The sequence below is a fragment of the Scatophagus argus genome, chromosome 9 (genome assembly GCF_020382885.2).
Source record: "Scatophagus argus isolate fScaArg1 chromosome 9, fScaArg1.pri, whole genome shotgun sequence".
Classification (NCBI taxonomy): Eukaryota; Metazoa; Chordata; class Actinopteri; family Scatophagidae; genus Scatophagus; species Scatophagus argus.
Window position 1 is genome coordinate 359,530 of NC_058501.1, and position 68,661 is coordinate 428,190.

General features: G+C 40.3%; 3 protein-coding genes across 4 annotated transcripts; all 3 read left to right on the forward strand.

The window, feature by feature from the left end:
* Positions 1 to 90: 90 nt before the first annotated feature.
* Positions 91 to 6,770, forward strand: LOC124065203. The gene is made up of 2 exons (XM_046400381.1): positions 91 to 6,590; positions 6,701 to 6,770. Exon 1 carries the CDS (start codon positions 156 to 158, stop codon positions 6,135 to 6,137), a length of 5,982 nt encoding a protein of 1,993 aa, XP_046256337.1. The 5' UTR covers positions 91 to 155; the 3' UTR covers positions 6,138 to 6,590; positions 6,701 to 6,770.
* A 3,257-nt stretch (positions 6,771 to 10,027) lies between these two features.
* Positions 10,028 to 16,892, forward strand: rwdd1 (RWD domain containing 1). Its single transcript, XM_046400393.1, has 8 exons — positions 10,028 to 10,153; positions 10,375 to 10,468; positions 11,118 to 11,183; positions 11,427 to 11,557; positions 12,796 to 12,939; positions 13,281 to 13,413; positions 15,555 to 15,617; positions 15,766 to 16,892. Exons 2-8 carry the CDS (start codon positions 10,396 to 10,398, stop codon positions 15,876 to 15,878), a joined length of 723 nt encoding a protein of 240 aa, XP_046256349.1. The 5' UTR covers positions 10,028 to 10,153; positions 10,375 to 10,395; the 3' UTR covers positions 15,879 to 16,892.
* A 3,890-nt stretch (positions 16,893 to 20,782) lies between these two features.
* kpna5 (karyopherin alpha 5 (importin alpha 6)) lies at positions 20,783 to 60,516 on the forward strand. 2 transcript variants are annotated; one of them, XM_046400387.1, is made up of 14 exons: positions 20,783 to 20,937; positions 22,472 to 22,605; positions 24,266 to 24,367; positions 24,560 to 24,659; positions 25,527 to 25,621; positions 33,194 to 33,325; positions 39,940 to 40,028; positions 40,112 to 40,211; positions 42,478 to 42,641; positions 52,671 to 52,749; positions 52,844 to 52,969; positions 53,057 to 53,184; positions 54,911 to 55,089; positions 58,681 to 60,516. In XM_046400387.1, exons 2-14 carry the CDS (start codon positions 22,477 to 22,479, stop codon positions 58,866 to 58,868), a joined length of 1,611 nt encoding a protein of 536 aa, XP_046256343.1. In that variant the 5' UTR covers positions 20,783 to 20,937; positions 22,472 to 22,476; the 3' UTR covers positions 58,869 to 60,516. The 2 variants fall into 2 exon arrangements, with proteins under 2 accessions (XP_046256343.1, XP_046256342.1); XM_046400386.1 differs by having other exon boundaries at positions 20,799 to 20,961.
* The last annotated feature ends 8,145 nt before the right edge of the window (positions 60,517 to 68,661 follow it).

The following is a 68,661-nucleotide window of genomic DNA, read 5'->3' on the forward strand; positions in this document are numbered from 1 at the left end:
GTGGCCTTTTTCAAGAACGAGTGTAGCTACAGTGAAAACGTAACGCTAACACGGCCAAGAGACATAGAGACGAGAGCTGCAAATGTTTCTGTTTAATATTATATGAATGTTCTGTGTATTTTGACTTAAGAGTTCAACATTTCTGTTTCATCGCTATGTCAGTCCACAGCGAAAATTCACAATGTGGGGGTCTTAGTGAACATGTTGAGTCCCTTGAAGCAGAGTTAGCTAGATTAAATGAACGGTTAAAATCTCAGATTGATGAGGCTGAAATAGAGAGACTAAAGACACTTATTGATGATATCAATGCTAAAATACAAATTCAAAGGGTATCAGTAACAGAGCCAACCTCCAATGTTGAACCCCGTAAATCCTCGCGAGAGAGAAAGTTAACTCCCAAAATGCTGGAGCTAAAACAACAAGAGATCTCTCAAAAGGAGAATAAGTTTGTTATTTTATATGACAAATGGAAGGAGCAAATCAGAGCTGCACGCTCCTCACTCAAAAATGAGTGCTCTGACAAGGATTTGTGTTGTATGATGGATGATGTAGAAGGGCTAGAGGCTCTAGTGAAGGATGCATACGAGAATGTCCGAGCACAGTCTCTACCTTCCACTGATATCAGACGTAAAATGGATTCATGCACAGCAGTAACTGCAGATGTGATGGTGCTACTGAAAGTGCGGATGAGTGAAGTGGGGCAAGATGACTTTGACGCTAAGGCAGAAAATGCAAGATTGCACACGACGCTCGACAGAGAGTACGCACAGTCGATATTTAGTGCCTCAGTCCTCGAAGCTTCCATTTGTAGTCGCCAGTCGAGATGCTCATCAGAACAGCAAAGTATCACAGTAAAAAGAGCGGACTGTGCCGCACAACTTGCAGCCAAAAAGGCAGAGATTGAAATGGATGAGGCAATTGCTGCACAAAGGCAAGAACTGAAAAGACTGGAAGATCAGCGAGACCTTCAAGTAATAGCTGCTAAAATGAAAGCTTACTCTGAAGCAGGCTCGGATGAGGTCCCTGGAGTGGGTGTGAGTCACTGTCCTCCTGTGTCTAACAAAATTGAAAGGATAAAAGAGGAACCATTGCATCAAAACAATGAACAATCTAACAACGTAAGCAAAAACATTTCTTTAGCTCAAGCAATACATGACGCAATGGCACTCACCAGACTTCCAGCACCCGAGCCCTCGGTCTTCTCAGGAGACCCACTCAAGTTCATAGAGTGGAGCACCAGTTTCAAAGCACTCATAGAAAGTAGATGCACAAATCCAGCTGACAGATTGTTCTACCTTCAGAAATACATCAGCGGCGAAGCACGGTCAGTGCTGGAAGGAAGCTTCTACAGGAAGGATGAAGAAGCTTACAACCAAGCATGGGAGGCATTGAATGCTCGCTATGGCCATCCCTTTGTAATCCAGTGTGCATATAGAGAAAAACTGAATAACTGGCCAAAGATAAGTTCGAGAGACTCTGTTAAACTCAGACAGTACAGTGACTTCCTGACTGCTTGCAGCAATGCCATGCCACACATTAAAGGTCTTCAGGTATTGAATGATTGTGAAGAAAATCAGAGGATGCTACAAAAACTCCCCGATTGGGTGACATCACGCTGGAATCGACATGTAACAAAACAGCTGCAAGAAACACATGAATATCCCAGTTTCGAAGAGTTTGCCAAGTTTTTGGCTCATGAGGCAGATGTGGCATGTAACCCTGTAACATCCCTGTATGCCTTGAAATCATCTGAAGAAAGGCCTTCCAGAGACATGAAGCGGCCAAAGGCCAATGTATTCATTACAAATACAAAGGAATCAGAAAAATCCAACACAGTGATGAAAACACAAGGCTCTGTGGAGAACAGCACAAGAGAGACAAATGACTCAAAGAGGTTAAACATGCCATTCAGTTCTCCCAGTCCAGTTAAATGCATGTACTGTAAGGAAAGTCACTCCATTCACAAATGCCAGGCACTCACCAATAAGTCACCAGAAGAAAAGAAAAGATTCATACTGGACAGAAATCTGTGTTTTGGTTGTCTTAAGAAAGGACACAATTCAAGGGACTGCAGAAACAAGGCAACCTGTGGCATATGCAAAAAACAGCATCCAACACCGTTGCATGAGCACCGCAGCACTTCTTCAGACGCGTCTCCCCATGCTGTTGTGCAAGCAGAAGAGTCATCTTCACTCTCTTGCTCCATAGACAAAGGTGATGGTGGGAGCACATCCATGATAGTGCCTGTGTGGCTCTCATCAGTCACAACTCCTGAAACAGAGACATTGGTGTATGCTTTGTTAGATACGCAGAGTAGCACTACCTTTGTAGACAAAGAGGTGTGTGAGAAGATGGGGACAGGGTTAGAGCCGGTCAAGCTAAAACTTACCACTATGATGGGAAAAGATTCCATTGTTCAGAGTGACAGGGTTAGTGGTCTTAGAGTCAGAGGGTTTGCTTTAAATAGCTTTGTTAACTTGCCACCTGCATACACCAGAGACTTCATCCCACTTGAACGCACACACATTCCTACACCTGCAACAGCAAAAGGGTGGAAGCACCTGAGTGCTATAGCACACGAAATACCAGAGTTGTTAGACTGTGAAGTTGGACTCTTAATAGGCTATGACTGTTGTAGGGCACTAGCACCACGACATGTTATTACAGGTGGTGATGAAGAGCCATATGCCATTAGGACTGACTTGGGATGGAGTATTGTTGGTAGTTCACCAAAGACTGCTAAGTCCACAGAGGTAACAGGTCTTTGCCATCGTGTGTCCGTCAAAGAGCTTCCATCATTAACACCAGCTGCTGTTCTCAGAGTCCTTGAATCTGATTTCAGAGACACAAATTATGGAGAGAAGACCATATCACAAGATGATATTCAGTTCATGCAGATCATGAACCAGACAATACAGCAGAACTCAGATGGCCACCTGGAAATGCCTCTTCCTTTCAAAACACGTCCACACCTACCAGAAAACAAGCACCTGGCTCTGGTGAGACTGAAGCACCTGAAAGTGAAACTTGAGAGGAATCCCAAATTCAAGGAGGATTATATTAGATTCATGGCAGGTGTCATCGAAGGTGGAGAAGCAGAGAAGGCGGAAGGCTCACCCCCGGACGGAAATGTGTGGTATATACCACATCATGGTGTCTATCACCCAAGAAAACCTGAGAAGATTAGAGTTGTATTTGATTGTTCTGCTAAATATGAGGGTACAGCTCTAAATGATCACTTACTGACAGGACCTGATCTCACAAATGGTTTGTCAGGGGTTCTCTGTAGATTCCGCAAACATCCAGTTGCTATCATTTGTGATGTAGAGAAAATGTTTCATAGATTTCATGTAAGAAGAGAAGACAGAAATTACTTGCGGTTTCTTTGGTGGGAACAGGGGGATACCAACTCAGAGCCAAAAGAATATCGCATGAAGGTTCACCTCTTTGGAGCAGCGTCCTCCCCTGGCTGCGCCAATTATGGGATGAAGTTCCTAGCAAATGAAAATGAAAGGGAGTATCCATCTGCGGCCAACTTCATAAAGAAAAATTTTTATGTTGATGATGGCCTCATCAGTGTGGAGACGGCAGGGAAAGCCCTCCAACTAGTGAAAGAGACACAGGCTGTGTGTGCAAAGGGGAAACTGCATCTCCACAAGTTCGTCTCCAACGACAGAGAAGTCTTGGAGTCAATTCCGGACTGTGAACGAGCCAGTGGAGTTCATGATGTGAATCTCAGCCATGGAGACTTTCCTGTCCAGACTGTGTTGGGAGTGAAATGGAATGTGGACAGTGACACTTTCTCTTTCAGTGTATCCCTAGAGAAAAAACCAGCAACGCGGAGAGGAATTCTTTCAACTGTAGCCTCTGTGTTCGACCCCCTTGGCTTCCTTGCTCCTTTTCTCCTATTGGGAAAGAAAGTGCTACAAGAAATGTGTAAAAAGGGCATAGCATGGGATGAACCACTGCCCAAAGACTTAGAGCCACAGTGGAAAAATTGGCTGAATGATCTGGAGAACCTGCAAAAGCTTCACATCCCAAGATGCTTTGCTCCTGAATCCTTGGGAAAGGTTCAGAGAGTCGAGTTGCATCACTTTTCAGATGCAAGTAGCCATGGATATGGTCAATGTTCATACATCCGAGTGGTGAGTGAGGACAAAGTTCATTGTTCTTTGATCATAGGCAAGGCCAGAGTCGCTCCCACAAAGGTTGTAACCATACCAAGACTTGAGTTAACAGCTGCTGTGGTCTCAGCAGCAGTCAGTAGCATGTTAAAAGAGGAGCTGGAACTCAAAATTGATCAGGAATACTTTTGGACTGACTCCAAGATAGTTCTAGGCTACATTGCTAATGAAGCCCGTAGGTTTCACGTTTTTGTCGCAAACAGAGTACAGAGAATCAGAGACTCAACAGATCCAGCCCAGTGGTACTATATTGATACTGACCAAAATCCGGCTGATCATGCCTCCAGAGGCCTCAAAGTGGCAGACTTGATCAACTCCAATTGGTTTACTGGGCCAAAATTCCTCTGGGAGAGAGAAATTGCCACACCAAAAACAAATCCGGAGCTTATGGTAGGAGATCCTGAGATAAAAACGACACAAGCACTGCAAATCAGTGCTGTCAAGGAAGAGAACTTCCTAGACAGATTCAAAAGATTCTCTAAGTGGCATACTGCATTGAATGTTGTAGCTCGAATCCTACGGCTAGCACAAAAGGACAAATTACCAGAGCTCATAACAGTTGAAGAAAGGAGAAAGGCTAGTTTAGTGCTTGTGAGATTAGCACAGAGAGATGCCTTCAAAGAGGAGATACAGAAGCTTAAGCAGGGAAAATTGTCACATAATAATCAGTTGTTTCAGCTTGATCCAGTGCTGCAGGAGGGTGTCCTCAGGGTGGGAGGGAGATTAAAGGCAGCTTCCTTACCTCTTCATCAGAAACACCCAGCCATCTTGCCAAAAGATGGTGTCATCACACGTATGATCCTGGACTACTGTCATGAAAAAACTCAGCATCAAGGCAGAGGTCAAACCCTCAATGAACTGAGAGCAAATGGCTACTGGATTCATGGTGGCAGTAAAGTTGTGGCAAATCAAATCAAACAGTGTGTCTCATGCAGAAGAGCTCGCAGGCCTACAGAAACACAAAAAATGGCTGACCTACCTGTGAACCGTATTGACCCCTCACCACCGTTCTCATTCTGTGGGATGGACTGCTTTGGACCCTTTCCAACTAAGCAGGGTCGGAAGGAAAGTAAGAGATACGGTCTGATATTCACTTGTTTATCATCAAGAGCCGTTCACATTGAAATGCTTGAGGATCTAACAATGGATGCATTCATAAATGCTTTGCGATGTTTTATAGCTATCCGAGGACCTGTAAGAGAGATCAGATCAGATCAGGGAACAAATTTTGCAGGGGCTAGAAATGAACTCTCAAAAACTCTAAAAGAAATGGACAAAGATAGAGTGGCTGCTTACTTAGCAGAGAAACAGTGTGACCTTGTCATGAATGTACCTGATGCTAGTCACATGGGAGGTGTATGGGAACGACAGATTAGGACAGTGAGAAGTGTCATGACATGGGCCCTCTCAAAGAGTGTTGGGAGGTTGGATGATGCATCCTTGAGAACATTTTTCTATGAAGCCATGTCAATAATAAACAGTCGCCCACTCACTAATGACAGCATCAGTGATCCCAAAGGTGAAGAACCACTTACACCGAACCACTTGCTCACTATGAAGACCTCTGTCCCTCTGCCGCCTCCAGGAAAATTTGAGGCAGAAGATCTGTACGCTAAGAAAAGGTGGCGCAGAGTGCAATATTTGTCTGAACAATTCTGGTGTAGGTGGAAGAAAGAATATTTAGCAAACATCACTCTAAGGCAAAAGTGGCATTCTCCACGACGCAATGTTAAGATTGGAGATGTTGTCATTCTCAGAGAAGAGGGATCTCCTCGCAATGAATGGAGACTGGGAAGAGTGTTAAATGTTTGTACAGATGATGATGGTCTGGTGCGTAAAGCCACTATACAAATAGGTAACAAAAAACTAGGAAAGGAAGGTCAAAGGCTCACTAATCCATCCATTATTGAGCGTCCTATTCATAAACTTGTTGTGTTAGTGGAAAGTAACTAAAGGTTTTCCATAGTTACCAAAACATGTAATATGTACTTGTGTTGAGAGATACAAAACCATTCTCAATCTCAGAGTTCCTCCCTCATACTTGTTTTGTGTATTGTTTGAGAAATTACTTGATTTATTCAAGGTTAAAGGTCATCATAAATCATAGTAATTGGTGGGAGTGTAACTGTTTGAGACAGTGTTTATGAGTTAATGAAATGGTTTTAAAAAGGTTATAAATAAGTATGAGTATGAGTTCATAAACAATTTAGAGTATTAAAAATGTGAGTAAAGAGACAGAAAGAGTTCCAATGTGATTTTATTTTGAAATGTACAGACATGATTTGTTGTATGAGGAATTGTGGGTAGAAGGAGAGCCCGCGCTTTGAGAAAAGAGAGTCTGGATATGGCAGCGCATGGTCAGAAAACACAAAAAAGTGACTACACTATGTTCTAGAGGCGCACACGGTAAATATACTTTTGTTTGCCTGTGTATTATTTTGGTTATTTCCACTTGGACTGTATTTTTGTTTGTTAGTTTGAGCGGCATTAGCCTCATTTGGACTTTTATGTTTCAGTTTTCACGGTGTCTCAAGATTGTTTGTCGTCGGAGGAGAATGAGGAGAAAATAAAAAAGATGAATCTTGACATCAGTATGATTCGTGGCCTTTTTCAAGAACGAGTGTAGCTACATCAAGGATTACTGTTGCTATGGTGTACATCAGCTCATATGTGTCTGTGTGTGTGTACATATGTACATGTATATAAGCTGCTTTGCCTATACCAGGGGTTGGCAACCCAAAATGTTCAAAGAGCCATATTGGACCAAAAAAAACAAAAAACAAATCTGTCTGGAGCCGCAAAAAATTAAAAGCCTTATATAATCCTTATATGAAGGGAACACAGGCTGTAAGTGTATATTAGCTATATTAGCTTACCAAAATGACAAATTTGATGAATGAATCCTTCATGTACTCACCATCTGTGAACGGTTTTCCACGCTTTATTATCTCCCGGGTTGCAACAAAACTAGCAGCAGAAGTGGAGTTTGGAGATGCAATCCACTTCTTAAATCTATCTTTGCGCTCCTCTAATTTCTCCAGAAGTAAAGCAATCGCACTTTTTCTTTCACTCCCAACTGGGTGGTCTGCTGCAGATTTAGCATGCCTTCCCTGGAAATGTCTTTCCAAATTACTCTTTTTGTTATTTGACAACATCTCATTACAAAGAAAACATGTAGGCAATCCTTCCGCATCGGCAATGAAAGCAAATGATTCGGTCCATTCTTCCTTGAATCTTCTGTTCTCATCAGCTATCTTTGGCTTTTTCCTCTTTGGGATCCATGGCCCATGACAAACCTGCCGGTTTGTTTACAACAGCCACCTGCGTGGCACCGCGCCGCGCTGAAACGTGTGTCACAGGCTATGACGCACATCGTCGTTGACAGAAATGTTGAAATTTAATATTTATTATAAACATTTTTACAGCACTGGAAAACGTTAAGAATGTTTGTGTCATGTTTGTCCTCCTACAGAAACCATATTAAAACAAAATATATATTCCCCCCTATTTCTTTCCATTTTCAAACATTTTTGAAAAAGCTCCAGAGAGCCACTAGGGAGGCACTGAAGAGCCGCATGTGGCTCCAGAGCCGCGCGTTGCCGACCCCTGGTCTATACCATCATACACTTCCACAAACATGTTATGAAGATCAGATTTTGACTCCCTGTTTTCTTTTTGGTTTGTTTTTTTTAAATATAACAGGGCACTGGATAACACCTGTGTCTCATCTCATTAATTGGACACACCTCTGAACAGATGGACTGTAATTTGGCCTTCAAATTAACCGCTAATTCTAGAAGGTCACATACTTTAGTACAAGTATAATAATTCTGTCTCATTTGTTTGACTGGATTCTCTTTGTCTACTTTCTGGACTTGTATGAAAATCTGCTTATGTTTTTATACACAAATATAGAAAATTAAATATACATATATATACACCGGATATATAAGTGTGAGTTATATATATATAAATTATTTATTTACTTAAATACTTAAATTATCATAACACAGCTTACCCACACTGTTAATGTCACTGCATGTAATGCACCGTTCGAAGAGCTGATTTTTGAAATTTTAACACATCAACTTGAAGTACTGCATTCTCAAATGATGTAAATTTATAGGTATTTGTGCTTCATTTGTAATTATGACAAATCAGTGCAGTCTTTGCAGTACCTATGGAAAGTTTTGTAAGGTTCTTGTTGCACTAAAGCAGACGTTGCTAATGGTGTTAGCTAGCCCACCAGCCGCACAACAATAAATAACTGATATTTTTTTAAATCTGTTCTCCAATTGTACTGTTTAATCTTGCCAATAACTGTGGCATGTGCTCAGTGGTAAAGCCTCCTGGACCGAGGCCCCAGATGGCGAACTGGGTGAGGTTTTTGTTCATTGTATTTTCTGAGTTGAAAATCATTTTTTACATTTCACTGCCTTGAAACTCTGAGAGTGTGGCATTTGTAGCACCTTTAGCTGGTCTTGTTAAGGTAAAATTTGGAGAAGAAAAGCAGTGGAAATTTTACGTTCTTAAGATGAATGTTTAGATACACTTACATATTGATACAGGACTTTTTTTTTATTTAATTGTTAATATTCTTTGACAGTAGCACCTTGTCATTGTGTAGATAGCATGTGACTCGTGTGAAAGATGGTTCCACAAACAGTGTCTGGACATAGACACAAAGGACTTGGAAAAAGCACAGACAGAAAGCTGGAATTGCTGTTTTTGACCTCAGATTAATTTCCATCCTTGTCAACAACTCTCTTAATTTTTAAGTGGCACAGATACTGTGCTTATTGTACATGATATGTGACAAATATAAATTGAGCTACTCAACCTCTTATTTGTGTCCCTGCAATAGTAAAGTGGAAATGTCCCATTTCCACAGATCAGTCTCACTTCAGCACGGTTGTGGACCACCCAACAGTGTTGCACAAAGAGTAACAGAAAGTTCTGATGTAGCATTTCAAAATTAAGGCCCTCTGAATTGTTTTATATAGGACATCCTTCTTCTGTTTTCAGACTCATAATAAAAGGAAACCTCATGTTTCCATAGACCAATTTCACTTCAGTGTGATTGTAGAGCATCCCCAGTATTACAAAGAGGAACAGGAAGTTCTGATGTAGCATTTCAAAATTAAAGCTCTCTAGTCTCACATATCAACTATTTTTCCTCTGGTTTCAGATTGATTTCAGATTAAAAGGAAACCTGAAGTTTCCTTTTATTACCAATCTGAATTCAAAAGAACCATATTTATATACAACATACATTAGAACTTCTTTGGAGCCAAATCAGGGCCAAAAGTTTCATTAATTTGATAAAAAAAATTCAAACTTTTGAACAAAATTTTGAACTTACTCAAACTAAAAATAAGTGTAGGAAAAGTTTTTTTCAGTCTAAAAATAATTTTTATTCAGTTCCGAAATTCTTTTGGAGAAATTATTATTTTTGTCTATATTTCAATATTTGAGGTCTTTTTTCAGTTGCAGATTTTGTGTTTTCGGATTCACCTTCTTTTTTTTAGTTTCAAATCTTATTCATTTTCGAGTCTTATCTTTTCAGTTTCAAACTTTTGGCCCGGATCTGGCGCGGGGGGCGTAGCATCAGTTTAGAGGAAAAATTATGCGTGCATGAAATCATGCGTGACAGCATAAGAAGGAAGGCTGAGGATCTCCCTCTATCACGTTGCCTTCAGGGAACATAGGTACTGTGTATATATGTCTATATTTATATTCTTTTATTTATTTATATACTCATGTCTTATTGCGTGACTGGCTGAACGATAAACTGATTTAATCAATAAAGGTAAATTTATCTAGTTGTCCGGAGCGTTCCTTTTATTGTGAAGTCGCCTCTAACTCCGTATTACCCTAATGTTTTGTATATACACGCATTTGAAAACAACGAAGGGCTAGTTTGTGCTTCTCGAAGTAGACGCTGTCCTGACAGCAATACACTGAAGTTGGTGAGGAACTAATGAATAAGGCAAAAAATACAGTTGTAACGCCAAGATGTATAGTTCAACAGTAGTAAACCCCCCTTAAAATTCACACATCTAGATAGTAACAAGTATCAGACTAAAATTTCGGATTTACGATACCATCGATCATGGTTTGACTGCTGGAACACGCCGCATACTTAGTGTGTTAGCTTGGACGTACTGGTGATAATTTTTTTATATTCCAGAAAACCGGCAGCTACACGACAATGACGGACTACGCAGAAGAGCAAAGGAATGAACTGGAAGCTATGGAGTCCATTTATCCAGACTCTTTCACAGGTTCGAACTTCATCATTACAGACAAGTGAAAAACAGCTAGCTCACAGGCTACTCGGCCTAGCAGTGAACGCTTGCTGACTGGTACTTTTTACTCATGGACAAATCAAATTTTGCTATTACTTAGATTTAACGTTTTTTAAACGTTGCTCGAGCCAAATGTTAGACAAGCGATTGAAGTGATTGACAAGCGGTCACACTGGGCCTTTTACTTTGTCTTATTTGGAAATAAACGTCCGTCAGACTTACATAAGATTCCGTTTAATTCATGCCACATTGACGGACGCCATAACATGGTTATGTGAATAACTTAAATACATTTTTGGTATTATGGGGATTACCCCTAAATTCGAAATTTATTACAAATTAGGATTAATAGTCTTATCTTTATTGTTCATTTTACTTTAGTAGTACAGGTCAGTTAGTGCCATAACATTATGCTGTTGACAAAACGGAACAAGACAAAAACTTGTTTTTGTGCTCAAAGAAACATGATATATCGTAGGACAGTTTATTAGTATTAGCACGTTTTTTGTTTTTTTATGATGTTGTCTAACGTACCTCATGCAATTAGATGCATTTATTTATTAGCACACAGTCAACTTGTTCATAGCAAGTGTAAAAATGTCAATATTAATTGATGTGTTTGTAGTGCTTTCAGATGATCCGACCAGCTTTGCCATCACTGTAACGTCAAATGCAGGGGAAAATGGTGAAAGTGAGTAAACTGATGTTTACATTTGTAAAATGTCATACATTACACGTTGGTACGATGTTACGAAATCTCCCTTTGTGCTAAGTGATATTGAAAGGGATATCCAAAAAATATGTTTAGAGGGAAAAATTGGTCATGGTTGAACTGACATCAGTTGTGTAAGCTGTGTAGAACACCCTGCAAAATCAGAACTTTAATGTTTAAATTTAGTGCCCTGTTATAACATGAGCTGAATCCTTCTTGCAGCAGTGGAAGCTACATTTAAATTCACTTACGTAGAGAAATACCCAGATGAGCCTCCTTTGTTGGAGATCCACTCTCATGAGAATCTGGAGGACAGTGACATGGAGGACATTCTCACCTTACTGCAGAAACAGGTCTGTCTGAACTGAATATTATCTCCTTACACTAGTCCCTGGTCCATATCTCTTATGCACTGCCGTTCTGTGAGCTAACAGTCTGTCTGGGATTTATTCACTATGTTGTTTTAGTCACTTCTGCAGATTTTAATTGCCATAAGGAAAAAATTACCCAATGAAATTAGATGTCATGTTTTTCTGTCTGCTGCAGTATACACATCTGCTCTGGAAATCACATGATATCACAGAAATGTTATTTTGGTCTGTTTAGATCAGGGGTTGGTGGTTTGACTCTCACAGACATGTTGTGCAGCCCTGAACCTGACATAAAATGTTTGCATTATGCTAATCTTTAGTCCATTTCAATACTTTAACTTTCAGTAGTCTACTCACTACATAGTTACTGTATCAAACTGTTTCATCATGTTTGCTTTTCATTAGCTGTGTTAACACAATAACTTTGGACTTCTGTTGTGAAAAAATTACATGCAATTAAGAGTGATTTAGCTGAGCTCAGCGGCTATTTTACAGTAATACTACAGGAAGAGTGCAGGCAGACTCAGCCACAGTGAGATGTTAGATGAAAAGCTGCACTTCTGCATACAGCTCACCTCCCACAGGTAAAAAACGTATTTTACCTGCAGTGCAGTGTGATGGAAAAATACTTGCAGCAAAAATAACAACATTTTACAACAGCTTTTTTGACCACTACTCTCAGTGTAGATTAGACAACTGCTCTTAAACATCATTGAAATGAGTGTCATCAGACACTCCAACCTTACAGGCAGAAGTCAAATAGATATAACTGTTAATTGATTTTGCTTAGATTTAATGATGTATAGTGAATGAATTACGAATTAACCTAAAGTTGAAGTGAGGCAGACTTCTGCTGGCAGACAGTCCAGCAGAAGTGTTTAAAACATTTCACAGCAGCCACTGCTTTGTTGATTGGAATCCTAGTGAACATTATTGTTGACTGCAAAAAGATATGACTACTTGTGATTTCATGAAAAAATCCCCATAGATCCCAAGTATTCCCCATATAATTTTACTCTTGTCAGGGAGAAGGACTAAAACATAATTCACACCATGTTGGGTAGGGCTGTTGTCAAGAATCAACACTAACATCATACTGGAGCATATCTCTCACTTAAAATCAGATTATAATAATAATGATTGCAGGTGTCCTTATTATTATCTGTTCATTAACAGTGTAATCAGCACTATCAACAGTGTGTTTATGTCTTACCCCACAGGCAGAAGAAAACCTGGGCATGGTGATGATTTTCACTCTGGTTACAGCTGTTCAGGAGAAACTCAACGAAATTGTAGATGTGATGAAAAACAGAAGAGAGGAGGAGAAACGGCGGAAAGAAAAAGAGGCAGAGGAAGCAGAGAAGGTAGGAACAGGAAAAAATATATATACTACATACAAACGTGAACATGATTCCATATTGTGCTAAATCAATGTATCATTAATGCATTCATATTTCTCAGCTCTAGTTTCAGGACATAATGCTATATATATATATATATATTACAGACAGACATTTTCTAAACTGGAACAATGTCTTTCCTGTCAGTTCTCAATTTAAGTTTGACTTAACAGAGCTGGTTAGCTGAGTCATCCTTCTATCCAGGTATTCTGCTTAAAGGCAGTATTAGGAGGTTGATTTTAAATAAGGAATAAATGTGGTCAATGAATAGGATGGTCATATAATAATGTGTGTGGATTCAACAGGTAGCATTCCAGGGCACAGTGGTAACCATTGAAAACTTCCTGGCATGGAAAGCCAATTTTGAGCGGGAGGTGACCGAGCTGAGAAGGAGAAAACAGAAGGAGGAGGAGCAGGCAGGAAAACCCAAACTCAGTGGTAAACTCTGATGCTGTCACTTAAAGACACTTGTCTCTTAAGGCTTACAACTAGGGAAATACAGTGGAAAGTAAGGTTGAATAGTTTTGATTCTTCAGTTCAGAACTGAAGTCTACTTCAGTTCAGTTCAGAACTGAAGAAGCTTCTTGGATGAGAGGCGAAACGTCTTCTCGAAAAACTTCATGTCCAGTTGCCTAATGGAACTATTCAAACTTCACCATGACCTGGATGACTGAAAATCTCCATAGACAGTGGAAAGTACATTTACTCAATTACTTAAGTATGGTACTTTAACTTCAGCTTCTATTTAATCCATTTTTGAGAGAGAGTTTTTACTTTATATTTAATTATTTTTGTCTTATAGCTTTAATTACAGATGCTTCACAAATTAAGATTTTTACAAAACTTATGAAGAACTTGAGAATTCGGTTGATGTGTTTTGCGGACTTGAGGAAGGCATTCCACTGTGTTCCCCGCAGCATTCTGTGGGCGGTGCTCCGGGAGTATGAGGCCCGGGACTCTTTGCTAAGGACTGTGCGGTTTCTGTATTTCCGGAGCAGCAGTTTGGTTCACAGTAGTAGGTCAGACCTGTTACCAATGCATGTGGGCCTCCTGCAGGCCTGCCCTTTGTCACCGGTCATGATCATGAACAGGATTTCTAGGCGCAGCCAGGTGCCAGAGGGTGTCCGGTTCAGGAACCACAGGGAGAGGGAAGTCTGGGCATCCCTGCTCAAGCTGCTGCCCCTGTGACCTGGTCCCAGACAAAGCGGAAGAAAATGGATGGATGGATATACACACGTGGACAAAATTGTTGGTACCCCTCTTTTAATGAAAGAAAAACCCACAATGGTCACTGAACTAACTTGAAACTGAGAAAAGTAATAATAATTTAAAATTTACTGAAAATTAACCAATGTAATGCAGACATCACTTTTGAGTTGTTGTTCAACATAATAATAAACAAACTAATGAAACAGGCCTGAACAAAAATGATGGCCGCAAGAGGAAAATTAATGACAAACTGAAGAGACGATAATTCGAATGGTACTTAAAGAGTCCAGAACAACTTCCAAAGATATCAAAGGTGAACTTGAAGGTCAAGGTACATCAGTGTCAGATTGCACCATTTGTTGCTGCTTCAGTCAATGTGGACTTCATGGAAGAGGACCAAGGAGGACACCACTGCTGAAAGCATAAAAAAGGGAGACTGGAATTTGCCACAGTGTATATTGACAAACCGCGAAGCTTCTGGGAGAATGTCCTTTGGACAGATGAGATAAAACTGGAGCTTTTTGGCAAGGCACATCAGCTCTATGTTCACAGATGCAGAAATGAAGCATACCAAAAAAAAACACTGTCCCAACTGTGAAACATGGAGAAGGCTCAGTTATGTTTTGGGTCTTCTTTGCTGCTTCTGGCACAGGGTTTTTTGAATCTGTGCAGGTTACAATGAAATCTCAAGAATATCAAGGCATTCTGGAGCGAAATGTGCTGCCCAGTGCCAGAAAGCTTGGTCTCAGTCGCGGGTCATGAGTCTTCCAACAGGATAAAAACAAACAGCTAAAAACACCCAAGAATGGCTAAGAACAAAACATTGGACTATTTTGAAGTGGCCTTCTATGTGCCCTGATCTAAATCCTATTGAACATCTGTGGAAAGAGCTGAAATCATCTGGAGAAGGCCAATTGTTTCAAACCTGAAACAATTGGAGCAGTTTGCTCATGAAGAATTGGCCAAAATACCTGTTGACAGATACAGAAGTCTCACTGACAGGTACAGAAATCATTTGATTGCAGTGATTGCCTCAAAAGGTTGTGCAACAAAATATTAGCAATATTATTAGTTAATATTAGTTAAGGGTACCATCATTTTTGTTTTTTTAAATGATTATGTTAAACAACAATTCAAAAACAATGTCTGGTTTACATTGGTTGATTTTTGGTACATTTTTATTTATTATTACTTTTGTCAGTTTCAAGATATTTTAGTGACCATTGTGAGTTTTTCTTTCATTAAAAGAGGGGTACCAACAATTTTGTCAACGTGTGTATTTGAGTATATATATCTGTGTTGGAGAGGGGAGGAAGAACCGTAAGATTTTTAGGCACTTTTTAATGTTCTCTGATGTTCTTCCTCACCAGGTAAACAGCTGTTTGAGAGAGACCACAACCTGGACACATCTGATATTCAGTTTCTTGAAGACGGTAACAAGTGTTTCAAACTGATTTTGGTCGTGCTGTTATTAAGGCGTCTTTTTGATACAGAATAAAATCATTCAAAAATATTCTTTGTAAGCATGAAAATAATTGCACAGTCACATTTCATTCCATTTCATGCTTTGTTCTTCTGCAGCTGCAAACAATGTTGAAGTGGATGAGTCACTATTCCAGGAGATTGAGGACTTGGACTTGGATGAGGACGATCCAGATTTTGACCCTTTAGAGATGGGCAGTGATGAGGACTGAAACGAGAATAGGACAAAATACTGCCAAGGTTTGACAGGACTTCAGCTGCTCCTCTCTGGAATATGATGATCTGATGAGAGACATTAAGAAGATCTACAAATGCATTTCTTTTTTGAAGCACAGTTGTAGAGGGAATCTCCATGAATACAGTACACACATGAATATTCATTTTCATGACTGAACAATTAAATACACAACATATGTGGCTATGTTTCTGTTTGACATACAGAGTCAATAAGTAATCAGTTGCTTAGTGAGGTTCTACTAAAATTATATGAATATAATCCATTACAAGTAAGATTACAGGATTCAAACTCTTACTTAAGTAAACTGCAGGAAACTGTATTTTCAACCATGAAAATTAAAAATACTCATGGAGATTGACCTGTTTTCAAGTTTATTGATGTAAACAGCCTTTTTATATTGTCATTGGTTCAGGGTGAGGTCATTTGCACAAATTAGTACATGGTTATGAGTACATCTACATGAACCAGTAATATTTTATAATCATATGTGCACTGTTATATACACCACATACATTATTTATAAAACAATACTGGATATTTATAAAACAATACTGGATAGTCTTCCAAGTTAGCTCTGTACCTTTCTCTGTCCTAGCTCTGGGACTTGCTTGTCTCGGTGGTTGCTTCTTAAATTTACCCCAGGTTTTGACAGAATTGGGAAAAACTGCATTTTCACTATTATTATTATTTTTGTTATTGTGGATTTTGATATGTGTTGCATTTTAATATGTAATGATTTGTATGGCTGGTATCGACTTTCTTGTAAAATAGATTTTTAATATCAGTGGGGCATCTCGGTATAAAGATAGAATTTTTTAAAAAATTGCAAACCTCTATATCTATGAAACATTCCAAACAGGCCTTTTTGTTTGTTTGTTTTTATTTTGAGTAATTAATAACTTCCTCCCAGATCTCCCAGTCTTTTGTTGCTCCTGTGCCAATGTGCTGCTGGTATTAAATTCAGAATGAGAATATATTTACAAAAAAATCTAAATGGTGAGGTCAAACATTACATATATTTCTACTGCATATATTGCTCACACTGCTACTGAACAGTGTGAGCAATGTGGGGGGTTTATTACAGGAAATAATTCACACAAACAGATGAAAGTATACATCAGTGTTCAATGTCTTAACGTAAACAGTAACAGAACAAGAGCTTCTCTTGAATCACGGTTAGGTTATGTTAAAAAATAAATTTTAAATATGGAAATATATGATCACAGAATATGATCATATATTTCTGCTGTGACTTCTTTGCATTATCATTAGTCCAACATCTTACACTCAATGTCCCTGATGTCGCAGATAAAAGACAGACGTCTTCCATCTCAACTCCATCTCAGTTGATTTTTCTGGTCACATACTCGCGTACACTCAGCGAAGACAAGTGCTAGTGTTTAAATAGCCATACATCATGTGAATATGCAACTGATTTTGAAAGAAAATGGAGATGAAACTCTGATTGGTGTTAATTCTGGCCAAAACACACTGTGATTGATTAGGAAACTAAATATCACCGCTTTGCTCCTTTTGCCTCCTTCGTGCCCAGATTGTGATCCCTTTAACTAGCAAAAGGATGCTGGACAACCTAAATCCTTCTTGTACCATGCACTTTAGACAATGCACTATAGATTGTTTAAATGGGGCCCTAAGTTTATCATTTCGGTTTCTGTCTTCATTGCTCAATACAGGTCTATGGATGAATTGCCACTTTGGGATAATAAGCTTTGTATCTTGTGAAAGGTGATATGACACATCATGGAAGGAAGCCTTTTCACATAATAAGAAGAAAGTGACATATCTTGTCATTGGAGGGAACTCACTCCAACGAAATTTGTTCTCTGCATTTAACCCACCCAAGTGACGTGCACACACACACAGCAAACCCAGGGAGCAGTGGGGGTTAGGTACCTTGCTCAAGGGTACCTCAGCCATGGACACCGGGACGGGGAATCGAACCAGCGATCCACCGGTTACAGGTCCAACACCCTAACCGCTGATCCACGACTGCCCCTGACTGAATGACTGTTGGAGCTGGTACTGTTTTACTTACTGCCAGTCATTTATAACTAGTTTTCTGTCACCTTCACTCACTTTCTTCTCATGATCAGTCTGTTGTAAGGGAGAAATTCATCTAGCCATGCGTTTTCCTTAATGCTTATCAGTCAGTGTTGCGGGGGGGCTGGAGCCTATCCCAGCGGACTGCTTGTGAGGGGCAGGGTACACCCTAAACTGGTTGCCTGTCATTCGCAGGGCTGACAGATAGTCAGACAGTCAACCACACACACACACACTCATCAAAGGGCAATGTAGAGTAGCCAATTAACCAAGTGTGCATGTTTTTGGGAACGTGGGGGGAAGGCGGGGTACCCAGAGAAAACCCACGCAGGCACACAGAGAACATCCGAACTCTGCACAGAAGGACCCAGACGTCTGTGAGGTGACAGTGCTAACCACTGCAGTGTGCACGCCACACTGTCACCCAGGGGGAAATCCACCTGAAAATATTTTGACACTTTCTTCAGCCTTGTATGTCATGCTTTCATGGTGGTGAATTTCTATTGTACATGGATAACTGGCCAAATGAGGGTTGTGATAGGGAGGGAGAGATACTAATCTGTACATTACACTATTGTCACCATTCCAAAATGCAGAACAAGCACAAGAAATTGAATAAACAGCATGCTTGTCATTGGACATGCCCAAGCTTTATGAACTAGTATAACTGGCTATATCTACATGTCCACAAGCTCTGCCTTTTTGTTAAACTGAAACTTATGTTCAAAAACTAATGAAGAAAGTTGGTGAGAGCTGGACGGCAGCTGACACGTTAGATTTGGACAAATAATGTCAGCCCTTGGTGATTCATCCAGAGCTCTTCATCTTTACACTACAAATGTAGTGTTTTAAATTTGCTACAACTGTGACTCAGGTCTCTGGCTGATTGAAAACATGATTTCACAGAAAAGAAAATCCAAAATAGCTTAAACTTATGGTCATAACATCGACTTACATTACTGCCAGAATATCCAGGCCACTCCTGTATTATTATGTTGATACATACTGGGGATATCATTAAATGAAAAACTGGTAATGTACCGTGTGTTAAAAAAACAACAGCATCTTTAAGTTTTGAGGAGTTAACAACCATGCTCACAGAGGTGGAAGCTGTGTTGAACTCCAGGCCCCTCTCATATGCACCAATTATGTTGTGCGAGACATCCTCACACTAGGCACCAATTATGTAGTCAATTATGGGGCACCGCCCTGTTACGGGGGACCAATGGCCAAACTGGAGGAGCAGTCTCAATCAGGTGTTCATTGAGAAGTGTCAATATCTGAGAGATATTAACACTAATCAAGTGAAAGCTTGAATCCAAGCGCTAGGTGTCAGAATCCAGCAAGTGTCACACAATATTAATTTACAATCAACACCACTCCCAATCAAAAAATATATGTTATGGACTACAACTAAACAACAAACACAAGCAACTATATTACAGCAAAGCAAAAGCACACATGTGGTGTGTGTGTGTGTGTGTGTGTGTGTGTGTGTGTGTGCATGTGTGTGTGCATGCTCAGGCAGAAAAGATGCTCTTATTTCCTTAATTGGCAGTGGGAAAACAGCGGAGTCGATTCAGTAGGAAAGTCAGTGTAATCTGTTACCTCTTGACATAGTCTGTTCGTCCTTAACGGCCAAGATCAGCTGATTTGAAACAGCTATCTCTTCGGATCCAGGTAAACAAAAGAAAGAGGAAAATTATGGTCTTGTCACTCAACTGGCGAGTTAAAGACTTGTGGCCTAAATCTTAAAAGAAAAGAAAGTGAAACAACTAAGCTTGATTGGGTGCTCCCTTTTGGCAACTGGGACACAAGGGAAAGCCTGGAGTAGTAATTTGCTGGGTGTTGCATGTGTGTTCAACTAAGGATGGGTTAAATGCAGAAGACGAATTCAGCGTGTGTATGTAAAAATATACAGTATGTACTGCCAATACAGTGATTCTTCTTCTTCTATTTACATTTGTTTTATTTTATTTTATATTTCCATCTTTATGTGCCTTATATACATTTTACATCGGTATTCCTGCGATACTTTCAGCTGTTTTACCTTATATTCCTATGTATATCTATCATATTGTTTATTTTTTATGCCCCCAGCACATACTTGTACAACAAGTATCAAACTTCGTCAATCTTGAATCTCAAATTTTGAATGGTGCTTACAATCAGGTATAAGGAAACCATAGACAAACAAGAAAATGTTGACCGCTTTGTGGAAAATGCATATGACATGTTCTAGAAAGCAGAACTTCCTATAAAATTGAATCAAATAGAATGGAACTCTACAAGGTAGTGACTTCATTGTTAATCAACATAATCAATGAGATTTTCTCTCAGGTTGAACAAAATGTTATAAAATCTATATGATGACACTGCAGTTACGTTGGTAAGAAAATGGAAGATGCAAAAGATAACAGGAAAAGATGTGAAGTAAATGGAGATTCAAACTATCTAGCAAAAACGCATTTCCATAAACGCCTATTGCCTCAAGAATTTACAAACTGGTAAATGAGAGCAAGGCAAGCGTCGATAACTATATGGAAGTGTCGTGTGGTGAAGTGACTCTAGGACAGAGTCCTACGGACAACAGTTCACTTCCTATTAATGCCATTGTACTGAAACTGGCTGTAGTTCACCTCGAGGGCAATCGCGAGGTAGTCCTCAATGAACGGGAGGGAATGGGGCTAAATGGCTAAAACAATTATTTACACCTAGTTTTTATTTTAGTTTTTGCAAATTAAGTATTGATGACACATCACAGTTGAAATGAAAAAATATTAATACCCTTCCTTTTTTTTTTACAGGGAACAGTGGGAGCTCTGTTGTAAGAGATCGGAGACGGAAGTGGCGTGAGGCGTTGTTGACGCTAGGGCTTTCCTCGGAAGACCAATAGGACGCCATTTTATTTGAAAGTCAGATCGAGCATTAACGATTGTAGCTAGTTGCTGAATAGTCGTACCAATTTTCAGGTATGCTACACTAGATCTTCATGGGTAAGAATCAGTGTTATGGGAATGACATGGGGCATAATGTTGTTACCCTGTCAGACATATCGCAGCATTAGCAAAGGAGCTAGCCGTGGAGCTAGTTTAATAACTGAATAGCACAAATATACTGTGTTCTGTTGCACAGAGAAATTTTAAGTCGATAAAGCAAACCACAAGTGGGTTTGTTAACGTTAGCAGTGTGCATTTAGTAATAATTTCACGAGATTTAATGAAGGCCATGCCTTAATAGATGTACTCGAATGTCTACACATATTTGATCAATAAAGCTTTTCATTTATGCTTGGGCTGAGCAGGGCAGCGTTGACTTCTACAGCTAACATTAGCTATCGTTCGTTCACGGAAAGGCGTTTGGTTGACCTCCTTCCTGCACAGAGTTGGTACAAAACTCTCAAATAAGTTCGTGAAAGACCAGATATTTCTCTCTGTCATTGTGTAAAGCCTACTGAAATTACCGCTGCTTGTCAGAAATCCGACCAGAGATAAACCCATTTCTTGTGTTTATATTAAAACCCTGTCATGTAGTGTTCTTTTGTATGCTTGAACCAACCAGTTTCAACCAATCATATCTTGACATCCACCACACGGTGAATCTTCAATTGTTAGAGGTAGCGTTAGGTTTGCATTCCAGAAGGATGCATCCAAAGCACCGTGTTTCTGGTCGCAGCATCTCACTGAATACCACACTCAAACACAACTTTATTTACTGATTTTGTGAAGCTTTATCCTGTTTTACGTAGAGATGATTTTCTGTTTTTTTCAAGTTTGACGTCTTCCCGCTGTTTTGCCTGAACTCCTGATTTACATGGTTTCATAAAAACGTATTAAAATGGTACAGTGGCATGTACACCTACCTCACCTACATGGGTAATATAAACGCAAACAAGTAAGGACAGCGAACTGATGAATGTCATTCAGGCTTATACAAACAATATTATGAATATTAGTGTTCATGCTGGTGATGCTGGGTAACAGTACAACAGGACTTTTGTTCTGTTGTCCAGCATTGTTGTTTGGTTTGTCAGCTTGTCAGTAATGTGGTTGGTGCTGCTGGCTGACAGATTGCACTCCAGTTAAACAGTTTTCTGGACCCAAACCATTACATGTTAAGTGTTGTATCTGTGTGTCAAAACAGAGCAGACCCACTGAAGGAGTGAAGGAGGCAACCAATTATTTAAATGAGCTATTTCTGCCTAGATCCTGACAAGTACATGCAATAATAACTGCAGAATAATCTGAAAAGCCACTTACAAGTCTCAACATTTATATCTGTTTTCAATAATTGCCCATAACTGCCTCCAACATAGTCTATATTCTTGTTAGTATTCTGTCGTGTGTGTTGGTTCTACAGGTTAACTGAACTGAAGTGTTGTTGTATAAAAGTTTTGCCTTTAGAACCAATTGTTGCTACAAACTCTCAAATCCTCAACATTTAATTATGTTTGCATTTTATGTGCACGTTGATCTTAACTGGTTCTCCTTCACCCTGACTTTTCAGACACAATGGCGAGTCCAGGGAAAGACAACTACAGGATGAAGAGCTATAAAAACAAAGCGTTGAATCCTCAGGAGATGCGCCGAAGGAGAGAGGAGGAAGGAATCCAGCTACGCAAACAGAAGAGAGAGGAGCAGGTAAAAAGTTATTTTTACATTCAATGGCAGTATACTAAAGGTTTCAGATGGGGGTCTTGATTTCATAATTGCACCCCAGTGTTTCCCCCACAATTGTTTTAGGGGCGCTAAAACCCAAATCCCCCCCCCCAAAAAAAAGAACGCAGACGGGAAGTTGTGGGAGGATGCCTTTTACAGGCGAGGGGAGGCCGTGGCAGGGATGAGGGCAGTGGCGTAGCCAGAAATTTTTAATTAGGCGGGCCTTTATGAAATAGGGTAGGCATATCAATACAGTCCGGTTTTCATCTGTTTCTCAGCTCAGCGTTCAGCTCAGACCCACCCTCTGCCCCGCTTCTGTTTTTTCAGACTCCACTAGATCTCTTAAGGTATGCTGTGGTATATGGCACCAAGCTGTCGGTAGCAGATCCTTTAAGTCCTCTAAGTTGTGAAATGGGACCCCCTTGCTTAGATTGCAGATGGAGATCTTGAGAATATGGAGGCCAAGAATGTCCTTCAAACCATTTTTGCAGTGTGGTGGGACATGTTATCCTGCTGCAAGAGGCCACTTCCATCAGGGTTTCCATGAAGAGGTGCACTTGGTCAACAATGTTTGGGTAGGTGGTATGTGTTAAAGTAACATCCACCTGAATGGCAGGACCCAAGGTTTCCCAACAGTGACCAAAGCATCACAGTGCCTTCTCTGGCTTGCCTTCTTCACATAGTGCGTCCTTTTGTCGTGTATTCCCCAAGCAACACACACCTGGCTGTCCACACGATGGAAAAGAAAACATGATTCATAAGATAAAGCCATGTACTTGAATTGCTCTGTGGTCCATTTCGGACAACATGGCTGAACAGTTACTCCCTATGTGCATTTAGGGGCCTTGGCCTCCAGTGACCCTGTAACTGGTTCAGTGGTTTTCCTTCCTTGGCCCACTATTTATGGGGCCTGACATCTGTAGACTGGGAACATCCCACAAGAGCTGTAGTTTTGGAGATGATCTGAACCAGTCAGTTTGCCCCTTGTTGAAGTTGCTCAGATCCTTATGTTTGCCCATTTTTTTTTTGCTTCCAACACATCAAGTTCAAGGATCAAATGTTTGCTTGCTGTTTGAAAACAGCTAAGGTTGAAGGCCCACCCTCAATACACAGGACCCAAAGGATCCAACATTCCGATGCTGATGACCACAAAATACCCTTCTCTCTCATCTGCAACCTCAATCAGGTTGGGATCTTGGGAGCCTGCAGGCTATTGTTGTGGTCCTTGAGACATTCATGAGCTGTTTTCCAAATGTGACAGGGTGCACTATGCAGCTGAGGGGAGGCTGCTGCTGAGAGGAAGCGCCATCACCGTGGAATGTTGTATTGTAGAGATATGATTAATTTTATTTAATTAACCTGTCAGTGGTTTTAATGTTGTGGCTGATTGGTGTATATCCCACCCACAGCCAAGTGCCATTGTAACGAGATAATCAATGTTATTCACTTCATCTATTGGGAGTACCAGTGTTCTGGCTGATCTGTGTATTCATTAAAACTACTTGCATTGATGGGGTATTAAATGATCTAAATTACAATGAAACTTTTGTGCATATTTTTATCTGAGCTGGTGTGTTTGTTGTCACTATTAGTTCATTGAGCCAGAGTGCTAAAAATCTGAAGTTTAATCATGTTCTCACAGCTGTTCAAGAGGAGAAATGTATTTGTCCCTTCAAATGATGAATCAGTGCTGGAATGCCCCATCCAGGACCCAGACATCAGCTCCACAGTACCTGCTGCAGGTGTAAGTGTTGGTGTACTGTGCTGTCATTAAAAGTACTTATTTATCACTTATTTATAGGTAAAGTCCTGATATTAGTTTTATTTACATAAGCTCACATTTTTATATAAGTTAAGTTATTGGCTACCACTTGATTATATGATTATAATTATGATTATAATTTTTGGTATTTGTCTAATGTTGTCATTTTTGCAGGATGGGGTCATAACTTTAGAGATGACCCAGATGATCTTTTCTCAAGACCCAGACCATCAGCTGATTGCTACACAGAAATTTAGGAAATTACTCTCCAAAGGTTTGTGTTCTGGAATTCAAATATTTACATGACTTATTTGATCTTAAGTTTAAGTAAGAATCTCTCACAGTGTTGTTTAAGTATATGTTGCCCCGGTCTTTCACTAAATTAAGATAACAGATACCTTAAGCAAAGAATGTGAAGTTTTGAAACTCTGAATGGATTGTGTGAAACACCACAGTCATGACCACAAACATGGAACTCTTCACTGCAGTCAGTACAAACATAAAAGAAGAGATCTTTATTTTTGAGGAATGCAAAAAGTTGGGATCAGTTGGACATTGTTTAGCACGGTATGGCTGAACAAATGAAATCACTTAAAGCAGTACTATACAGGGACTGGCTGTGGCTCAGGAGGCAGAGCAGGTCGTCCACCAATCAGAAGGTTTGTGGTTCAGTCTCTGGCCTCTGCAGTCTACATGCCAAAGCCATCCAACTGATGAGCAGGAGCCCCTGCATCCTCTGCCACCAGTGTACGAATTTGTGTGAATGGATGAATACTGGCTCGTGTTGCAAAGTGCCTTGTGTGTGTGAATGGCCCGCCAGAGTAAAAAAGCAGTACACTTACCATTTATAGACAGTTGAGTTTCATTCTCTGTTCATCAAATACAGATGCTTTGGCTTGGTCAGTGTCAGCATTTGACGGCCTGGAAATAATTATAATTTATTGGTTACATTGGGTTGCTTTAACTCTGTCAAATATCACATTATGTGTTACCTTTACTAGAAAGTAAACTTCCCAATGAACAAAAGGTAAACTCTTTCTGTGTGTTTGTTGACCAGAGCCATTGTTTTTTTAATTTCTTTGATTGTTTGAACGAGGTTACATTCAGTGAGAGATTAGTTCTGCTCTGTTTTTCCTTGCAGAGCCAAACCCACCCATAGATGAGGTCATTTCCACTCCTGGTGTTGTTAATCGTTTTGTGGAGTTCCTGAAGAGGAATGAAAACTGTTCACTGCAGGTGAGAGCTTCACAGCAAGGCACAGTGCCTGTATGAATGAAGTTGTGATTACCGAGACACATCAGTCATATGTTTATAATCACCGGAATCAGATAAAAGCTATGTTTCTTTTTATGTGACGTGCCACTGCTAGTGCAAGCATTTTGCTCACCTATGTGAATGATGGTAAAAGACCCACTGAATGCGGTGTGAGGTGATGCGATTGGGTAGATAAAACATGATAAAAGGCTTTGTAGCTTCAGTAAATAGAAGGTGATAAAGTTTAATTAATTAATTAATTAAATTTAATTAAAGAGTTTGGTCTAGACCTGTGTCGTGAGATAACTTTTGCCTCTGTTTCTGATATTTTCAAGTTAGGACCTTTTCTCTATTCAAACAATCAAGAATGATCAGTAACAGAGTGGTTGCAGTAGTCTGTGGGACTGATGGTCAGTGGTATAGAATAAAAAAAAAAAAAAAAAATACTTTCAGAAAACAATCCTAAAAATTGTATCCAATCCACACACAACATGAGTAATAACACTGCCTTTCCAAAAAAAAAGGTCGCCACCTGGATTTAACTAAGCCTCCTATTAATTACTGTATGGGCGATTATCTTTCAGCAGGCAACAAGTTATTTAACCTCAACTGGTGCAGTGAGTTGCTTCTCATTTCTTAAACAACCATGTGGAAAGACACATCCCGTGGCCGTGGAAAAGATGTTAGTCTGTTTGAGAAGGGTGAAATCATTGGTATGCATCAAGCAGAGAAAATATCTAAGGAGATTGCAGAAACTACTAAAATTGGGTTAAGAACTGTCCAATGCATTATTAAAAACTGGAAGGATAGTGGGGACCCATCGTCTTGGAGGAAGAAATGTGGCTGGAAAAAAATCCTGAATGATCGTGATTGCCGATCACTTAAATGTTTGATGAAATCAAATCGAAGAAAAACAACAGTAGAACTCAGGCCTATGTTAAATAGTGAAAGTAATAGTGAAAGCATTTCCACACGCACAATGCGAAGGGAACTCAAGGGATTGGGACTGAACAGCTGTGTAGCCTTAAGAAAACCACTAATCAGAATCAGAATCAGAAAAACTTTTATTGCCAGGTAGGATCCACCTATGAGGAATTTGTTTTGGCATCTGGTGCAGCAGACATACACAAGAAAAGAGAATGAAAAACCATAAATAGTGAAAATGCAAAAAAGTCCAGTGAGGATAACCAGAAAAAAACGCTTCAGTTTGCTAGGAAGCGTAAAGACTGGACTCTGGAGCAAGCAATGGAAGAAGGTCATGTGGTCTGATGAGTCCAGATTGACCCTGTTCCAGAGTGATGGGTGCATCAGGGTAAGAAGAGAGGCAGATGAAGTGATGCACCCATCATGCCTAGTGCCTACTGTACAAGCCTGTGGGGGCAGTGCTATGATCTGGGGTTGCTGTAGTTGGTCAGGTGTAGGTTCAGCAACAGTATGTGCTCAAAGAATGAGGTCAGCTGACTACCTGAATATACTGAATGACCAGGTTATTCCATCACTGGATTTTTTCTTCCCTGATGGAACGGGCTTATTCCAAGACGACAATGCCAGGATTCATCGGGCTCAAATTGTGAAAGAGTGGTTCAGGGAGCATGAGACATCATTTTCACACATAGTTTGGCCACCACAGAGTCCAGACCTTAACCCCATTGAGAATCTTTGGGATGTGCTGGAGAAGGCTTTGCGCAGCGGTCAGACTCTACCATCATCAATGCAAGATCTTAGTGAAAAATTAATGCAACACTGGATGGAAATAAATCTTGTGACATTGCAGAAGCTTATCGAAACAATGCCACAGCAAGCAGCCGTAATCAAGTTGGAAAAAGTGGGATGGGATGTCTGAAATACACAGCTTAGCCTGCTGCCAAAACAACCTCACCCCAGGCAAGTGGAGAAAATGGTTGGACCATTCGGCATCCTTCCTCCTCTCAGCATTCAAGTCTGCCTGTGGACGTTACAAAGCCCAATCGTACAGTGGCCGACAAGTACAAATGGGCTGCATATACAGAAACGCGATACGTATATACTACATATTCTTTTTTCTTTTTCATTGACATTGACACGTCTGTTGTCTGTCTCTCGGGTGGAAGCTCAGCACTGCCCCTAGAGGCCTGGAGCACTTCCGTTGTATGACTAGATGTGCGGCTTTTCTTTCTGCATTTGTTTGCTTATATGCAGTGTGTTTCTGTATTTGCAGTGTTTTCCTCTTACATCTGTTTCTTATATGTAGTGCGTTTCTGTATTTGCAACACCTGTCTGTATATGCAGCGCGTTTGTACTTGTCGGCCACCGTACCGAGCGGCCTGATTCAAAACTGCACTGGAAATTATTCGTTGTTTATTTTTTCTGTAAGAAAACCGCTTGGAGTGGCGAAATACCAAAGCTGAAAAATAAAACTAAAGATTTGTACTGTAATGTATAATGTAATCTTCTTTTTGTTAGAATTGATATTATAAAATTGGTATTGAAAAAAGTATTGTTAAGGAACCGGTATCGAAGTGAAGGTATTGGTATTGGTACCGGTATCGAAAATTTTTGATTGATACCCAGCCCTAGGCACGTAGACTTATCATTTGTAACGTTATGAAGACCTGCTTAATATTGAGTAGGTCCACCTTTTGCTGCCAAAACATCCTTGACCCATCTAGGATGGACTCCAATAGACCTCTGAAGGTATGCTGTGGTATCTGGCACTGAGACTTGTTATTCCAGCACATCTCACAGATGCTGGATTGGATTGACATATGGAGAATTTGAATTAGGCCAAGTCAACACCTCAAACTCATAGTTGTGTTTCTCAAATAAGATAAGATAAGATAAGAACTTTATTGATCCTGCAGGAAATTGTGTTGTTGTTGCTGATCCCTGGTGTAAACAAGGTGGCAATGGCTGTGTGCAGGATCAGCAGACACAATTGCAAAAAGTGCAAAATCCAGTAGAGAAACCAGAGCCAACACAGTAAGCTACATCACCCTAGTGCCCAGTTGAGTTAAGGTGATCACTAAAAGAAAAAGAAAATGTTAAGATGACTACTAAAGAAAAACAAGAAAGCTCATCAGTGAGCAGAATGTAATGTAACAGACTGCCACTCATGTAGTGCCTTCTTAAAATAATAAATGGATTAACTTTTAGTTCTGAATAAGGACTTTCAGTATTTAGAACAAGTAACTTTTGGGAATTAAGGAATGCCCAATCAGTAGTCTATTGGTATTTCAGTGTCATATTGAATTGACATTTGATATGGCTTGGGCTCTTCATTAATGGTTTAGTCTCTTTAAATATAAATTGGTTCTCTTCTTTGCGCATGCTCTGCTGTGACAACACGGTTTGTACATGCCTGAATGCCTTGTTTTTGTCCTGTATGTTTGTATAGTCTATGTGTTATTGACTTCAAATATGACAAAGCTCAACATTCCTATCGCAATCTGTATAATTGCAATGCTCATTCTAACGTGTCCTGTAGTGAAACCAGTCACTAGTAATAGGTCACTTGCCTATAGCTGCACTGAGCTACTGTCACTACAGAGCTCCCTGCCATGTATCATTGGGCCTAAAGTGGATCTACCAAAAGAGCTCTGGCCGAGGAAAAGAGGCAGGCAATGAGAAATCCAGTACCGACTAAGAAAACGACCTTTTAAACCACTTTTGATCTCAGTCATCTTGACAAATGTTTGGTCTCTCCACAACAAAATGGATCTGTTACACACGAGGTGCCGACTGGCACGGACCTTCAGGGACATCTGCATCATTGCTCTGCATTGAAAACCTCGCTGGATGAGTCTGTCCTGGATGATGAGGTAAACCTGGACAACTTTACTATCATCAGCTTGGACAGGACGAGCCAGTCCGGGAAAAAGAAAGGTGGAGGTGTCTGCCTTTACATTAATGACAGATGGTGCACTAGTATCAATGTCCATCATAAACTATGCACCCCTGATCTGGAAATGTTGACAGTCTCTTTGCGCCCCCATTATCTCCCACGGGAATTTCCTACTGCTCTAGTCAGTTGTGTCTACATTCCCCCAGATGCAATTGACAGAAGAGCAGCAGACGTGTTAGCTTGAGAGGTTAACACCATGCTAGCAAAGTACCCTGGGGCCTCTGTGTTCATAATGGGCAACTACAACAGCTGTAGACTGGCACTGCACTGCCTTCTTTTCAGCAGTATGTGAATACACCAACAAGAAAGCAAAATATATTGAATTTATGTTATGGAAACATCAGGGATGCATTATGTGCTCATTCATACCCACCACTAGGACTTTCTTACGTCTGCTCTACAAACAGGAACTCAGACGTTACAAGTCACTTGTTTAGCACCCCACAGTGGATGGGGGACGGCATCACACAACTTCAAGGCTCCTTGGCATGCACTGATTTGGATATTTTCGAAGGAGACATAGATGAGAAAGCATCCATTATTATAGACTGTATTAACTTTTGTATTGACACAACCACCCCAGTGAGAAGTATAATGAAATATCCATATTCCAAACCCTGGTTTACCCCTCAGGGGTAGAAAACACAGAGCCTTCATACAAAATGACTGGACAGCACCCAAGTTAGCGAATTGGACTCTCAAAAATGAAGTTCTAAATGCCAAACATAAATATAAAAACAAATTGGAAAATGAATTCGACTTCGTGAACACCAAGACAGGCTTTCCAGATGGCGAAGACACTAACAGGAGCTTTCCCAAATTATAACTCCTTAGATGGGAAATAATCTGAACTCTTTTTTTCAATAGTTTTGATATTAATGACAGCACCTAGGAGTGCCTTGCAGAGCTGAGCAGTCTGCCCCCACTGGATCCCAATGATCCCATCCCCTTTTCAGAGGAGGATGTACGCCATGAGCTGTGTAAATGCAAGCCTGGTAAAGCCCCAGTACCAGATCGCATCTCAGGAAGGATGCTGAAGACCTGTGCCTTAGAACTTGCTCCAGTAATACACTCACTATACTGTACTACACTAAATATATTATGCAATATTCCCACCATGTGGAAAAAAGCAACAATAATCCCTGTTTCTGAAAAAACTTGCTCAACAGAATTCAAAGAGTCCCGTCCTATTGCCCTTACATCAATAATTATGAATAATTATATTTTGAACGCCTGTTACTTAAATTCATCCTGCCATATGTCAGCAATCAATTGGACCCCTTCCAGTTTGCTGAAGGCTAAGAGAGGACAGAGGATGCTGTGGCCTGTCTCCTCCATCTCCTTCCGCAACATCTCGACTCTCAAGGAACTTCTGCCAGGATACGCTGATATTTCAGCTCTGCCTTTAATACCATTCAGAGACACAAATTAATCCAAAAACTAATTCACCTCAGCATCCCTTCCCAGTTCATACACATCATATACGACTTCCTTACAGACAGACAACAAACTGTAAGGGTTGGCACATCAGTCACAGCTCCACTCACTACCAACACTGGAGCACCACAGGGCTGTGTGTTGAGCCCTTTTTTTTTTACACCTCATACACAAATGCACCAGCCTATCAGCCATCACAACATTCCTCAAATATGCAGACAATACCGCACTTATGGGCCTTCCCATGGACAGTCATTCACTCCAGTAATATCATAACTCAATCTTGCAGCCCTGTGGAGTCGTGTATAATTGTCCGTTTTTGAATACTTTTGATTTTGCCTTTTATATTTCAGCTTAAAAATGGTTTGCCTTATGTTGTTTGGTATCATTTTTTTCAGCACACCCTCACAAGTGTGACTTTACTGTTAATTTTTCATTTTGACATACTGTATTAGCACACTGGACCTAAAATCACACAAAATGTAAAATCCGAGTGGGAAAAAATTTGATTTTTCACTGTGAAAATCATAAAAATGTTTAACGAACAATTTTTATAACTTAAAATGCAAATATAAATTGTAAATTTGAAATAATTATGTGCAAATTTAGCAAACAAGAAGTTATTTACAACTATTCACCTTAAAATGCAGGAAATGCGTCAGGCGTTTTATTGTACAGTTATTTACAGTACAACTATAGTACAACACAATCAGTGTCACAATAAAATACACCACAAGTTATTTGTAACTGGAAAGACCAGAAAAATGACTAAACACACTTCACTACACAGTAACTATGTTAAATTACACTGCAACCACGCCAAATGTCATAAATCACTCAAATCTCAAAACGCGCTATCGCCTTTCCCAATCTCTCGTTCGCTGCCGTTTCTCCGACAACTTTTCCTTAGCAACAAATGCCATGTGTGGCCAATCACACATTCTTATTGGTTCCTGTGGTGTATTTTTTCACCAATAGGAAAGAGGGTGTCATTTTTCCTTACAATGAGCTGGTGTTTACCATGTCTTCTTGCATAAAACTCGCACCAAACGTGGCGACAATGTTCAGGAAAAAACATTGCGTATATTGTTTATCATAACTCGAGTTTTACTTGACATATAAAGAAAATTTAAAAACTTGTATATAGTTTGAAGTGCCCACTTTTGAATCAAATTAAAACAGAGACTCAGCAAGGTTGCGTCTTGCAGGTACGTCATCTTAAATTGGTCACGTGACAAGGACACGCTGGCGCGTCCAGTGACTCCCGAGAGTTAGGCAGTGGTGCAAACAAAACCATTTTCACCTGAATCGTAATAAGATGAAAGAAATGGTTTTTGGGACTCGCACACATCAACACCCAACCATCATCAACAGTACCCTCATAGAAACGGTGGATCATTTCAAATACCTTGGACTGACAATAGACAATAATTTAAGTTTTGATCAACACGTGGGACATTCAAAAGAACAGCAATCAAAGACTGTCAGACATTTGTAAATTAAAAGGTCTAAAAATTCTAAATCTCCTCCTTCTGCTTTATAAAAACTTTGTTCAGACAGTTCTCATGTATTGTTCTACATGCTTTTACAATATGCCCACAACTAAAAACCGAAACATCCTCACCAAAACAACCAATATTGCATCGAAGGTTATAGGCCTCAAGGGTCCCAATCTCACTCAGTTAAATACCAAAGCCATCACATGCATTGCAAACACAATAATACAAGATCACATTCAACCTCTACACCAGTACTTTACATTACTGCCCTTGAAACGCAGATATAGAACTTTTAGATACAGTAGAGCACGGTTTAAAAACGGTCTCATGCCTTCAGCCATCACAGCATTGAATCAGTAGGGAATCCAGCATTATGTGAATCACACCAAACTGTCTTTGTTACAAGATGTCACCATGTTGGAGATCTATTTGTCATGTAATACCCGCCATGATCTGTTAAATCTATCATTGCTGAAGTGAATGCTATATGTTTGTGAATGTCTCAAACTAATGCAACACTAAACTAAACTAACACAAATCTTGTGTTTACCATTTGATGTGAAATGAACAGTGTACATCTAAAATGTTCCAACCAAGAATAACTTTCACCAGTCAAAGTAATTCATGTTTTAAATTTATTTGATACACTACTACCACTACTTAATATTGTTTCAATTTTTCTGATTTCACTCTGTGGATTGACTGAAATGTCATTTTGTGTGTCTTCTGTGCTTCCAGTTTGAGGCCGCCTGGGCACTAACCAACATCGCCTCAGGTACCTTCCTGCACACCAAGGTGGTAATTGAAACAGGAGCTGTTCCCATTTTCATTGAGCTGCTGAACTCTGAGTATGAGGATGTCCAGGAGCAGGTGAGAGCTTGCAAGAACATGTAATTAAAAACCTCAAAACAGTACTTACTAGAGATACCTGTTTTTTGGAACAGATTCTCTCTCCATGCAGTGTTGAAGTCTCACAATGCAAGGTTACTGTTTTTGCTTGTCGAGAGTAATGGTGATCTGACAATACACAAAAGGAGTTGTATCAGTTATGCTCAGTCAGAAAGCATCATGAAGTCTTTTTGTACCTGAATGGACAAACACACTACTTAGAGGTGTTGGAAATCGGTGATTGTAAATATGTTGCAAAATGCTAGATCTTGTAGAGTGTGTAGATTGATATTTAGTCAAATGCACTGACAGCTGCAAATCTGGAGTCCCACATTTACTCATTTTTCTTAATAAAGTTATTTTTCTTTTACTTTAACTCATTTTCCAGTCCAACCATAGTTCAGTGATGACAGCCTCTTGAACTGTTCACTGCAACTTCACAAATGGACAGGATAGTTATCACTTAACATTGTCTCCTCTTGCCCTAACTAATAAGGCTGTTACGTGATCCGTTACATGTTTTATTCTGGATGCCGATGATTGGTTCATTATTTTTAAAAACAGCCGGTCGTACGGTGACGTGTCTGTTACAAGTGCAGTGTGTCAGCATGGCAAGTGGAGGATCAAGAGATCAAGAGCTAGAGAGGCCACCGGCATTTTTTAAATCAGCTGTATGGGAGCGCTTTGCCTTTCCTGTTAATTACAGTGACAATGGGAGAAGGTTAGTGGATAAAACTGTTATGGTGTGTCGGCACTGTGGCACGAGAAAGTCTTCCGAGCATGGCAATACACCTATCATGATGACCCATATGATGCGACATCACCTTTTCCTACAACATCGGAGCAGTATAAAAAGATTACAAAACGAATTTCCCTCGGGATCAATAAAGTATCTATCTATCTACCTATCTAAAATCCATCGGATTGTTTATAGCGTCAGACATGAGGCCATACTCATACGTCATTGAGAACAAAGGATTTCAAAATATGGTCAAAGAACTTGAACCACGGTACGAAATCCCCTTGTGCGCACACTTCAGCACAAAGATTGTTCCAGAAATTTATGAACAGGAAAGGAGCAGAGTCATTGAAGAATTAGCTAGTGCATCCACAGACGGGTGGACATCCAGAGCTACAGAAAGCTACGTGACAGTGACTGCTCATTTTATCACATCGGAGTGGGAGATGAGAAGTCCAGTGTTGCAGACACACCCTCTCTGTGAGAGCCACACCAGCGCCAATCTAGCGCAGTTATTGAAAGAAGCATTAGCAGAGTGAAAGTTAGAGAGGCCCAATGTCAACATTCCAGTCACCACAGATAATGCTAGAAACCAGGTCAGTGCAGTATATGAGGCTGGACTGGGCTCTCAACCTATATGAGAGCACATGTTATCAATTTAATTCAATTCAATTCAGTTTATTTATATAGCACCAACAGCAAAAGTTATCTCATGACACTTTCCAAATAGAGCAGGTCTAGACCACCTCTTTAATTAAATTGTAATATAGAGAACCCAACATTCCCCCTTGAGCAAGCATTTGGCAACAGTGGCAAGGAAAAACTGCCTTTTAGTGGGCGGCCATCTGCCTTGACCGGTTGGGTTGAGGAAGAGAGAGAGAGAGAAAGAGAGAAAGATAGACAGACAAGGAGGGAGAGGGGGGTGGGGTGTGAGAGAAGGAGCACACAAGCAGAAATGCATAGCAGCAGTAATAATACCAATATTGGAACTGTAAATAATGATAATGACAGTGAAGTATACAGGAGGTACAGTACTATGTTGATTATGATAGCAATATTAGTAACACTAATAATGGTAAGATGAAAGATGAAAGAAAGATGAAAGTGACATATTTTGTCATTGGAGGGAACTCACTCCAACGAAATTCGTGCTCTGCATTTAACCCACCCAAGTGACGTGCACACACACACAGCAAACCCGGGGCAGTGGGCGACCGCGTGCAGCGCCCGGGGAGCAGTGGGGGTTAGGTACCTTGCTCAAGGGTACCTCAGCCATGGACACCGGTACGGGGAATCGAACCAGCGATCCACCGGTTACGGGTCCGACACCCTAACCGCTGATCCACGACTGCCCCGTGGTAGCAATTTTAGCAGCTGCAGCAGAGTAGTAATAGAATTAAAATAGATAATAATAATTTAGCATCCCAAAGGGGAATCAGAGTCAACCAAATGGGCCATCTTCTTGGCAGGATCAGAAAGGTGGTTTCATATTTCCTCCACAGCTCAACAGCAGTTCATTTACTTAAGAGCAAACAAGAAATGCTACAGCTGCTTTTCTGACTTCCAGTTTTGGTGAGACAGGCTGAGAGTGAGACTCTCAAATAAACTATGGATAAATTTAGGTTTGGGATTAATCTGAAGACTGGAGTGATAGATCGCTGCCACTCCTCCTGCTCCTCGGCCTGTGCCTTGAGGAACATGATAAATATAACCAGACGGAGTTGATTCAACATACTCTTCAACCTGTAACCAAGTCTCAGTCAGACAAAATATATCGGACTGATGATTAATAATTAACTCATTAACTAGGAGGGATTTAGAGTGGAGGGATCGTATATTTAACAATCCACATCTGATTGTCCTATTTTTTGGTTCTGAATATTTGTTAGTGTGTGTTTTTATGAAGTTATTTTGATTAACACTTCTTAAACTTTGTGCAAGTTGGACTGTGGGAGGACAACTGACACTATTTCTGTGGGATTATTAAACTTGGTGTTACTATGTTCATTTATATTTTTATTTATTGTATTTTTAATTGATATAAATTGGCAAGTAAATGAAAAAGTTCAGGTATGTTCAATGAAAGAATATCATTGTCAGTATTCTTTGGGTTACTGTGAAGGACTTTATTTTGTGTAGATGGTAGTAATAGAATTAAATAGTATAGCATTTTTCATAAACAAATTTACAGTGCTGCACAGACAAAGACAAATCCAAATTACAGATTAAAAAGGATCACAAAAATAGGAACGTCAATCAAAGAAAATTCTTCTAAAAAAGCCATTTTATAAAAGTGATTTTTTAAAAAAGACTTTGACATTGAGGTAGCTTGCCTGATTTACAAAGGAAGACTACTTTACAGTTATGGAGCCATTATGAAAAATCCCTTTCCTTCCGTTTCAGGTATTTCGATGTTGACAGAGAGCAGCAATATAAACAGATAACCAGTGCAGTGACGCAAGGATAGGATAAATGTGCACAAATTTTCTTTTCTTTTTTTTTTTTTAAGGACCCTAGCACCTTTTTTTGAACAAGTGGGAGGTGGTTTATTGATTTTTGTTTTTTATTTTAAAGAGTTACTGTAATCTGTAAGGCTAGATGCAAATGCATGAAAAGTAGGGTTGAACCTAACAATTATTTTTCGATTAGCCAGTTACTCTAAAGATCAATTTATTCATTATTTTAAAGATTTAAATATTTTTATATTACTCAAGCAATTTACCCAAAGCATCAAGAACTTATCTCATTGTTTCAGTATTTATTCAATCTTTTCTTAAAAACAAACCAATAAAATTTCAGTACTTGAAGCTTAAAATGTTTATTACATGGATTTATTTCGTCATTGCCGTTATATGCATTTAAGATAAAAACTGGCAAATAGTTTTTACAAAAATGTGGGCCTAGGAAAATAACTGAAATGATTTACAGACTATAACAATGTACTTCATGCTTAGATGATTGTAGGTGATGATTTTTAGCTACAACTTTTTCTCCAGGGTAATCTGTACTTTTACTGGGCAGTCCATGCTTTATTGTGACATACTGACACGTTATGCAAGTCAACATATTTTCATGATCGATGGCATTAGTTACGTTGACGAATTGCCCCACCCTTAGACAGTAGAGATACTGCGGAGTCTCTTTCACAGGGACATCTGTATTTTCACTAAATTTCAGTGTTTCGTCAAACACGGTTCCCAAGCTCTGGGCAATGTCACCATTTGCACTATGTATGATTGTTGGTCTGTGTTTTAGTACATTTAAATGCAAGAAAGATTAGTTGCACCAGTCCACAGTTTTTCCATTATTGGTTAATGTTATTGGGACTCTCTGACCACTGCATGGTCCATCCCATCTCAACCTATAGGCAGAAATTAATTAGTTACAGCTTTGACTGCACTGACTGGAGTGTCTTTCAGGCTGCAGCCACAGACCTGGACGAGCTGACCAACACTGTGACATCCTACATCAGTTTTTGTGAGGACTCGTGTGCAGACCAAAACCTTCTGCACATACAACAACAATAAACCATGGTTCACCAATAACCAGATTGCTCCTACTAGTGCACAACACTTCCTAGACCTGAAAAAATATTTTGAAGTTGACTAACATCATATGTGTAATTCATGGCACAATTTAAAAGAAAGCTGCGCCAGGTCAAGGAGAAGGCCCATAGAAGTGGGGACAGGGCCCTGTACAAACAGGCCAGGAACACACTGACAAGGGAGATCAGAGCTACAAAGAGATGCTTCTCTGAGAAGCTGAAAAACAAGTTTTCATCCAACAATCCTGACTCAGTGTGGAAGGGCCTGAGAGACATCACCAACAACAGGAGCCCAGCCCCCCACCTTGTGGGTAACAAGGTACTGGCAGAGGAGCTGAACAGCTTCTACTGCTGGTTTTCACACCCATCACCCACCTCACCCACAACACTCAACCTCTGTGTCATCCCCATCCAACACCATCATTCCAGAAATCCTTCACCAGAAGCTCTCACAGCTCACAGTGCCGGCCTCCCCCTCTCAGTGGATCTACAACTTCCTCACTGACAGGAGGCAGCAGGTGAGGCTGGGGAGCATCACCTCCAGCACCAGGTCCATCAGTACTGGTGCCCCACAGGGGTGTGTTCTTTCCCCGCTGCTCTTCTCCCTATACACAAACGACTGCTCCTCAGGGGATCCATCCATTAAACCACTTAAGTTTGCGGACGACACAACAGTAGTTGGCCTCACCAGGGACGGTGATGAGGGGGCCTACAGACATGAAGTCGACCAACTGGTCCTCTGGTGTGGTCGGAACAACCTGGAGCTAAACCCGCTCAAGACTGTGGAGATGACAGTGGACTTTAGAAAGAACCCACCCACCTTACCCCCCTTCACCATTCTCAACAGCACAGTGTCTGCTGTGGACTCCTTTAAGTTCCTGGGAACCACAATCACCCGGGATCTCAAGTGGAAGTCCCACATAGACCTCATCAGGACAAAGGCCCAGCAGAGGTTGTATTTTCTGCGACAGCTGAAGAAGTTCAACCTGCCTCAGGAGCTGCTGACCATCTTTTATACCTCCATAGTCCAGTCTGTTCTCTGCACTTCTGCACTGTCTGGTTTGGATCGGCCACCAAACAGGACAGGAGCAGACTGCAACGGATAATCAGGTCTGCAGGAAAAATCATTGGGGCTGACCTGCCCTCCATTCAGGACTTATACCAGTCCAGGGTAAAAAAAATGGGCAGGAAGCATCACTGCAGACCCCTCACACCCTGCACACAAATTGTTTGATCTGCTTCCCTCTGGAAGGCATTACAGTTTCTTCCCCCAGGCTGTCTCCCTGATCTCCCCGTAATTCACCTGCCATTGCATGAATCATCACACTGCACTACATGTACATATGTTTATATCTTGTTTTTTCTTTATGTAAATACTTTATTTTTGTTGTTGTTTTTTATTTTTATTTTTTGTATTTTGTATGGTGCACAGGAGAGAGAAAAATCCGGAGTCAAATTCCTTGTATGGTCACTCCTACTTGGCAAATAAAGCTGATTCTGATTCTGAATCAATTAAGGACCTGATAGTGTTTGTCCCTGACATAATCTCTCACTAGACTTTATGCATGTTATAATAGTTAAGTCTATCTGCAACTAAAATATATTAAATGACTTTAAAATTTAAATAGTCCGTCTCACTGCTTGCGTCAACTCTTTATTAAACTCTCTCCTTTATTGAGCTGTTCCGCACTATACCCTTTTCTTTTTACTTACTTTTTTGATGCTTTTTAACTCCTTTGTTACTCATGGTTTACTATTAGGAGAAGTCGAAATTTTCTTGGCAGATATATCTTAATCCTCATTGAGGTTAATATGTGTTCATATAACATCTATGTGCTTACCAAATTTCTCCCAGGGATCAATAAAGTATTTCTGATTATTAATATCTGAGTATTGCTCAAAATATTCCAAGTGCTAAAATCAAGTAACCTTCAAGTGCCTCAATTTTGTTCTCTGATCAGACATTAAATAAAAAAAAATATTAAACAGTAGTTGTAATCAGTGGTAAGGGAGGAGAAGGAGGAGGAGAGTAGGAGAGTCACTGGTTTTCCTAATATGCTGGTGAAACACCGTCCAGTGACCAGTATTGGCAGTCACCTAGTGAAAACTCAGGCCCATCTGTAGATATCTTGACCTGAAAGTGAAGACTATGACTTTGAATTGGTGTACCAAAGCCTTCTATATACAGATCCGAATCAGGAACTGACCGTCAGGCCTTGATGCATTAATAGTTATTAACATCTTAAAAGATCATTTACTGCAGCACATTCTCACTTAGACACTGAGACATGTTGACTGTATGTTGTGTTTCAGGCAGTGTGGGCTTTGGGGAACATAGCAGGGGATAATGCTGAGTGCAGAGACTATGTGCTCAACTGTGGCATCCTGCCATCTCTACAACAGTAAGTCTCCATCCTCTGTATGTTTGAAGGTGTCAAATATTCTGCGATAATACCATAACTGGATTCTGTCTTGTCTTGTTCAGGTTACTTGCTAAGTCCAGCCGCCTCACAACAACCCGCAATGCAGTATGGGCTCTGTCCAACCTCTGCCGAGGGAAGAACCCACCACCTGATTTTTCCAAGGTAAGGCTACATGTCATAATGTAATTGGAATGCAGAAGCCCACAGAGAGGTGATGTTCCTCTTCTTCAAGTATCCCCCATGGGACCTTTTTTCAGAAAAAAATATGTACAGTAGTTAATGGTGAGAAAAATATTAACTTGCTTTCTTTTAAATTGTGCCATGAATTACACATATGATGTTAGTCAACTTCAAAATATTTTTTCAGATCTAGGAAGTGTTGTGCACTAGTAGGAGCAATCTGGTTATTGGCAAGAAGGTCAATAATTATGGGAAATAATCATTGAAACAAAATCAGTGTATTCTGTCACCAGGGCGAATAGCCAAATTATTGAGTGGGAAATAACAGTCTCTTAAGACTGGGTGAGGGGTAAATCCAAGCACTAACTGTTATGAAAGCAGCTGTTATCACAGGTATGTTCACAATAACCACAGACAACGACAAGTTAAATTAAAACAGGATTTATTAACCAGCAACAGCCATCCAGAGTTAAGTATCACTTTGTAATAAACGCTATTTATCTACACACATTCACTACTAACTGCAATGGGTAACACGGGTACAGCAGCGAGGATATATTTATAAATGTATATACATATGTGTGTCTATATATGTATATATAGGTGTACTGTTCAGAGAGGGAATGTGTGTGTGTGTGTGCGCGTGCGTGCATGCATGAAGAAAAGAGAGAAAGAAAATGGCGGTGGAGTCGCGTGAGTGACGTGTCAGTGAGAGCCAAGATGGCAGCGGAGTGACACGTGGGGCGTGTTCTTCCGAGCCAAGATGGCAGGTGGCCATGTGATGTGGCTTACGTGGCAACCCAAAAGGACAAAGGGCAAAGACCCTCGAGCGTCACGTGTTCTGTGAGGAGGTTCGTGATCGCGTGCTCGGGCCTTTGCCTCAATGTAATGAAATAATGTGTGAAAGTGTGAGGGGAAAATACAGGGATAAAAGAAGACAAAGAGCCCAATAAAGATCATCACCTCAGTTGTTTTGAGTCCCACACCATCATCACACAATAGTGGAATCAGTAAACTGAAGTTTATCTGATTAGGTATTGGACCTTTAACTGATGATGCGTGACCCCACTGAACTGACCAGGGTGGGCAATCAAGATAAATGAATGCAGCACTTGCAAGTTACAAGTCATAAACAAATAACTATAGCTTATCCTAATAATGCCTCTGCCCTGACATAAGCCTCTTACTGTTTAGTTGCTCCGATCCTGCAGAGTTTGAAAAGTAATAATCCGCTTGAACGTTCACAGCGCTGTCCTCAGTGGGGTGCTGACAGTCCGTTACCTCGCTCCTCTGGCGATGCGGTCGGATTTGTTCCTCGGCGGCAGCAGGAAAAATCATCTGTGGAAAAAAAAGACTGACTTTGTTACGTCTGTAACAACGTTGACACGGTCCTCTCATTAACATGAAATCAGCTGATTGCGCAGCGATCCACGTCGGAAAAGAAAAAAGGAAAAAAATAAAAGAAAAACACAGCAGTCTATTTCTCGGCCAGCAAGTTGCAGACTGTGACCCAGGGTTTCAAAGATAATGGTAATCAGACGTTTGAATGTTGCTCCCTTTTGGCGACTTTTGGACACCTAGGAGAGTCTGGTGTAGCTGTCACTGTCACGGCGACGCACGGGGCCGTATGAGGGGCGGTGCCTTTATATTACCTGGATGCTGTCACCTCGGACCCCTGTGGAGATGACTAGACCACAGCCAATGTCTGTGCTGGGTCTGCATTTGAATTCTAATTTTACCACTAGGTGTAAATTGGGGGGGGGGGGGGGGGGGGGGGGGGGGTGGTGTCTCCAATGGTCAGTCACTCTAGTTCAGGTTTCTGGGGAGACATGTAGGCCTCTGGTTTAGGCTTCTGGGGGGACATATAGGCCTCTGTTGTTCTCCTGAGCACATGACCAGAGATCCCAACAGAAGTGTGGAACTGCTTAGTGAACTGTAGTCCTTCTGCTTACGTATTTTTGTAGTCTTGCACTTCAAAAGGTTTATGACAAACTGTCTGTCTGGAGTTGCAAAATTATCTTTTACACTTGCATCATATGTTTTAATTTATGGATCAGAAAAATTATTTGTCTCTTGCCATTAACAATGATAAACATGTTTTCTGAAATAAGACCCCACGGTGATCCACCATAAGGGGAGGGACTTTGCCTCTCTCCTTGCCTTCCTTCTGCTTGCAGTGTTAAATTTTGAATTGTTCTATCAGCTCTGGTGTTGTTTCGTTTATGACCTTGAATCTGGTGTGTGTCAGGTTTCTCCTTGTCTCAGCGTGCTGTCCAGGCTTCTGTTCAGCAGTGATCCCGATGCTCTGGCAGATGCCTGCTGGGCTCTGTCCTACCTTTCTGATGGCCCCAATGAGAAGATCCAGACGGTTATTGACTCTGGTGTCTGCCGCAGACTAGTGGAGCTGCTCATGTAAGTAACAGGCAGGCCCACATTACAGCAGAGTAGTCATTTCCTGGTTCTCTAGAGAGAGAACATGCCAATTTGAATCAAAATGTCAGGCTGCTCAAAAAAATTAAATGAACACCTTGAAAACCCATCAGATCGCAATGGCTGAAAAATCATGCTGGATATCTATACTTATATGGACTGGGTAATGGAACTGGTAATGTTAGGAATGGAAGGATGCCACGTCGTTTGGTGGAAATGAAAATTATCAACCTACAGAGGGCTGAATTCAATAGCACCCCGAAAATCAAAGTGAAAAAATGATGCGGCTGGCTAGTCCATTTTGCTGAAATTTCATTGCAGCTAATCAAAATGATACTCGGTAGTTTGTATGGCCCCCATGTGCTTGTATGCATGCCTGATAACGTCAGGGCATGCTCCTAATGGATGGTGTCCTGGGGTATCTCCTCCCAGTTCTGGACTAGGGCATCACTGAGCTCCTGGACAGTCCGAGGAGCCACCTGGCTGCATTGGATGAACCGAAGCATAATGTCCCAGAGGTGTTCTATTGGATTTAGGTCAGGCGAGCGTGGGGGCCAGTCAATGGTATCCATTCCTTCATCCTCCAGGAACTGTCTGCATACTCTTGCCACGTGAGGCTGGGTATTGTCATGCACCAGGATGAACCCAGGACCCACTACACCAGCGTAGTGTCTGACAATGAGTCCAAGGATTTCATCCCAACACCTAATAGCAGTCATGGTGCCGTTAGTCTGTAGTCTCTAGTCTCTAGTCTGTAGAGGTCTGTGTGTTCCTCCATGGATATGCCTGTCCAGACCGTCACTGACCCACCACCAAACTGGTCATGCTGAACGATATTAGAGACAGCATAATGTTCTCCACGGCTTCTCCAGACCCTTTTATATCTGTCACATGTGCTCAGGGCGAAATTGTTCTCATCTGTGAAAAGCACAGGGCGCCAGTGGCGGCCCTGCCAGTTCTGGTGTTCTATGGCACGGATGTCAGACCCTCAGGCCACCCTCATGAAGACTATTTCTGGTTGTTCATTTTGTAGGGCTCTAGCAGTGCTCATCCTGTTCCTCCTTGCACAAAGAAGCAGATACCTGTCCTACTGATGGGTTAAGGACCTTCTGCAGCCCAGTTCAGCACTCCTAGAGTAATTGCTTGACTCCTGGAATCTCCTCCATGCTGTTGAGGTGGTGCAAGGTCAGGTGGTTCATGCTACCAGTAGTGACACTGACTCTAGCTAAATGCAAAACTAGTGAAAAACACTCAGAAAAGATGAGAAAATTGTCAGTCACCTCCACCTGTAAAAACATTTCTGTTGGGGGTTGTCTCACTGTTGCCCATCTAGTTTACCTGTTGTTAATTTCATTCACACCAAAGCAGCTGAAACTGATTAACAACCCTCTCTCTTACTTAACGGGACCATATCAGTATCCCGGAAGTTTAATGGACTTGATGCTATACTCTGATTAAAAAGTGTTCCATTGAATTTTTTGAGCAGTGTATGTGACAATGCATGACCAGATGACCTGTTACAGTGTAATATTATTACATTCTATTGTCTAGGACCTGAGGGTACTTTATCGTGTTCATATCGTAAAAGAAAAAGTGAAGCTCTGTCTAGGTAATCACCTTCTTTTAATTACCTGTAGTCAGTTTAATACTTGGGTTCATGTTTATGCTATCAAATATTTTATTGTGAAGCAGAATGTCAGTGCTGTGTTTCCCTGTTGTTTAATGTAGCTTTCACACTGTTACAGAATGGTGGTTCAACAGTTCCTTGGCTTTTAGTCTCAACTAACAATAGTAATGATCACTCGTTGTAGGTCAGCAAAAATTCTTTAATATGTTGCTGGAGGTAGAGCGATCATCCACCAGTCGCAAGGTTGGTGGTTTGAACTCTGACTCAAGCAGCATGTTGAAGTTTCCTTGGGCAAGATGTTGAACCCAAATTGTTTCTGATAGCTGTTCTGATTGGGGTGAGATTGTGTGAGTGTGGAGTGTTCTGATGAGCACATGGCACCTTGCATGGTAGCCTCTGCTACCACCATATTGTGAATGGTTGTGGTAGTTTGATAAGACTAGAAAAGCACTATATATGCTGTCTATTTACCATTTACTCTTCTATTTGATTTAGCTCCTTGTATGTCTACTCTGGTTTGTCTCTGGTATGTCTACTCTGGTCAACAGTTAAAGTGAAATGATTTGTCTTCATAAATTTCCTCACAGGATAATCTGCCATTGCTGTTTGACTTTCCTTATAATGTCAGTCTCACACATGTAGACACCACGCTGTGTGCAGATCAATATAAAGGGTGATTTAGTCAGCTGGCAAGTTGCCCCAAGTGTCGATCTCTGTGCAGTGACAGGCATTTACTGGTGGCTGATCTCTGTGTTTACTCTGAGCAAGACTCAGACGTGTTTAAAAATTGATTTCCATAAAACCCATCTTTATATGGAGAAGATGAAGGGGGTTTGCACACCTTGACCTGATTCATGTTCTTTTGTGTGAGTTCTCATTTCCCCAAATCTCTACAACGGAACTGGCAAGAATATTGTCAGAAAAATAAAGTTAACTTTCTTCCTTTCTGTTTATTTAGCCAGATGTAAATTTCAAGTGCGTGGCATCTCTTACTCAGTAGGTTATGACTGATCCTAATTTGACCAGAGGGCTGGATGGACAAGTTTATCACTCTAATTTCCACTCAAAGACTAGGGGGGCAGCCATCTTAGTCGATTAAAATATACCAATTACAATGACTAATGTTGATTCTGATTCTGCAGGGCGCGACATTATTGTGACAGGGCGCGACATTATTGTGACAGGGCAATTTTTTTCATTTCCGGTCATCCTGGCCAATATTTTTTCAACAAATTGGGATAATCCAACATTCTTTTAAAACAAAAAGTTTCACACTTACCAAACATGACACCACACCATCTTATCCTTGGTGGTGATATAAATTGCATACTTTCCCCTGCCTTAGATCGCAGTTCTTCCAAAAGACTTCTTTGTCTAAATCCCACTTCTACTCCTTTTTCTCCCCAGTTCATTAGAGCTATTCTCGTATAGATACCTTTTTCCTGGATAAAAGACTTCTTTCCTCTGTAACCAAGTGTGACTATACCCATACTCATCTCAGACCATGGTCCCTTAACCATGAAAATCTGCATTCCTAACATGCAGCATTGCTTCCGCCCTTCGAGGCTTAATCCTATTCTCCTATCAGAAGAGTCTTTTACCAATATCATTTCATCTGAAATAAAAGTTTTTCGTGACGCTAATCCAACACCAGGAATGTCCTGTTCAACTGTATGGGAATCTCTAACAGCATATCTGCGTGGCCAAATCATTTCTTACTGTGCGAATAAAATGAAAACAAATACAGTGTGCCTTAAAGAGGTAACAGATCAGATACTGGAACTAGATACATTATACAGCCATCAATACAGCCTATCTCTTTTTCAAATCTTGACATGGATTCTACGAACATGGGGAAAAAATTGGACGAATTCTCGCTTATCAGTGACAGCAATGAACTGCCAATCAGACTATATCTGAAATCAATGATGAACAAGGTTTGACGAGTACAGATATCCTCAAAATTAACTCCTGTTTTCAAAATTTCTATCAATCATTATACACATCAGAACCTTCAACAGCACCCTCCGTGATGGAGGATTTTTTAAGATCCCTACGTGTTCCATCCATAGACCCAAGCATAGTTGATAATATCTGCAATCAAATCTGTGCAAAGCAGCAAGTCCCCAGGGCCGTATGGCTATCCGATGGATTTTTTCAAAAAATTCTCAGGCCAACTTGCCCCTTTACTACTGTCAGTTTTTGAAGAATCACTTTCACTTAAGACCTTACCTCTGACCATGTGCCAAGCAGTTATTTCTGTAATTCTCAAGAAAGGAAAAAATCCTGTGGAGTGCAATTCATTTCACCCAGTTTCTCTCCTTGATGCAAAAATCCTCACCAAAGTTCTGGCATGCTGACTGGAGGGTGTTCTTCCTTCCTAACCAAATAGGTTTTTATCAAAAATTGTTACTCTTTTTTCAATGTCAGTCACCTTTTTCACATTCTTTATAGCCCCTCTCCACCAGGCGTGCCAGACGTAGTCCTCTCATATCGTGGATCAGACTTTTATATAACAGTGGTTGCTGTTGATAATCCGTCCCGTTTTTTCTAGCTTAAAGGTGGCACAAGACAGGGATGCCTGATGTCACCACTTCTTTTTGCAGTTGCAATGGAACCACCAACTCTAGCTCTGAAAAAAAATACTGATATCAAAGGAATTCAATAAGCAGGAGAGGAGCATAATGTCTCCCTTTATGGGGACGACATGCAGGGTTAATATTCAGAAAAGCGCGCTGATGCCTGTTGGTACTAGTAATGGTGAGACATCCTTAAACTCACTTCCCTAAAATAATCAAATACCTCGGCATATGGATCACAGATAGACATAAAGATCTTTATGCTGCTAACTATCAGCCCCTGTTCTCGAGTTTAAATAAGGATATCGAACGAGTGCACGAGTGAACATCAGAGTGGTACAGATTTCTAAGGAGGAACTGATACCTCTTCTCACAGCTTCCTTTAATTGGACTCTCAAAGAAGGCGACTTGCCGCCATCCTGGAAATCATTTCAGTAATTCCCAAAGAAGGAAAAGACACAGAATATGATATTAACTTTAGACCAATATCAGTTATTAATGTGGATTATAAGATATACATCTACATAGCACAAAGATATGAGAAATTTATAAATGATCTAATTGATGAAGACCAAACCAGTTTTATTCCAGGGCGCCACAAGATAGACACAAGATAGCATCAGGAGGACCATCCAGATAATTAACACAATACAAATTAATAAAAACAGTGCTGTTCTGCTGAGTCTCGATGCTGAATAAATCTTTGTTAGCGTAAACAAGGACTTCTTATATTTACTATTGGAATGATTCAGATTTAATAAAGACTAACTTAATTGTATCAAAAGTATCTATTAAAATCCAACAGCCAGAATAAAAGTTAATGGGAGCCTGACGGAAAGAATAATGTTAGGAAGAGGTACGCGACAGGGATGTTGCTTGTCCCCACTCCTCTTTGCTATATATATTGAGCCATTAGCACAGGCAATCAGACAGAGTGAGGAAATAAAAAGGATTAATATTAATGGACAGGAACACATAATAAGTCTATTTGCGGATGATATTATCATATCATCACCTCTGGACAGCCCTAGCAAGACTTTGACTAAGTTGATGCATCTTATCCATCCAATTTTGGTGAACACTCAGGATACAAAATAAATGTAAATAAAACACAGATCTTGACCTTTAATTATACACCATCCCCACAAATTAAGAAAATTCACCAATTAAAATGGCAATCAGAAACTATTAAGTATTAGCAAAACAGCTCGCCCACCTTTATAAAGTAAATTATGACATTAGATCTTAACTTGAAGTGATAAAAATAAATATCCTCCCCAGACTATTTTTTTCAATGTCTGCCTATTAGGATTTCACAAGAAAAGTTTAAAATCTGGGATAAAATGTTCTCCAGATTTATATGGAATGGCAAAAAACCACGCATAAAATATCGTACACTACAACTGGGAAAAGATAAAGGAGGTATGGCATTTCCCAGTTTGAAATATTGTTACATTGCGGCACAACTCAGACCAGTGGTCAAGTGGTGTGACGAAGACTATATTGCAAAGTGTAAAGACATTGAGAGGGCGGTGGCAGGTATTCCAACCCAGTCCCTGATCGGCCATTCTTTGTTAATGAAGTCATTACAAGGTACAATTGATCCAATAACTTTGCACACATTGAATATCTGGTTTGATTTCATCAAGCAATACATATTAGAGAGAGATATAAAATTGCTAAGTTGGTTTGCATATAATGACAGTTTTAAACCAAGCTTAAGTGACCACAATTTCAAGAACTGGAGTAAGAAAGGACTCACAGCCTTGTGTACATTGATAAAGAATGGAAATCATTTTCAGGATTTAAAAATGAATTATGGATTAGAGAACACGGACCATTTTAGATATTTGTAGTTAAGGGACTATATACAAGATACAAGATACAAGATAGGTTTATTTGTCACATACACAATCATACACGGTACAATGTGCAGTGAAATTCTTTGTGTCCCTGCTACCAAAAAAATAGGTAAATAAAAAATTTTAATTTAAAGAAAAAAATAATAAAATTAAAATTAAATTTAAAAAAAGTGAAAATGTGCATTATTTACATGAGTGGTATTTACATCTAATAAAATTGCAATAATATTGCAAAGGAAATACAAACTATGAAAGCTTCGAACGGTGTACTTGATGTAATGACCTGGACATACAGTGGAACTAAACTCAAGGCAGTCTCAGTACTGTACCAAAGTCTGAGAGACTCAGAAGCTGCTTCTACACTATACATATATAAGAAAGGTGGGAGAGAGAACTGAACACAAACATTACCCAAGAAGAATGATATGACGTGTGAAACGCAGCACACAACTACAAATTCAAGAATTTGGAGGGAATTCCATTACACCTAAACTGAAGAGTAAACAAGCTAATTCCCAAAATACATGTTGGCGGTCATGCGGAGAGAGAGAAGCAAATCACACACACACACATCTTCTGGTAGTGCCAAAAACTTTTGTTGTACGTGTTCTGGGAAAGTGTGCATAATATAGTGAAAGACATTTTGGGATGTGTAATACCAAGGAAATGTAAAGCTATGTTCTTGGAAGCCTGAAAAACTATGTTCTGGAAAAAGTTAGATTTTATCTTTTATTGGTATTTTTATTTTATTGGTAGCGTGTAAAAAAGTAATTACAAGAAACTGGTGCAAGGCTGAACATCCCACTGCAAGTGACGTGCACACACACACAGCAAACCCGGGGCAGTGGGCGACCGCGTGCAGCGCCCGGGGAGCAGTGGGGGTTAGGTACCTTGCTCAAGGGTACCTCAGCCATGGACACCGGTACGGGGAATCGAACCAGCGATCCACCGGTTACGGGTCCGACACCCTAACCGCTGATCCACGACCGCCCCAATGACCTATGACCTATCGGCTTAGATTAACAGAAAATGCATTCATGATTAAGTGGGAGAAATGGATGCAGTACGACAAGGTAAACAATACATAAGGAATGACTGATCCAAATCTCTGTACTTTATTTTGGATAATAGATATCAGCGATAACCATGACTGTTATTCTGTTTATTGTTACCTTCTTACCGTTTATGTTCTAATTCTAGAACTCTACAATTGAATACATAATGAAAATATGTATCTTTCCTTTTTTTTGTTTTGTTTTGTTTTTTTGTTTGCTTGTTTTTTTTAATGTAAAAAAAAAATAAAACTTCAATAAAATTCTAAGTGACAAAAAAATAACATCCTTCTCAGTTACAGAGCTATCTCAGGCTGCACCAATTGCAAAAAATCATATGTTTATCCCATCATTAATGGATGCAGTCCTTAATGGGTGGTCCGGAGGAGGTATGGTCTCACTGTCTGATCTGTATATTGACAGCAGTTTTGCCTCCTTTGAGCAGTTGGTACAAAAATATCATATTCCCAAATCACATTTTTATTGATACTTGCAGCTTCAGTTCAAAATTCTAGACCGTCTGCACTGGTCTAAAGTTAGACTTTCTAAGATCAAAGCTGACATAGTCCTCACTTGTGATCGATGCGGACGGAATCCAGCCATTCTCTTACACGTGTTCTGGACATGTCCGAGGCTTTGCACTTTCTGGCAGTCTATCTTTAAGACCTTTCCTAACATTTCTGGGAAAGGGCTAGCGCCATCTCCATTCTTTGCGCTTTTTGGTGTAGCCCAGATGAGCTCCAATCTTTAGATGTGGGGAATAACTATGCTGGCTTTCTGCTCTCTGCTAGCTAAGAGACTAATATTATTGAAATGGATAGACCCAACTTCAACATACAGTCATTGGACTAGGGAAATCATGTACCATATCAAGTTGGAGAAGATCAGATACACAATCAGGGGTCTACTAGAACATTTTATAATATAACAAAATAAAAAGACCTTGGTCAACAAAAGAAAAATAAAGTTAAGTATTCTAAAAGAAATACCATTAGATAAAGCAAGAAGCCAGTAACTGCTATTGTACAACTCCTCATCTGTCACACAGGGGTGATGAGTTGTATAGATAGTGGGACAAAAGATTTCCTATAGCGGTCCTATAGCTTTTTGGAAAAGGCGCTCCGTTGTCTGTCCAGTACATGACAGAGAGGGTGATCCTGGCTATCCATGATAGATAATAGTTTGTTTAGTGTTCTCTTCTCCACCACCGCATCAGGAGTCTTCATTCTGTAGCCAATGGCAGCACCTGCCTTTCTGATCAGTGTATTTAGTCTGTTGGCGTCACTGGCTGGAATGCTGCCCCCTCAGCAGACCACAGAGGACAAAGTGCACAGCAGACTCGTAAAAGATTTCCAGCATCTTGTTACACACATTGAAGGAGATCAGCTTCCTCAGGAAGTAGAGTCTGCTGCAGCCCTTCTTGTATACAGCAGTGCATTGAGTCTTCCAGCTCAGTCTCCTGTCAATGGTTACTCCCAGGTACTTGTAGTCCTCCTCATTCCTAACTATGATGCACAGGGGCTGTGAGACTGTTCCCTTCCTTCTGAAATCAATCACCATCTCTTTGTCTTTTTTCCACAAGGAGCAGCACGTGATTTCTTCCAGCCCACTTCACAAATCTGTCCACCAGTCATCTGTACTCCCCCTCCCGTCCACCCCTTATACATTCCACAACTGCAGAGTTATCAGAAAACTGCTGTAAATGGCATGACTCAGAATTGTACTGAAAGTCAGTGGTGTATAAGTTGAACAAGAATGGGGAAAGCACAGTGCCCTGTGGGACTCCTAGATCACTCACCACCACATCAGACAGGACACAGCACAGCCGGATGAACTGTGGTCTGTCTGTCAGGTAACCAGTGATCCAGGAGACAGTGGTTGCACCGACATCCATCAGCCACAGCTTCTCACCCAGTAGCAGAGACTCGATGATGTTGAAGGCACTGGAGAAATCAAAGAATGTGGTTTTCACTGTACCATCACCACCATCTAAGTGTGAGTGATCCCGCTGCAGCAGATAGATGACAGCATCATCCACCCCCAGACTCAGCTGGTAGACAAACTGTTAAGATATTATTTCACCTGTGGCCTCAGGTGGGCAAACACCTGCCTCTCCAGCACCTTCATTGCATGTGATGTGAGGGCAACTGGACGGTAATTACTGAGGCACACAAAAACCATGGCCGCTTTATATTACTGATCCAGTGAGACCGTAGAAAAACAAACCAACATAACAGACTACAACCAAAAAAAACAAACCTACATAACAGATAAAAAACAATAAATCCCGCACGCACGTCAGGAGCTGCTGCAGTAGGCAGCCACCTGGAACAGCGCCATCATGATAATAAGAGAACAAGGCAAATGCAGCCTCTAGCTGCAGCAGCCACATTTGCGGGAAGCGTGACAAGTAAATTGAAATTTCCCTTTAAGTGTTGATCTTATCAGAAACTGATGTTTTTTGTGGCCGCAGTGCAGTGGTCTTGAATTGATTTCCGCTGTTCTTTTTGTCAGTGACAAGCCCCTAACCTGAATTTTTTTTCACTGAACAGATTCATGCAATGCATAGATCAGGCATGTCAGACAGGTCCACAGGAGGGCCGGTGTGGCTGCAGGTTTTCTTTCCAATCCAAGTAGCAGCACACCAGACTTGACTCATTTAATCAACTGATCTCCGTCTTCAGACAGTTGATTGGTCAAACGGTGTGCTCCTGGTTGGTTGGCACAAAAACCTGCAGCCACACCGGCCCTCCTGTGGACCAGTTTGAGATGCCTGGCATAGATGATGAAAATGATCATTATCATAGTATAGTATAGTAATACTATCTAAATTTTTGCACACAATTCAGTAGCTTATGCTGTACACTCTGTGAATGTTTGTGTTTTTCTAGGCACAGTGACTATAAAGTTGTTTCTCCTGCTTTACGCGCAGTGGGCAACATTGTAACAGGAGATGACATCCAGACTCAGGTAGAGGCTCAGTTACTCACAGTAGACACCATTTCCCTCATTTTATGTCTGCATACAGTATTAAATGTAATGTGGTGTTCACTTGTCATCCCAGGTAATCTTGAACTGTTCAGCTCTACCATGTTTACTCCACCTCCTCAGCAGTCCGAAAGAGTCCATCAAGAAAGAGGCATGCTGGACTGTGTCCAACATCACAGCAGGAAACAGAGCTCAAATTCAGGTACAGGCTTCTTCACTTGGGTAAAATGTGTCATCTGTGCTGCTGTTCTGTGTATGTGTGACTTGACAGTGTTTCTTCTGTTGTCAGAATGTGATTGATGCCAACATCTTCCCAGTTCTTATTGAGATTCTTCAGAAGGCCGAGTTCCGTACGAGAAAGGAGGCAGCGTGGGCTATTACTAATGCCACCTCTGGGGGCACTCCTGCACAGATAAGGTATGTTTACCAGACTTAAGCTTTTTTATGCTGTTAAGACTTGTTTTTCTTTTACCTAGTGGTGAAACAATATGAAATGTTGTTTTATGATTTACTGCTATTGTTGCTCTATTTTTAAAATGGGGTGAAAATGTAAAAAAGCATTGGTACACACACTGAAATCATTTCAATTAATGGGGGTTAGGTAATTGTCTGCGGTGGTTGTGTGGCCACAGCGTGTGCATCAGCAAAAAATCGTGTGGTGTTTGTAGAAGAGTAGGTAACAATGAAAGTTTCATTTGAAATTTTTGATGAGCTATTAGCAAGTTAAACAAACCATAACATTTTCCCCTTTGCATTTGCAGTGGTTGGTGATAACTTTGAAGTGTTGCCCAAAAAAAAAAAAAAAGAAATTCTTTTTGTTCTGCAAACAGGGTGACCATAATCAATCAAGTTTTTTTCACCATTCTAATAAAAAAAACAAAATATGACCAGACTTCAGACTTAGTCCTTTTAGGAGGCTGAACCATGTTTTCATTGACTCAAAACAAACCCATGCTGGATCAGTATATGGGAGGCTATTGTTAACTGGTTGATGCTATACAGTATTTATTGTGATTTTTAAAAAAAAAAAAAAAAAAAAAGCATGACAATGGAACAAAATTTTTCTGATAATCCAAATTTAAGCAGTAACACTAACCATTAACAGCAGCAGTTTCATCCCTACATTAAAGAGGTAGAAAGGCAAATCTTTATGTAGCTTTAACATAGTGTCCACTCACTGTGTGTTTGTATGTGTGTATTTCAGTCTTTCAATGTAATGGAAATTTGATGTATTGGCTCAAGGATAAGTGACTTAGTGATGTAGTTTGAAATAAGCTGCACACACACAGTTGTGTTTCTGTAACTTCAGAGAACAGTTAAACTGACTTATATTTATTTCCAGAAGACTTACGCTAAGCTATAACCACCACTTACCTAATCATAACCCTTACTGGAACCTTAAACTTAAATTAACCTACAACAAGTCCCTTACTAATCGCACTCAGTCTACTTATTCTAAACAATAGACACTGCGTGAATATGACTCCTCTCATTGCAGCTTCTTTACCTTTATGGTCTTTGTTGCTTACTTAATTCTGTGTATCACGACATTGGAAGAGTTGTTACATTGTTATTTTCCTGTTTCGTCGAGTGGTCACTTTGTGACAATAAGAAAGAGAGAATTCATGCTATGAAGGCACATGAAATAAACCACAATAGTGAGCAGTGGTAGCAAATTAAGCACTAAATTGATTTCTCTCTCTGATGACATCGAACTGGGACAGCGAACCCAGCTAAGCCAGCAATTTCCAATAAAATTTGTCCGATTTTATATGAAAAGCTCAGTGCATGCTGTGGGCTTCTTCTTACAAAGAATTAGTAGCATTTAACACGAAAAAGTGTGATGACATAGTTTTTGGGATACACACCCTCTCTTTCAGGGCATGCCAGCAAGCAAAAGCGGGCATTGAACACACAGAAGAACTCTGAGAAAACTCTGAGAATTTTAGCTCTCTTATGGATGTGTCTGGAAAAAATCAACACTGACAGTCTAGACATAGTTTGGTCTGCATGTGGGGAAAAATTAATTTAATTTATATTTAAAGTTTAGAAGTTGAAATGGTTGAAACCAGTATATGACAATTGAATTGAAATACTTAAATACTGAAATAATTGATTCACCATTTCTCTTTTGTGCGAATAGGTATCTGGTGTCTCTGAATACCATCAAACCCATGTGTGATCTGCTGACAGTGATGGACTCAAAGATTGTGCAGGTGTCTTTGAATGGTCTGGAGAACATTCTCAGACTGGGAGAACAGGAAGCCAAACAGAACGGAACAGGCATTAACCCATACTGTGCCCTCATTGAAGAGGCTTACGGTACAGTTCTGCATCACACAACTAACATGCTTACACTTCACAAACAGTGTTTGTGGGGTCGGGGGGGACTGTTGCTGTGGAGTTGGAAGCATAGCATTGTCCAAAATGTCTTGGTATGCTGATGCATTAAGATTTCCCTTACTGGAAGTAAGTGGTCTAGCCTAATCCCTGAAAAACAGCCTTATACCACACCTGAGTTCAGTAATAAAGAGGTTCTGTCTTAATACTTTTGTCTATATAGTGTAAATCACTCACTCAATGGATACATTTATTTATTTATTGTTTGTATGACGAGCAAAAAGCATATCTCAGATAATCTGGATATAAACATTAACAACCATTCCTATTTGCAGCACAGTCAAATATAACAATCATAACAATTCAGGTGCAAGCAAAATCCAGTTTGTTCAATCCACCGCAAAGATGTCTTCTTAGTGCTGACTGCCTTGCCAACACAGTGAGCAAATGTCGGTCTTTCTGGGCCATAAGGGCGTGACCTTAACCTGATGTGAGAACTGTTGCAATGTAGAAATCTTAGTAGCCATCTCCTACTAGCAGCAAAGGTCTTACCTCCATCATTCACTGAAGAGTAGATCTCCAATGTTTTGTTTTTCTTAATAATTTATCATGATACTTGGTCACCTTAGTCCCACACTGAGAACCACTCTGAAAACATAGTCTCTACTTCCAAGCTGCATAACTTATCCATTGTAGCCATGCTCTGCTTTTGACAGTTAACAATAGCTGTTTCTTTTCAAAATGCTTTCACTTACAGCTTTCTTTCCTGAATTATTCTTTATTATTACATTACATTACATTACACTTCATTTAGCAGATGCTTTTATCCAAAACGACTTACAGAGTAACAGGTTTCAGTGCATACTGGATCTTGAAAACTCTCCCTTTGAATTTGAAATCAAATCTGTGAGTGCCATGCTGATCAGGTTTGCTCTGCATTCCAGTGTGACAAATTTCAGTCATTTTTACTCACTGGGACCTCCAAGGTTACTTTATACCAATAAAGTAACCTGTAGTTACTGCCATCTGCTGGCACTTGTATGTTGCTGCAAGCAGTAACAGTCTGGCTGAGACAAACAACATGCATCTACAGCAGGCATCTCAAACTGGTCCACAGGAGGGCCGGTGTGGCTGCAGATTTTCTTTCCAACCAAGTAGCAGCACACCAGACTTGACTCATTTAATCAACTGATCTCCGTCTTCAGACAGTTGATTGGTCAAACGGTGTGCTCTTGGTTGGTTGGCACAAAAACCTGCAGTCACACCGGCCCTCCTGTGGACCAGTTTGAGATGCCTGATCTACAGTGATTGAAATGGGATAATACTTAAGATGGTTAATTCTTTAATAAATTCACCCATATGCCATTTTCAAGATCATTGTTGAATTTATTAAATTCAAGTATATTATATTTAACTGCACATTTTATGACAGCCACTGGGAGTTTTTTCGCCCTTGTTTTTAACCCCTGGCTAGTTTGAAGGCTGGACTCCTGGATTTTATCTGACTCCTGGCTTTTGTTATGAAAAATGGATAGGTACTTTACATGACTTTACACAAACTTATTGTTGGATTTCTGAACAGCTAGTCAGACCTAGTTCAAACAAATACTCAGTTGAAAAGTAGTTACTAGCTTGCAGTTTTTGCTCCATCAGTCTTTTAATACTGTTTTAAACAAGTTGATAACTCATACAGTCAGGGGAGAACTTAATAATTCTATTCAATTTATTTGTAGAACCAAATAGACCAGGTCTAGACCATGTCCACAGAGATGCATAGCAACCGCATTAATAACAGCAGAAATAATCGAACTATGACAAATAATAATGATGTCTATAATATCTGCTATAATATTTATGATGATGATAATTTGAGACTTATTGTGGCAGCTTGATAATAAGTAGTGGTGATATAACAGTACTATACTGTTACATTTTAAAGAATGTCAGTATAATTCAGGAACATGATGATAAATACAGTTGAAACCAGATGTTTACATACATTTCAGAAAAAAACACAAACATTTTTTTTCTTTACTGTCAAACATTAAATCAACGTAAACTTTTTCTGTTTTAGATCAATAAAGATTACCGTATTTTTTGGATTTGTTAAATGTCAGAATTGAGCAAGGGAGAATTTTTATGTAATTTTATATCACTTTAATCAAAGTCGGAAGTATACACTAACTTTATTGTGTCATTAAACAAAAAGAAAACTCTAGATGATTCCATTCTGAGATTAAGAAGCTTTGGGTGTGTAAGTATCGGGTGTGAGTGTCTACCTCAACCATAAACTGGACTGTATCACATAACACAGATGCCCTGTACAAGAAGGGCCAAAGTCACCTCCACCTTCTGAGGAGACTGAGATCCTTTGGAGTGTGCAGGCCCCTCCTAAGGACTTTTTATGACTCTATGGTAGCCTCTGCTATTCACTACACTGTGGTCTGTTGGGGACCAGGCAGCACAGACCAGAACAGAAAGAGACTAAACAAGCTGGTCAGGAGGGCCATCTTTGTCCTGGTCTGCCCACTGGACTCCGTGGAGCAGGTGGGTGAGAGGAGGATGTTAGCCAAGCTGATGTCCTTCATGGACAACACCTCTCACCCTCTGCATCAGACAGTGGAGGCTCTGAGCAGCTCCTTCAGCGGCAGACTGCTACACCCTCAGGGTAGGAAGGTCTTTCATTCCCAATGCTGTTAGACTGTACAACTCAACAGTCAAGTCCTCCTTTCCTCCCTTATGATGACTTGTATATAGCTGTATACTGTACTGTGTTTACTTGTAAATTGTTAATTTTTTTTATCTCTATATTTTTTGTTACTGTTTTTGCACACTTTTTGCTTTCTGCACTCTTTTTCTGTTCTTGTGAGCTGCCACGACAAGTGAATTTCCCCGCTGCAGGATCAGTAAAGTTCATCTTATCTTAAATGGGTCTTCCAAAAGGACAATGACCCCTAGCATACCTCCAAATTAGTTGCAAAGTGGCTTAAGTTAAGGTATTGGAGTGGCCATCACAAAGCCCTGATCTCAATCCCATAGAAAATTTGAGGGCGTCACTGAATAGGCGAGTGCGAGCAAGAAGGCCTACAAACCTGAACAAACCTGACCCAGTTACACCAGTTCTGTCAAGAGGAGTGGGCCAAAATTCCAGCAAACTATTGTAGAAAGCTTGTAGAAGGATACCCGAAATGTTTGGCTCAAGTGAACCAGGTTTTGGGCAATTCTACCAAATACTAAGGATGTGCATGTAAATTTTTGACTGATGAAAGCAATTAAAAAAAAAAAAATTCCATGAAATTCTCCCTTGCTTGATTCTGACACTTAACAAATGTAAAAAAAAATATGTCAATATTTATTGATCTAAAACAGAAGAAGTTTACTCTGATTTAAAGTTTGACAGTAAACAACAAAAAAAACAGTTTTTGTGTTTTTTTTCTGAAGTGTATGTAAATATCTGGTTTCAACTGTACAATTGTCATATTACTCAATTGATCCTGTTGTGTTTTGACACCAATTGCGTGAAATATAGTTCGAAATAGCCTGAGCTGTGTATATGTGGGTGTACTCCTTCAGGCCTGGACAAGATTGAGTTCCTGCAGAGCCACGAGAACCAGGAGATCTACCAGAAGGCCTTTGATCTGATCGAACACTACTTTGGTGTAGAGGAGGAGGATCCCAGCTTGGCTCCACAGGTGGACCAGAGTCAAGGCCAGTTCATCTTCCAGCAACAGGAAGGACCCATGGAGGGTTTCCAGCTTTAACCCCACCCCTGATCTGTAACCCTCTGGCAGAGACAGCAGCCTTCTGGCCTGTGAACTCTTCTGGGACCTAACCTCATGTCTCCTAGGCCAGCTCCACTAGCTTCTTTCAGTTTCTACAGTGTGCTCTGAACAGCATCTACTCTGGAGAGAGATGGACAGAGATATGTGAACATGGAGAGGATAAGTAAGAACACATTTGAGACTATGGGAACCTGAAGGGCTCAGTTTTCATCCTAATGTTTCTTAATGAATGAATTCTTTTTTTCTTAAGTAATGCAGTATGATATTCTTTCCTACATTTTTTATCATTCTCATTGATTTTAATAATATTTTTGTTACAATTGGAAACTCAGCATCAGTATCCCATTTTCAATGTGGAACTACCTCTTCAGTTTTCAGAAAGAAACTCAATGAAAGTAAGTTAGGAAAGAAAAGCCCTGAATGAACAAAGGAAGCATCAGACTGATTATTTTCTTTTGTTATGGCTAGAATCCAATTTTGAATCAAATCCTTGGTTTTCAGACCTGGGATGCAGTGACTGATCTGTCAGAAGGCAGATAGTGGATTTGTACATCCTGGAGTTGCCATGCTTAATGTCTGAAGCAGCTGTGCATGCTTCTCTGGGCTCTTTGTCTTTCGTCTCGAACACCTGGAGACTCTGGTTCTTTTAATTTTTTTGTCTTGTGAGGGCTGTGGCAGAGATCCTCTTTCTCTTCTCCTCTCCTCCCTCAGCCCTGATTGAAGAACACTGCTTCCTGGATTATGTAACTGGCCAACTGGCCCAAATTAGTTTGAAATTTGTCTTTGCTGCTTATTTTAAATGTTTTGCATTTCAGCATTATCAGGGCAAGGCAGGTGCTGTCTATGCCACATGGTGTACTGTCTGCAACAATCTTGCTAGTTAATTGAGATTTTTGTTCTGTTCACTCTGAACTAGCAAATTATATCTTAAATTATTTTTTTTCTGCCTGCAATCATTTTCTTGATGTGATAGTTTTAGTCAACTGCAGTTGGGATTTGTATATTATATATACATTTAAGAAAGTATTTTAAGGTATTTAAGTGGCTGTGGGACAGTGTGATATTCAGTGATAGTTTGGGACTGATATGCAGTTGTAGTATTTCCAGTCCATCACTACTTCTCCTTTATTCAACCTGGACAATTTGCTTTTATTTGGAGGACATTTGATTTTTTTTTTTTATGATTTGATTCATTTTTAACCCTATGCTACCCCTGACCCATGAAAAGACAGTAATTGGTGGAGAACCAAACCTGAAATCAATCAATATTAACGTGAAATCAACAGTATTTGTAATGCTGAAATTACATGAAGCACAGTCAGTCATGTGTACTCTCTATATTTCTGTTTTGTATAATTTTGTGTCATTTTTTAGGTTTTAGGTTTTTGTTTTATCCTGTTTTAGGAATGACATTGCTGTGTTCATGTGGCTCTCAGTAAACTGCGAGTTAGAACTCCAACAGCTTGTGAACAAGAGTGAATCACTGTATGAAGCCATAGTCAAGTTACTCTCACTGACTGAGTGACAGGTCAGGCTCTCTGGAATGATACCTGACTCTTCTTTGTAGGGATGTGCACTTTTATTGTGTGACTGTAATTAATAAATTTATCTTTTGGATCAAACCATACACATTTGCATTGGTGCTTTTTTTCAGTAAATCTTTCAAATAAAGAATGAATGAATAATTTTTCTGCAAGGGTAACTTGTAGCACGCCAACAAAGAGGACCATCACCATGTGGCCCGCCGATGCTGTCCCGGTACTGCAGGACTGTTTCCAGCGCACAGACTGGCAGGTCTTCAGGGAAGCAGCTGTCCGTGAGGGAGAGGTGGACCTGGAGGACTACACATCTGCGGTCCTCAGTTACATCCACAAGTGTGCAGAGGATATTACCAGTACCAGGAGAGTAACCACCTACGCAAACCAGAAACCCTGGCTGAACGCGGAGGTCCAGTCTCTGCTGAAAGCCAGGGATGCTGCGTTTAGGTCAGGTGAAAGACTGGCACTCACGGCGGTGAGAAGAGAGCTGAAGGCAGGAGTGAAGAGGGCCACTGACGGACATCTTCAACACCTCTCTCCAACAGGCGATGGTCCCCACCTGTCTGAAGAACGCCACAATCATCCCCATTCCCAAGACCTCCACAATGACGAACCTGAATGACTATCGGCCAGTAGCGCTCACCCCGATAGTCATGAAGTGCTTTGAGAGACTGGTCATGGCCCGAATCAAAGACTGCATCGATGTCACTGTGGACCCACACCAGTACGCATACAGAAAGAACCCATCCACAGAGGATGACATATCTTCTGTAGTCCACACAGCTCTGCTCTTCTCTGGTGTGCCTTCCTGTCTCAGCAGAGAAGAAGGCTCTGCAGAGGGTGGAGAAAGCTGCACAGAAGACTGTGGGACGCAGCCTATCCACCACCACAGACATTTACACCCTCAGCACTGGCTCTCCCCAGGGCTGGAGCATTAAGAGCAGGACCACCAGACTGAGGAACAGCTTCTTCCCAGAAGCTGTGAGACTGTTGAACTCTGGAGGTCCTCTGTAGCCCCTGCTGCTACCCCCATACCTTACACCCCACCCACACACACACACACACACTCCCCTTTCCTGACAACCACCCATGGAACATTGCACAGTGCAGCCATTTGCACAGAACTCTGCACTACTCATTTCATTTGCACTACTCCGCCATTTACACAATACCGCAGTACTGCTGTAAATATTATTGCTCCCTGTTCACTGTTTATATATTTTTTATTCTGTTTGTTTATATCTTTTACTCTGATTGTTTTTTTATATTTATATAGTGTTGTTATATATTTATAGCATTAGGTATTTTGTTAGGTTATTGGGCTTATACCGGGACCGGGGAAACTAATTTCGTTCCACTTCATGTTTCTACATGTGTGAAATGACAATAAAGTTCCTTGAATCCTTGAATCCTTGTTTAGGAAGAAATCTTGCTGTACAACTGATGTCACCACATAATTAGCAAGAACCAACAGCAATATGATATGATTGCAGTCTCACCTCTATCACTCTAACACTATCCATGTAACAAGAGGATGGAGACCCAGCTGATTCACTTGCTCATAAACCCTGAAATTCATTCTGTTAGCAAAAGACCCTGATAGGTTGAATTTGACACCTCAGAAGGAATTACCCTTTCTTCTCTGCAGTGCTGCTGCTGTCTGTGAGAAGTTCAGATGAGATGCTCCTGGGTTCTACAGTTAAATGGACAGTATAGTTTCCTTGTTTGCTACTGATCTATTCAAAAGCTCAGACTCTTAGACTGCCCAGTCAGCCTTGTGTTTTATCGTGGGAGGAATATCGGTCACACTTGAACATCTAAAACAATTTACTCAGCAATTCGTGTAAGTTTCTGATATAGTAAGTATTTTCACAATATAACTAACAACTAATTTAAAAAACAAAATCCCTATTTCATGTGAAGATGAAACTTAATCCCTTATTTCACAACAGTGAAACTAGATTTTACATGAATTTATATAAATCAGTCATTACAGATTACTGCTATATGTTTTGAAATCACATAAATAAGGCACCTGTAAGATATATTGCAATGTGAATGGAATTAATAAATTAAATAGTAATAAATATATTGCATAGTCAAAATGAATACATTGCACTGTCCAGTAAATCAGAATGGATATATGTCCTGGTCAATGTATATGGGGGAGGGGCTGTCAGTGCGTGTTGGAGTTCAGTGTGGTTATCACTCTGGGTTCTTGAGTCTCTTTCTCCTTGTTCTCATGCACCCTTAACGTCTTCCAGAGGGTAATGGGTCAAATAGATGGAATCTGAAAGAGAGAACTGTCCTTCACAATGTCCTTTGCTCAGCTGAGGCAGCGGGAGGTGTAGATGTCCTTCTGGAAGAGGAGAGGGCAGCTGCAGATCTTACCACACTGTGATGCAGTATTTTAGCAGGCTCTCGATAGACCAGCAGCTTTGGGTCTTTCTGAGCACTCTTTCTGAACTCCTTTTTCTTTGTTGTGTTCAGTGTCAGGTTGTTTTGTGAACACTGCGTTATTAGTCTCGGATTCTTGTCTCTGTAGGCAGACTCATCTTTCCCTGAAATAAGTCCCACCATAGTTGTATCATAACCGAAACTGATGATGATTGATGATTGCTATGGTGTGATGGTGTTACTTGGATGGGCTTTCAGAGCATACAGAATTGGGCTCAGCACATGACCTTCGGGAGAGCTGACTGTGGGGTGCAAGAAAGGTGGGGGCAAGTAATATAGTCTTGGGGCACAGATGAGTGACGGCAGGGCTGACAGATTGTTAACCAGAATGTCTGGGATGATGGTGTTGAAAGCAGACTTAAAACTTTCCTTTTTGGGGGGTCACGTGATGCAGCTGAGCTAAGATGATGTCCTTTCCGGAGCTCCCGAGGAAAATTCGATTTTAACGGTGGTAGATGGGATGTGCTCACACATTACAGAGGCAGAGGAGCCGATTAGCACAGCTAAAGACAAGCTAACTGAGTCTGACTCTTGTGTCCTCTGTCTGATAAAGGAGAAGGACTTTTTCATTGATTAAGTGGACCAACTAGAGAAAAGCAGACACAATAATGTCCGCATTGTTCACCTACGAGAGGGCGGAGAAGGTACGGATCCAGTGCGGATCCATGCTGGGGTGAGAGCACTTTCCCAAGCCCCTCATTGTTGAACGAGCGCATCGGTCCCCGACATCCCACTCGCCAGTAGATAAACGACCCAGACCCATCCTCATTCGCCTACATAAGTACCAGGTCTGGGATAAAATTCTCCAAACAGCTGCTAAAATATCCAGAGAGAAAGGTGGGACAATCACTTACAATGGAAATGCGGTGATGTTTTTCCCGAACCTGAGTGCAAGAAAGGAATACAACCACGTTAAGAAGGAGCTATATACAAAGAAACTTCAATACAGCCTTCTCCATCCAGTTGTTGTGGGATGTGTCTAGCTCGAATGTGCAGTCCAGGCAGCTCAGTGTGTGAACGTGAGTGAGTGAGTGTGCGCGTGGACGAGGCGCGCTGCGGAGAATGACCCGCGGAGAAAAGAGTCAGGTGTGTGTGTTGTGGTGGAGTGAAGAGATGGCGACCGGGGCAGGTAGAAAGCAGAAGTGCTACATGTAATCGTGCAGTCCGAAAATAAAGCCCATCTCTTCGGCAAAAACGGCCTGTTGATTGTGTTCCATCGCCTTTAACGAGTGAGGAGTTAAGTTGAGGGGGTTAACCCCGAAGGAAAAGCCGCCTTCGGCCCAGGAGAAGACGGATCTCCCCTGCGTCCCCCGACCACGGTCAGGAGACAGGAGCAGGAATGGTTAACAGTCATTTTGAGAGTCATCCTACCCAATGGAGTGAAAAGGGTTTTCAGAACACCTGAGGCGACGGCATCTTTTCTCTGAGAGTTCTCGGGAGGTGATGGGTCCTGATCCCCAGCTGTGACTACAGGTGCAGCACTGCAGCTCCTCTAATGTCGAGAGGAGAGCAACTTTCCTGCATATTCTTTCCACGAACTGTCTAGTGACTTTTATGTAAGTGTAATGCCATCCCTGTAATAATTTCTTTATTGTTTTTAGGCATTAAGGAGAAAAAAGAAACTTATTGTTTTGGGACAGTATGTTTTGCATTTGAAAGATAATTTCAACTACCATGTTTATTTTTACAGTTAAAATGTCTTTATTTCATGTTGCTTATGTACCGAGTGATCACAAGCTTCTATATAAAAGAGCTCCGGGCCCGACAAGGTACTAGTTAGGTATGTTACTTTCAGAGAGCGTTCAACGGAGGTCCTGGAAGACGTGATGTGCTGAAGGGAAAATTATATGCCATTCCTTATGATAATCATGTGCCATACCTTGTGATAAGTCACCCTTGTGACCTCACTGTAACCTCGATGTAAACCTAAAGAGCACTTCACTGTAACCTTGCATAAAACAATTATTTTTAAAAAATACCACGAGCAAAAGCCAAGAAATAAGGGTGTCTAGGACTAGTAATAACTTCGACAAAATTGGAAAAAAGGCCTAAGGAAAAGAAATATTGGTGTAATTTGTCTAGAGAAGATTATTAAAATAAAAGTGGACACCCCAAAGATGACCTAGGAATTGAGGAGCATCTGGTACAGAGAAATGAAATACTGTATGACACAAGGAAAGTACCTTGCTAACCCTCGTTGGAAAAGTACCTAATGATGTTGCTATGATGTTATGTAAAGCCCTTTGAGATAAACTGTTTGGGCTATACAAATAAAATTGTCTTGTCTTGTAATGAGTGAAGACTGATGTAATGTTTAGAGGATGAACAATAAGCGTAGATAAGCACAGTCCCAAAGGTATAAAAACAGAAGCCACCAGTCATTCTAATTCAAAGCTGTGAACATGCTGAACGGTTCTCCTTTTATTGTCGACATGAAAGCCTTTGCTACCCAGAACTCTGACTCCTGTTGATGATTTTATTGAACTTCAATAAGAAGATTATCCTGAGCAACTGAACACAGCTAAAACATAGAGGTTATGGTCCATGTGGCCTGGGGCCTTGGCTCCAAGACACCACAGGCGCCCAAGGGAATGGGAAGGTTCAGGGTTCATTTGTATTTTTCTGTTTGGTTTTATTGAAAGAGAGGCATCTTCTTCAAGTTTACAACTTAGAGAATATAAGGCAAGTCATTGTCAGACTTCTTCATTCTTCACATGAATAAGGTGGTGAAATTTGTCAGTTTTAATGTCAATGGTTTAAATGGGCCCAATAAAAGGAAAAGGGTGTTAACATACATTAAAAAGATTAAAACAGACATAGCCTTTATCCAGGAGACTCATCTTACTGTGCAAGAGCGTATAAAATTAAAGAGAGGGTGGATAGGCCAAGTCTTCTCTTTATCTTTCAGCTCTAAGGTGAGAGGAGTCACTATTTTAATAAATAAAAGCATTCCGTTCATTATTCATGAAACAATTAGTGACCCATCAGGCCGCTATGTTCTGATAAATTTATTTGGAATATTGGACTTTGTTAAATCTCCACGTCCCCAACTATGATGACATCTCTTTTATTCAGGACATTTTTCTTAAGGTATCAGGAGGCCATAAACATAGGAGGAGACTTTAATTTTTGTTGAGATCCAAGCTTGGATAAATCTGCAACTTCCATTTCTAAAACAAAGTCAGCCTCAACTACTTGTTCTGCTCATAGAAATGCCTGAGAAAATGCCGAGAATGTACAAAGTGCCGTTTGAATCCGACCCACCTTAAAACAACTGATTGTAAATTTATCCAGGAACAAATTAAACTATTCTGCGAAACAAACTGTGCTTCCTCTCCCAATAGTTTCAGACTAAGGGACACATTAAAAACTTATTTAAGAGGACAAATAATCTCCTACACAAAAGGACTTAAAAAATTATACACAGCAGAAAGGGAAGAATTAGAAGGAGAAATGCTTAGGCTGGAAAAAGACTTTCAACAGGGACAAGAAGATGTACAGTTTAGGGGGCTTAGGGCTGAGAAAAATATTTTCAGAACAAAACAAAGGTACTATGAACTGGGGGATAAAGCTCATAGAGGCCTACCCTGGCAATTAAAGAAAGAGGAGAGTTCAAAAATGTTTAATCAAATTGAAAATGAGCAAGGCTGCACTACAGAGAACCCAAAAGAAATAAATGAAACGTTCAAAAATTTCTATGCTAATTTATGTAAGTCCAAATCACCAGAAGATTTATCTACGATAGATACATTCTTATTTAATATTGAGCTACCAAAAGTGAACCAGGAGGACCAAAGGGATCTAGGTCCCCCATTCACTTCAAAAGTTAAAGAATTTCCCTTCGGGGATAAATAAAGGAATTCTGATTCTGATTCTGAAAAGGAATTGAAAAAGCTTTGTCTTCAGTACAATCTAATAAAACAAGGATGGGTTCCCCTCCGAATTTTGTAGAGTTTAAGGATCTGCTAATGCCTTTTCTAATGGATGTAATTAATCTAGCATCTAAAACACAAAGCCTCCTCAAGCCTGATTCATTTTCGATGGCTATAATTACAGTGATCCATTAAGAAAACAAAGACCCCTTAAAATGATTTTGTTTTCTCTGCCAGTAACCTGTGTAGGCTATTTAACGTTATTTATGTGGCAACCTCCAATGCTGAACCTAGTATAGCTGTTACTTTAGATGCTAAAAAGGCCTTTGATAGGTTTGCGTGGCTGTATTTGTTCAAGGTCCTGGCTAAATTTGGATTTGGTTTTTATTTTATTAATTGGATCAGAGCACTTTATAAGAAACCACAAGCCTGGGTTTTAATTGGAATGTATGCTGTTAAAGAAAATGTTCCGGCAGACTTTGTCTACAAATGGACGCCTGTAACCATTTCCAATAAATCCGATAATCCTATAATCTTATCTTGATACATACACTGTATAGCCAAAAATATTCACCCACCCATCCAAATAATTGAATTCAGATGTTCCAATTACTTCCATGGCCACAGGTGTATAAAATCAAGTACCCAGGCATGCAGACTGCTTCTACAAACATTTTTGAAAGAACGGGCCTCTCTCAGGAGCTCTGTGAATTCCAGCATGGTACTGTAATAGGATGCTACCTGTGCAACAAGTCCAGTTGTGAAATTTATTCTGATATTGTCTACAGAGTAAGAATAAATTGAGATTAAGAAGACAATCTGAGTATAAAACTATTAGAAAATTTGACCCAGCCTGTATTAATATTTCATTGTAGAATTAGTTACTCACTTAAAACCCTGTATAACATTGATTTATTGCATGTTGATCTATCTCAAGACCTAACATCTTGTTACATGCACAATATACAGTTGTCCATTTTCAGGTCACATGTTTTGACTTGTTATAACATTCCCATAGGCTTTCCCCAAGCACGCAAGTTAGCCCAGTAACCATAGGCAATTTTTGCCAGAGGTAAACTGAACCCAGTAACTGAAACAAACAGTCACTAAAGGAAGTAGTGCATTTATATAGTGAAGTATTTGTATATTATTTTTATTGCAACCTTAATATTGCCATGTTAATAATGGCAAAATCACAGTTTAAACTATTAAACTACTATGAATAATCTTTGTGTTGTAGCATACTGTATTTGAGCCACTGCAAAATAACTAATAATAATTAAGCCGGTGTAGTCATATATTTAAGTCACTGTACATTTTAATGAAGTACTGCAGCATAAAAAGGTATTACCACTGCACAGGTCTCTTTTTCAAAACATGGTCTCTAGGTTACAGAAGATCAGATTATGTTGTCGCTTGATGTTAATTAATATGGATGTCTCACTGTGTGTTAAAAATAATATAGGCTAACAATAATAACAAATTACGACCAAAATGTTCCTTGAACAAATAGAAAAACAATATGCTTATTAACGTGAGGAATAGACGGAGAGTGTATTCATGCTCTATAAGGTGCAAGTTATCCATGCTGGCCACCTAGGCATTGCATACAGGATCTTAACAGTCTTAAGGCATTAGCATCGTTTCTCAGAATAGTTAACTGGAAAATGACAACTCAGTGCACAGTGTACAATATCCGCATGACTTTTCAACATACTGCAGGCCTTCACAGCGCAACGTTACACGTTTAACTAGCTCTGATGACATTTACCAACTCTTAATAAAGACCTTGTGGAGACTGATGTAGCCGACACAGAGTAACATAATGCAACTCACAGGTAGAAAGTACGGACACTGTTCCTGTTGCAATGTCACCATAGTGGCGTAAACGTTAATTCAAAACTA

What these genes read in the sequence shown, in the direction of transcription:
- LOC124065203 (XM_046400381.1), top strand. Translation starts at nt 156, where the DNA reads ATGTCAGTCCACAGCGAAAATTCACAATGTGGGGGTCTTAGTGAACAT.
- rwdd1 (XM_046400393.1), top strand. Translation starts at nt 10,396, where the DNA reads ATGACGGACTACGCAGAAGAGCAAAGGAATGAACTGGAAGCTATGGAG. An exon ending in TGCAGGGGAAAATGGTGAAA is followed by an intron (nt 11,184 to 11,426) that starts GTGAGTAAACTG and finishes TCCTTCTTGCAG; the next exon opens with CAGTGGAAGCTACATTTAAA. An exon ending in TATTCAGTTTCTTGAAGACG is followed by an intron (nt 15,618 to 15,765) that starts GTAACAAGTGTT and finishes GTTCTTCTGCAG; the next exon opens with CTGCAAACAATGTTGAAGTG.
- kpna5 (XM_046400386.1), top strand. An exon ending in ATGAAAACTGTTCACTGCAG is followed by an intron (nt 25,622 to 33,193) that starts GTGAGAGCTTCA and finishes CTGTGCTTCCAG; the next exon opens with TTTGAGGCCGCCTGGGCACT. An exon ending in GAGATGACATCCAGACTCAG is followed by an intron (nt 52,750 to 52,843) that starts GTAGAGGCTCAG and finishes TTGTCATCCCAG; the next exon opens with GTAATCTTGAACTGTTCAGC.